This window comes from Ornithorhynchus anatinus, chromosome 1 (genome assembly GCF_004115215.2).
Source record: "Ornithorhynchus anatinus isolate Pmale09 chromosome 1, mOrnAna1.pri.v4, whole genome shotgun sequence".
Taxonomy (NCBI): Eukaryota; Metazoa; Chordata; class Mammalia; order Monotremata; family Ornithorhynchidae; genus Ornithorhynchus; species Ornithorhynchus anatinus.
The window spans coordinates 3,525,807-3,597,895 of NC_041728.1; the positions used below are offsets into that span (position 1 = coordinate 3,525,807).

Sequence of the window (72,089 nt, forward strand, 5' to 3'; positions counted from 1 at the left end):
GGTCACGTCCTCCCACGGTCCCGGAACGCCCTCCCTCCTCACCTCCGCCAAACTGATTCTCTTTCCCTCTTCAAAACCTTACTTAAAAATCACCTCCTCCAAGAGGCGTTCCCAGACTGAGCTCCTCTTCCCCCTCTACTCCCTCTGCCATCCCCCCTTTACCTCTCCGCAGCTAAAGCCTCATTTTCCCCTTTTCCCTCCGCTCCTCCACCTCTCCCTTCCCATCCCCACAGCGCTGTACTCGTCCGCTCAACTGTATATATTTTCGTTACCCTATTTACTTTGTTAATGAATTGTACATCGCCTTGATTCTATTTAGTTGCCATTGTTTTTACGAGATGTTCTTCCTCTTGACGCTGTTTAGTGCCATTGTTCTCGTCTGTCCGTCTCCCCCGATTAGACTGTAAGCCCGTCAAACGGCAGGGACTGTCTCTATCTGTTGCCGACTTGTTCATCCCAAGCGCTTAGTACAGTGCTCTGCACATAGTAAGTGCTCAATAAATACTATTGAATGAATGAATGGGTCTGGTCTTGGAAAGAGCACGGGCTTGGGACTCAGAGGTTGTGGGTCCTCATCCCAGCTCCACCGCTTGTCAGATGTGTGACTTTGGGCAAGTCACTTAACTTCTCTGTGCCTCAATTATCTGTAAAATGGGGATTAAGACTGTGAGCCCCACTTGGAACAATCTGATAACACTGTATCTCCCCCAGCGCTTACAACAGTGCTTGGCACACGGTAAGCGTTTAACAAATGCCATCATTATTATCGCTACCACCCGAAGTCCTTTCAGCACCTTAAATTTAATAGAGGCCAAGCAGGATTCCTCGCCTTTCCTCCTAAACCCTCACTGATCTAATTTTTTCATCCTTGTTGACAACACCACCATCCTACCGGATGTGTAAACTCACGATTCTGTTGTCTCCTTCAACTATTCCCTTTCATTTCCCTCCCACTCAGAGTCGCATCTCTAAACCTTGCCAGCTCTTCTTCGAAAATCCTTCGCAGATCTGCCTCTTTCTCTCCATCCCTGCAGTCATCACCTCCTGACTGAATCTGCGGATTTTCCTGGCTCCAGCCTCACTCCCCTTTCGGTCACATACCTTAATCCTTCCAAACTGCCAACCGGAGCACAGCTGAAACCTCCAAAGGCCCTCCGCACCTCACATACACAGAAACTGTTTTTGTGGTATTTATGAAGTGCTTACTATACGCCAGACACTGTACCAACCGTTGGGGTAGATACAACCTAATCAGGTTTCTTAAATAAGAACCAGATCCAAGACCGGTCCTTTAGGACTTCACTGAATATCTCAGATGTCATGCCACTTATCATTATTCTTTGAATACGATTCTTCAGTCTCGATTCAATCCAGGTGGCAGAGTCAATTTGAATTCACTTAAATCAGAACCTTAAGAACCTTCTTTGGGAAGAATGAATTCAAATTGACTCTGCCACCTGGATTGAATCGAGACTGAAGAATCGTATTCAAAGAATAATGATAAGTGGCATGACATCTTCCGCATGGGGCTCACTGTCTTAATCCCCATTTCACAGATGAGGTAACAGAGGTATAGAGGAGTGATGTGACTCTCCCAAGGTCACACAGCAGGCACGTGGCAGAGCTGGGATTAGAACCGAGGTCCTTCTGACTCTCAGGCCTGTGGTCCACCCTCTGGGCCACACCACATTTCTAGGCCACACTGCTTCTCAAATTCTTGGCCGTCAGCTTCAAGGCTTCCGACGTTTCTTTTAGCTATCAGATCTCTTCTCCTGCTCCCCCTCACCTTGTGCTCTGTTTCCTCCTAGCAATTCCAAAACAACCTCTAATTTTTATGTGGAAAGGTGTTGGGGATCTGAGAAAGCGCAGACTGTCTGAAAATATAATAATAATAGTAGTGTGTGCCAGGCACTGTACTGAGCACTGGGGTGGACTCAGGGAAATCAGTTTGGATTTGTTTGGATTTGTCTCTTTTCCATGTGGGGCTCCCAGTCTTCATTTCCATTTTCGAGATGAGGTAACCGAGGCACAGAGAAGTGAAGTGCCCGGCCCCAAGTCGCAGAGCAGACACGTGGCAGAGCTGGGATTAGAACCCAGGCCCTTGGGACTTCCAGGCCTGTTCTCTATCCACTAGGCCATGCCAGTAAGCTCCTAGTGGGCAGGAAACCTGTCTACAAACGTGGTTGTATTGTACACTCCCAAGTATATAGCAGAGTGCCCTGCACACATTCATCACCCAATACATTCTGTTGATTGAGAGGGAAAAACATTAGACTTTTGGGAGACAAATTTTTTTTTATGATTATCGTGATCACTTGCTCTGCTAAATTTTGTTTCGAATCTAAAGATCTTATGCAATTATTTTTTTAGAGAACTTCCTTTGTCAAGAGAGATGGATGGAATGAATCAGGACAAATTGGAAGGTGTGAGGAACAGTATAAACAGTTACATTTTCTCACAAAAAGCCAGAAAGGGAATGTTGTATACAGAAAGTGTCAACTTAGACAAATGATCAAAGGGGATGAAAAGACTTGGCTAAAAGGCTTACAATTATTTTTTTCCAGTCATTAAGAATTGGAGGGATTCCTAACATGGCGCAGTGGAAAGAGCATGGGCCCGGAAGTCAGAAGGTCATGGGTTCTAATCCCGGCTTTACCACTTTGCTGGGTGGCCTTGGGCAAGCCACTTCAACTTCCCTCTGCCTCAGTTCCCTCATCAGTAAAATGGAGATGAAAACTGTGAGCCCCATGTGGGGGACTTTGTCCAACCCAATTTGCTTGTATCCATCCCAGTGCTTAGTACAGTGCCTGGTACCTAGTAAGCGCTTAACGAATACTACAGCTATCATTATTATTATTGTTATAAAGACTTGAAACAAGCAAATGAGGCACTTATTGTTAAAGTGGGGAAAACCTTGGATTATAATACTTTGCAACTTGGGTGATAATTGAAATGAACATTTCTAGACTAGCCATTTTCTAGAAGGCATGGAAGTCCTTAAACCTAACGAATAGTAGTCTAAAAAATTAAATAATATCAGGCACTTAAAGGAGATTTTGGGTGAATAAGGGGAAAGCAATAGATCTTATGGCAAAGCATTTGATTGTGTCTCTCAACCTTCTTTGGGAAGAATGAATTCAAATTGGCTCTGCCACCTGGATTGAATCGAGACTGAAGAATCGTATTCAAAGAATAATGATAAGTGGTATGACATCTGAGATATTCAGTGAAGTCCTAAAGGACCGGTCTTGGATCTGGTCTCATTTATAGCTCTCGATAATCATCTGGAGGCGAAAATACGTAATACGTTAGTAACGAGTCCATGTGGAGAGGAATTGCCAAGACCAATAATAACAGCGATGAGATAAATCAATCTAAAGATTAAGGAGCAATGCAGAAAAGCAGTTACATTTATTATCTTTTCATATGCCAGAGGCTCTGGTTTATAAAACTGTACAAAGAGTTATAAGAACCAATCTCAACTTCTTAGAATTTGGAAAGAGGTGAGAGTCAACAAGACTAACTGATAAATATTCTCCACTAAACGGAATACACATATGAAACTAAGTTCGCAGTGTTGTTTTGGTTATTGAGGGACATGCCATTTTAGCTCCTCTTGTGTATTAGCGACAGATAAAGGGGCGAGGATTGAAGGGGTAAGTGGGAATCTTGAAAGCCGAAGACTCGAGCGGTGTGAGTCTGGAAAATCGACTATTTCTCCCTTACAGAAAGTTAGAGAAAGGGCGGGTTTCAGGAGCTCCTCAATCGACTTGGCACTTTCGGCGAGATATTCATGGAAAAAAGAGTGCATCTGGAAATAAATGTAATCTGGAATAGATATTCACAGTGGGGAAAACAGGAAGGTGGGTGGGCAGAGAGTTAGCTGTGTATCGACGGCAGGAATTAGGTTTGGTGTATAACGATTGCGTCTGTTTATTGTGCTGTACTCTCCCAAGCGCTTGGTACAGTGCTCTGCACACGGTAAGTGCTCAATAAATACGAATGAATTAATGATTGGTTTTTAAGCCCATTGCTGTTCCCCCACTGAGCTGAGAACTGCCCTAGACCTTGGGCCAGGGATGTTCCTGATCTCAACTTGCTTAGAATCTAATAGGGAAGATAGGATTAGCACAAATCTCTATATTTGGCATCTTTTTGGTTCTGTCCTAGCAGGCATTGGGTTTGTGAAGCTACCAAGAATGGAGAAGCAGCCTGGACTAGTGGATAGAGGATCGGCCTGGGAGTCAAAAGGACCGGGGTTCTAATCCCGGCTCTGCCATTTGTCTGCTAGATGACCTCGGTCGAGTCTCTTCACTTCTCTTTGCCTCAGTTAACTCATCTGTAAAACAGCGTTTCAATACCTGTTCTTCCTCCTACTTAGAATGTGAGCCCCATGTGGGACACGGACTGTGTCCAACTTGATTATCTCGTATCTACCCAAGCATTTAATATAGTGCCTGGCACATAGCACTTAACAAATGCCATTTAAAGAAAGAGAGAGAGAGAAGTAAAGTGCTTTATCCAAGGTCCCTCAGAGTGTTTATCAGAAAAGGTGGGTCAGGGAGAGAGAAGTGAAGGCTCTCTTCCCTCCCCCAAATGAAAGAGGCTTAATTTGGCTAGAAACTCCAGTTGGAGGCTCTCCCACTAGTTAAAAAGATGAGGGGCTACTGTTTGTTTTTGGGAAACCCAAGTTAAGGTAAGGATCAGGACCAGGCTAAAGCCAATCCACAAATCCAGAAATTTAGATTCAAAGTCTCTGTTGCCTAATTACCGTTATAGGGAAGCAGCGTGGCTCAATGGAAAGAGCCTGGGCTTCGGAGTCAGAGGTCATGAGTTCGACTCCCGGCTCTGCCACTTGTCAGCTGTGGGACTGTGGGCGAGTCACTTCACTTCTCTGTGCCTCAGTTACCTCATCTGTAAAATGGGGATTAACTGTGAGCCTCACGTGGGACGACCTGATTACCCTGTATCTCCCCCAGAGCTTAGAACGGTGCTCTGCACATAGTAAGCGCTTAACAAATACCAACATTATTATTAATTACCGTTGGTGTTTGTTTCCTCTTCTCTCAGCTAGGTGCTACATGGTGGTATTTTGGATGGGTCACTGGAAAGAATGTGGGCCTGGGAGTCAGAAGACCTAGGTTTTAATCCCAGCTCCACCATTTGTTTGCTGTGTGACCTTGGGCAGGTCTCTTTACTTGCCTCAGTTCTCCTGTTCTCCCACCTATTTAGACCATGAGTCTCTTGCGGAGTAGGGACTGTGTCCAGTCTGATTACCTTGTATCTTCCCCAGAGTTTAGAAAAGTGCCTGGCACATAGTAAGCACTTAACAAATACCATTAAAAAAAAATGAAACCCTCTGAGAATGGTTCCAGATAATGCTAACAGGTGTTAGCAGCTGGGCACAGGACAGATAATAACTGTGGTATTTGTTAAGTATTTGTGCTTACTATGTGCCAGGCACTGTACTAAGCGCTGGGGTTACTACAAGCTGTTTGGGCTGGGCACAGTCCCTGTCCCGCATAAGGCTCGCAGTCTTAATCCCCATTTTCCAGATTAGGTAATCGAGGCCCAGAGAAGTTCATACATTCAATCGAATTTATTGGGCACTTACTGTGTGCAGAGCTCTACTTGCCCAAGGTCACACAGGAGACAAGTGGCAGAGCCAGGATTAGAATGCAGGTCCTCCTGACTCCCAGACCCGGCCTCTATCCACTAACCCAGGGCAGTCTTGGGGGGATTTTGGGTTGAATCTCCCCAGCTGGTCCCTTTTGACCCTACTTGGCTTGTGGCAGGAACATCTCTACCCTGCACTACACACAGGACTGAGTGTAACCAGATTATTTATTCCTTCAATCATATCTTTTGAGTGCTTTCTTTGAGCAGAGCACAGTGCCAAACACCTGGGAGAGTCCAACAGAACAATAAACAGACCCATTCCCTGCCCACGATGAGTTTACGGTCAAGAGGGGAGGAGACAGACAGTAATGTGGCTGAGAAGCAGCGTGGCTTAGTGGAAAGAACCCGGTCTTGGGAGTCAGAGGTCGTAGGTTCTAACCCCGGCTCCGCCACTTATCAGCTGTTTGACTTTGGGCAAGTCACAAGTTCTCTGTGCCTCAGTTCCCTCATCTGTAAAATGGGGATTAAGACTGTGAGCCCCATGGGGGACAACCTGATCACCCTGTATCTACCCCAGTGCTTAGAAGAGCGCTGGGCACATAATAAGCACTTCACAAATACGATAATTATAAATATAAATAAATGGCTGACAGATATGGACCAAAGCGCTGTGGGTCTGGGAGAGGGGCGATGAATGAAGGGAGCAAATAGGGATGGTGATTTTGAATCTACCCCAGCACTGGGCCCTAATTAGCGCATAACGAATACCACATCGCTTATTACCATAATGCCACTGCTTTGGCATCAAAACGATAGCGGATTTTTCTCTCCACCTCAGAGCGGCCCAAGGTCTGAAGCAGGGCAGGGTGACAGCTCTGCTTGACCTCTGGGGATCTGTATTTTTGGGTAAGGGAGTAGGTAGAGTCACGAATGTTCACTAGATGTCAGCAGAGATGGCCCACCTACCGACGATGCAAGTCAAACAAAAACGATTTTTGAAATGACAGAATCGCGAACAATCAGTCAATTGTATTTACTGAGCTCATACTGTGTGCATTTATACTTTGAATTTAGGAAGATATTTGGGAAGGAAATGAAGGGATTTTGTTTTTCTTCCCCCTCCTCCGATTTCCGCTGGCGAAAACATTTGGATTTGGCACAGTATTTGGACAAATGGGAAGTTTTTGAAATTTATCTGGTGTGTCAAAGGCCAGCACCATTGAAGTGGAATGGTAATCTGTCAGACAATTAGTGAATGAAATGATTGCTTATTGGGTGCCAAGTACTGACCACACCCAGCCTACTTCGAGCCAATAAGTTGGGGCAAAAGTCAGCAAAGGTTTTAGGGGGCTGCTCTAGACTGCGTTGGTCAAGATGGACAGTGGATACATCGTCTCTTGAAGGTGAACCAAAAGTCAGGAGGACAAGGCTTACTGGATTCCCCCGAGCATAATGAAAAATGTGATGCAACATCACCTCTTGTTCAAAAACCCAGCTTTCCACTCGTCTGCCCTGTGACTTTGGGGAAGTCACTTCACTTCTTGGTGCCTCAGTTCCCTCATCTGTAAAATGGGGATTAAGATTATGAGCCCCTTGTGGGACAGAGACTGTGTCCAATCAGATTTGCTTGTATTCACCCTAGCTCTTAGTAGTGCCTGGCACATAGAAACTGCTTAACAAATGTCACACTTCTTACAGTAAGCACCTCAAGAAGTACCACTGATTGATTAAAAAAATATATATTTTATATGTATATGTATATATGCATTTATGTATACACGCACATTCATTCATTCATTCAATCATATTTATTGAGGGCTTACTGTGTGCACTGTACTAAGCACTTGGAAGGGTACAACATAAACAATAAACAGACACATTCCCTGCCCACAGCTAGCTTATGGTCTAAAAGGGGGAGACAGCCATTAATATAAATAAATAAATGACAGCAATGGACATAAGTGCTGGGTGGGGCTGGGTGGGAGGATGAAGGAAGGAAGCAAGTCAGGGTGACATGCAAGGGAGAGGGAGAAGAGGAAAGGAGGGCTCAGCCAGGGAAGGCCTCTTGGAGGAGACAGGCTTTCAATAAGGCTTTGAAGGCAATCTGATTTGCTTGTATTCACCCTAGCGCTTAGTGTACGGTGCCTGACGCATAGTAAGCACTTAATAAATATCACAATTATTATAGTAAGTGATGATAATTATGGCATTTGCTCAATAAGTACCATTCATTTACTGATTGAGATATATAGACACACACATATAACCAAATGTGTATATTTATTTATAAACACAAATACACACATACACAAATATCTCTCTCTCTATACACCTCTCTCTCTCTATATATATATATATACACACCTAAATATAAATATTAACACTTTATACATACATGCCACCATTTAGGGGCCCATTGAGGGATTTGGGAAGGTGATGAAGAGAATAGTGAAGGCCATTGGAGTGAATCCAGTGAATGTCCGGTTCCTGGAGGCATTAATCTTGGGTTTTGCAAGATGATATGAGAAGAAATGAGAGAGAGTGAGTTGGCGAGGGAAAAGCAAGTGGGTTAAAGTGTTGGAACGGGAAGGGAGGAGGAGTCCCCTCCAAATGAGTGAATAAATGAATAGCTCTTGAGGCCTCTGTCCCACCACCCAAAATGCCTCTGGCAGGGTTTTTTCATTGTATGGCATTTATTAAGCATTGGCTATGTGTCAGACACTGTCCAAAGTGCTGGGGTAGGTACAAGTTAGTTCTGACACAGCCACTGTCCCCCATGAGGCTCACAGTCTAAGTAGGAGGGAGAACAGGTTTGTAATCCCCATTTTACAGTTGAGGAAACTGAGGCACAGAGAAGCGAAGTGAAGGTCACAGAGCAGACAAGTGGTCGAGCCGGGATTAGAATCCAGGTCCTCTGCTTCCTGGGTCCTGGCTCTTTCTTCTAAGGTCACGCTGGGTGGATCAAAGGCCCAATTATTCCTGGAAACCAGGTAAACTTGTTGAGGGTAGGGAACAAGTCTAGCAGCTATGTGATACTCTCCCAAGTGCTTAGTACAGTGCAGTTCTGCATATCACTGATGGATTGACTAGAGGAGAGGCTACCTAACCTTCCCTTCCTCCTCATCTTCCTCCTTCTCTACCTCATCCTGTTCCCCATTTTCCTCCTCAGCAGCTGTGGCTGCCAATACTTCCACCACCTTCACTACCATCTCCTCCTTCTCCATCTCCCCCACCACTATCACAGAGATAAACTGCTTTTTTTTAACGGTATTCATTAAGCGCTTATTATATGCCAGGCACTGTTCTAAACGCTGGAGTAGATACAAACTTAATCAGGTTGGGCACAGTCCCTGACCCACGTGGGGCTCTCGGTCTTGATCCCCATTTCCAGATGAGGGAACTGAGGCCCGGAGAAGCGAAGTGACTTGCCCAAGGTCACCCAGCAGGCAAGTGGCGGGGCCGGGATTAGAACCCGGGTCCTTCCGACTCCCAGGCCCGGGCTGTAGCCACTAGGCCACACTGCTTACGGGCCCGTTTTCTGGAGGTTTCTGAGGGAGCCACTTTGAGAAGCTGGAAGGTTCAGCCCAAGGATAGACAAGTATGGGAGTAGATTCACCTATCTAGACTGTAAGCCCATTGTGGGCAGGGAATGTGTGTGTTTATTGTTATAGTGTACTCTCCCAAGTGTTTAGTATAGTGCTCTGCACACGGTAAGTGCTCAATAAATACGACTGACTGAATGAATCCGCCATACTTTAACTTTTAGTTTGAGTGACAGCGGCGGGGTGTGGCTCAGTGGAAAGAGCCCGGGCTTGGGAGTCAGAGGACGGGGATCTAATCCCGGCTCTGCCACTTCTCTGCTGTGTGACCTTGAGCAAGCCACTTAAGTTCTCTGTGCCTCAATTCCCTCAACTGTAAAAATGGGGATTAAGACGGTGAGCCCCACATGGGACAACCTGATTACCTTGTGTCTACTCCAGTGCTTAGAACAGTGCTTGGCACATAGTAAGCGCTTAACACATACCATCATTATTATATCAAGTCAGGCGAGGTCTAGGTGAGTGATGAGTGACATGCGTATGTCAGTGCGTGATGATGATGATGAAGTAAACAAGCGTTTACTATGTGTCAAGCACTGTTCTAAGCCCTGGGTTAGATGCAAGGTAATGAGGCTGGACACAGTCCCTGTCCCACGTGGGGCTCACACTTTTAATCCCCATTTTCCAGATGAGGTGACTGAGGCCCAGTGAAGTGACTTACCCATGGTCACGCAGCAGGCATGTGGCGGAGCTGGGATTAGAACCCAGGTCCTTCTGACTCCTAGGCCCGGGCTCTAGCCACTAAGTCGTGCTGCTTCTCTAGGGGCCACTGGTCGATGTGATATAGACTCATTGAGCTTGAATTCCCAGAATCTCCTCTGGGAATCTTTTTAAAGTTGGGAATTATATTGCCTAGCCATTGCTCTTCTTATAGAGGGGCTATTTGTAACGGTAGTTCCTTCAAAACTCGAGTTTCGGTGATAGGCTTTCGCCTATTTCATCAATCGTCTCCACTGTAAGTTCGACTCTAGATTCTAAGCTAGTTGTCGACAGGGAACGTGCCTACTAACTCCACTGTATTGTCCTTTCCCAGGCTCATAGAGAAGCAGCGTGGCTCAGTGGAAAGAGCCCGGGCTTTGGAGTCAGAGCTCATGAGTTCGAATCTCAGCTCTGCCACCTGTCAGCTGTGTGACTGTGGGCGAGTCACTTCACTTCTCTGGGCCTCCGTTCCCTCATCTGTAAAATGGGGATTAAGACTGTGAGCCCCACGTGGGACAACCTGATTCCCCTGTATCTACCCCAGCGCTTAGAACAGTGCTCGGCACATAGTAAGCGCTTAACAAATACCAACTTCATTCATTTCTCATAGTATTTTCCTCTGCACAGAGTAAGCTCAATGAATATCACCGATTGCTTTTTGTCTGAAACGTTTTGGGTGAGGTCCACAGACTGATCTACTTTAGAGGAGCAGCTTGGCTTAGTGGAAAGAGCAGAGGACATGGGTTCTAATCCCGGCTCCATCACTCGTCTGCTGTGTGACCTTAGGCAAGTCACTTGACTTCTCTGGGCCTCAGTTACCTCATCTGTAAAATGGGGATTAAAAGTGTGAGCCTCACGTCGGGCAACCTGAATACCCTGTATCTGCCCCAGCGCTTAGAACAATGCTTGCCACATAGCGTTTAACAAATATCATTATTATTATTATTATTCCTCTGATCTCCCAGCTACCAAAAGCAATTTGGGTGTGGCAATCCCCACCCCAAATCATTAAAAATGGCCAGAGTAAAGGAATAGTTGCATTACTTGGACCGTAAGCTTTGTATTATCGAGGTCGTTATTTAAACTACAGCCATCAGTGGTCCTAATGATTCCTCTGCCAGCTTCCTGTTGTTGTATAGTATTATTATTGTTATTATTATTGTATTGTACTCTCCCAAGGGGCTTAGTACAGTGCTCTGCACACAGTGCTCAATAAGTACGATTGACCGATTGATTGCCTTCTCATTTTCTACCTATACACGTGAAGAATCTTTCACTATTTTAGCAAAGTGTTTCACATAATCCTATTGCCCCCCCTGATTTGGCATTTGTAACTGATTTTTTTGGACTTTTCCGTTCTCTTCATTGGGTTAGTTTTCCATTTTTTAAAGGATGCTATTTTTCCTAGAGTGGCCTCTTTCACTGGGCCATGCAGGGTTTCTGTTGGGTTGCTTCTGGCTTTACTGTTTCACAGAATAATAATAATAATAATAATTGTAATATTTGTTAAGCGCTTACTATGTGCCAGGCACTGTAGAAAGTGCGGGGGTGGATACAAGCAAATGAGGTTGTACACAGTCCCTGTCCCACATAGGGCTCACAGTCCTAACTCCCATTTTACAGATGAGGGAACTGAGGTATAGAGAAGTGAAATGACTTGCCCAAGGTCACACAGCAGACGAGCACATCTGGACCTCCGGGTTTTTGAGCAACCTCTAGAATCGCTGAACATTGTTGGTTTTTTTGCCCACTTTCTTCAGCAAGAACATGAAATGCAATTGTATTGTGGCTGTCCTACTTATGTTTCAGAATTAAATGCAGTATATTATCATTCCTTGTGGATTCTAGGACTAGTTGTTCCAGAAAATAGAGATTTATCCTATCCCAAAATGTTGTTTTCACTCCTCTCTCTCTGGAGAGTCATCCAGCTAAACTACATGAGGATAATTGCATTTTTCATTCTACCTGTCCTCTTTCCTAACCTCCCCAATCTTGTTTAACATTTCTTGTTCACTTTCCTCCGCTTAGTTGATCTGATGTACTACATTTACGAGGTGTCAGGTTCATTAGTTATTAAACCCTTACTAGAAGCCAAGCACTGAGCTACACGCTGAGGTCCAGGTAAGATGATTAGATTGGACACACGGGACTCAGTCTAAGAGGGAGGGAGAACGGTAATTTAAATCCCCATTTTACAAGTGAGGAAACTGAGGCCCAGAGAAGCAGTATGATGTAGTGGATAGAGCACGGGCCTGGTAGTTAGAAGATCAAGGGTTCTAATCCTGTCTCCGCCACTTGTCTGCTGTGTGATCATGGGCAAGTCACTTCACTTCTTCGGGTCTCAGTTACATCGTCTGGAAAATGGGGATTGAGACTGCGAGCCCCACGTGGGACAGGGACTGCGTCTAACCCGATTTGCTTGTATCCACCCCAGTGCTAACTACAGTGCCTGGCACATAGTAAGTGCTTAATAAATACCAGAATTATTATTGTTGATTATCATTAAGTGACTTACCCAAAATAACAAAGCCGCCAAGCATTTGAGTTGCTATTAGAGCCCAGGACACCTGATTCCCAGGCGCGGCTTCTTTTTAAACATTTCTTTATGGTAGTTATTAAGCACTTATTATGTGCCAGGCACTGTACTAAGTGCCGGGGTAGATACGAGATAATCTGGTTGGACACAGTCCCTGTCCCACCTGTTATTAATCGTGCTTATTGAGCGCTTACTTACACCTAGGGCCCACGGTCTTAATCTCTCCACTAGGCCATTCCACTCCTTGCCTACGCAAAGGACAATGGAAAATGGCAGAGAAACGATCCGAAATCAGGTCAAACAGTTTTGTTTTCTTTGCTCTTTGGGGGTAATTTTGTATTTAGGAATCGGTCTCATCGATGGCGATGGAAAAGGGAAAATCAAAAGCAGATTAGCTGTCGGGCCCCGCTCTGAGGGCCAGAGGACAGAAGGACCAGAAGGCCAAGCCCCCACTCCTCTGCTGAGAGATTGTTTGTTGCTTCACCCCGGGAGGATTTCCTCAGTATATTTACAGAGGGAGATGGGACCGGAGTGGAAGAGAGAAGTCTGGAAGTGAGAAGCAGCACGGACCAGGGGAAAGAGCCCAAACCTGAGAGTCAGAAGGATCTGGATTCTGATCCCGGCTCCTCCACTTGTCTGCTGGGTTACCTTCTCTGTGCCTCAGTTGCCTCATTTGCAAAATGGGGATTAAATCCTACTTCCTCCTGCCTAGACCATGAGTTCCATGTTGGGATAGGGAATGTGTCCAACCTGATCATCTTGTTTCTACCCCAATGTTTAAAACAGTGCTTGGCACACAGAACTTCACAGATACCGTTAGAAAAATGGCAGGGGCTTGCATTATGCAGACCCTTTTCTCTCAAACCCAGATTCTCCTTTTTGGTTTTGTTTTTTTTGAAGTTATATTTGTTAAGCGCTTACTACGTGCCAGGCAATGTGCTAAATGCTGGGGAAGAGACAAGCTCATCAGGTTGGACACAGTCCATGTCCCGCTTGGGATTCACAGTCTTCATCCCCATTTTCCAGAGGAGGTAACTCAGGCCCAGAGAAGTGAAGTGACTTACCCAAGGTACTTAGCAGAAAAGCGGTGGAGTCGGGATTAGAACCCAGGTCCTCCTGACTCCCAGGACCCTGCTCTTTCCACTAGGCCACAACACCTCTTCTTTACTTCCAGGGTCAGTGATGATGATGATACTTATTAAGCGCGTACTGTGTGCCAAGCACTGTTCTAAGCTCAGGGGTAGATCCAAGCTAATCGGGTTGGACACGGTTCCAGTCCCACATGGGGCTCACAGTCTTAATCCCCATTTGACAGATAGAGTACCTGAGGCCCAGAGAAGTGAAGTGACTTGGCCGAGGTCACACGGCAGATGAGCGGCAGAGCAAGGATTAGAACTCAGGTCCTTCTAACGCCCAGGCTCAGGTTCTAGCCACTAGGCCACACTGCTCCTCAGTTCACATTTCTGTAAGCTTGTGGTGGGCAGGGAACATACCTATCCTTTCTGCAATACTGTACTCTTCCAAGCGCTTAGTACAGTGCTCTGCACACAATAAGGACTCAAAAAATACGATTGATTTTGATTACAGGTATGGAGAACACCACCTTAACCTGTCAGCTTTAAAAGAAGTCAACACTGAGGTAACGCCCTAAATCCTGGGTGGCGGAAGATGATCCATTATTTCAATCATTCATTCAGTCGTATTTAGTGAGCGCTCACTGTGTGCAGAGCACTGTACTAAGCACTTGGGAGTGTACACTACAACAATAAACAGATGTATTAATAATAATGATAATGTTGGTATTTGTTAAGCGCTTACTATGTGCAGAGCACTGTTCTAAGCGCTGGGGGAGATACAGGGGAATCAGGTCGTCCCACGTGAGGCTCACAGTTAATCCCCATTTTACAGATGAGGTCACTGAGGCACCGAGAAGCTAAGTCACTTGCCCACAGTCACACAGCTGCCAAGTGGCAGAGCCGGGATTCGAACCCATGCCCTCTGACTCCCTAGCCCGGGCTCTTTCCACTGAGCCACACTGCTTCCCAGCTCACAGCGAGCTTACACTCTAGAGCTGGGGCCTGGGGCGGTGATAACTATCCTGAAAGAAAGAATCTCAGGAGATGTGCCGGGGAACAAGTTTCAATCCTGGCTCCTCCACTTGCCCACTGTGCGTATGACCTTGGGCAAGTCGCTTATCTTCTTGTGTCCTAATTTTCTCATCTTTGAAATGGGAATTCAATTTATGCTCCCCGGCTACTTAGCAAGCTCCATGTGGGACAGGGACTGTGTCTAACTTGATCAGATTGTATTCCGTTCCGTACTTGGCACATAGTGATAATAATTGTGGTATATGTAATGTGTGTACTCTGTGCAAAACACTGTAAAAATAATAATGGTATTTGTTAAGCGCTTACTGTGTGCATAGCACTGTTCTAAGCGCTGGGGTAGATACAGGGTTATGAGGTTGTCCCAGATAGGGCTCACAGTCTTGATCCCCATTTTACAGATGAGGTCACTGAGGCCCAGAGAAGTGAAATGACTCGCCCAAAGTCACACAGCCGACAAGTAGCGGAGCCGGGATTAGAACCCACGACCTCTGACTCCCCAGCCCGGGCTCTTTCCACTAAGCCACGCTGCTTCTCTACTCAGCACCAGGGTAGATACAAGAGAATCAGATCCCCCTTTAGGCTCACAGTCTGAGAAGGAGAGAGAATAGATTTTGAATCCCCATTTGGCAGATGAGAGAACTGAGGTTCAGAGAAGTCTAGTGACTTGCCCGAGATCACACAACGGGTCGGTAGCGGAGCCAGGATTAGAACCCAGGTCCTCCGACTCCCAGGCCTGTGCTGTTTCCACTAGGCCACACCGCTAGCACTTAATAGATAACACAACTGTTATTAGTGTCTCATGAAAGGAATCGGGTCCAGCTCTATTGTCCAGACTCTATGAAAAGCTGTTCTTTCCCAGTCTATTTTAATTTTTTTTTGTTTTCATTCATTCATTCAATAGTATTTACTGAGCGCTTACTATGTGCAGAGCACTGTACTAAGCGCTTGGAATGAGCAAATCGGTAACAGATAGAGACCGTCCCTGCCCTTTGACGGGTTTACGTGTTTGTTAAGAAGCTCCGCGCAACATCCTCACTTGACCCTGATGTTCCCCAGCTCCACTGACTATCGTTCAGTCATTCATTCCATTGTATTTATTGAGCGCTTATATTGTGTTTTGCATTTCTTCAAGCAAGGGCCCCTTTGCCTTTAAGGTCCTTTCCTCCTCTAGACTGTAATCTCATTGTGGGCTTTTCATTATATGGATTATTTCTTCATAATAATATTAAATAATAATAATACATAATTCATAGTAACATCTTTCTCCCCCTCTAGTCTGTAAGCTGTAAATTGGCTGTGGGCCTTATATATTATGAATTTTTTACTCATAGTTATGTCTGTCTCCCTCTCTAGACTGTAAACTGGTTGTGGGCTTTTCATTATGTATTATACCTTTTTTAGTCACAGTAACGCCTTTCTTCCCCTCTAGACTATAAGATCGTTGTGGGTTTTACAGTCTAGATTATGAATTATTTATTCATAGTAACGTCTTTCTCCCCCTCTAGACCATAAACTGGTAGTGGGCTTTTCATTATATATGATAAATGATTTATTCATAGTAACCTCTTTCTTCCCCTCTAGACTGTAAGCTCGTTATGGGCAGGGAATGTGTCTGCTCATTCTGTTGTATTGTGCTCTCCCAAGTGCTTAGAACAATGCTCTGCACACAGTGAGTACCCAATAATTATCACTGAATGATTGATTGGGCAGGGAATGTGTTTACCAAATCTGTTATCTTGTACTCTCCCAAGCGCTTAGTACAAAGCAGCGTGGCTCAGTGGAAAGAGCCTGGGCTTGGGAGTCAGAGGTCGTGGGTTCTAATCCCGGCTCCGCCGCTGGCCAGCTGTGTGACTTTGGGCAAGTCGCTTGACTTCTCTGGGCCTCAGTTACCTCATCTGTAAAATGGGGATTAAAACCGTGAGCCCCACGTGGGACAACCCGATCACCTCGTATCCCCCAGCGCTTAGAACAGTGCTTTGCACATAGTAAGCACTTAACAAATGCCACCATTTATTTATTTATTTTACGAAGGTGCTCAAAAAATGCGACTGATTGACCCAAATGGGGCTATGACGGGTAGGCAGCATAGTCTAAAGGAAAGAGTTTGGGCGTGAAAGTCAGAGGATCTGGGTTCTACTCCTGCTCCTCCCCTTCCTGCCATGTGTGACCTTGGACAAGTCACTAAACTTCCCTGTGCCTTAGTTACCTCCTCTGAAAAATGAGGACAAAATACACGTTCTCCTTCCCTGTTAAACTGAAAGCCCCATGTGGGACAGGGACTGTGATTGGTCTGCTTATATGGTATCTACCCCAGTGCTCAGTACAGTGCTTGGCTCATAGTAAACGTTAACAAATACCATAGCTATTCATTTGTATTGTTCTCTGTAGAGAGTTTTAGATCTGAGACATTCCCGTTAACACCTTTTATGCCTTCTGAGCACACATTTCTTTATTTCTTTATTAAATATTAATGTATTTTCCCCCTCTAGACTGTAAGCTCGTTATGGGCAGGGAATGTGTCCTTTTATTGTTAGATTGTATACTCCCAAGTGCTTAGTACAGTGCTTTGCACACAGTAAGCACTCAATAAACCTGTCCCAGTCCCACAGCACTGAGGGGCATATCTGTAATTTTATTTATTTTGTACTGATGTCTGTCTCCCCGCCTCTAGACTGTAAGTTCATTGTGGGCAGGGAATGTCACTGTTTATTGTTGTGTTGTACTTTCCCGATAGTGCTCTGTCACTCAATTGTGAGTCTGCACAATAAATATGATTGAATGAATGAAATACAACTGAATGAATGAATGAAATACAATTGAATGAATGAATGAACTTCGAAGCAAAACCTTCCAGTTGCTTATCTCCACTTTTTGGTTAAGTGCTGACTATGTGCTGAGCACTGCAGATAGCAGTTAACAGGTTGGACACAGCCCATATCCCACATAGGGTTCACAGTTTTAATCCCCATTTTCCAGATGAGGAAACTAAGGCCCAGAGAGTGAAGCGACTTGCCTAAGCACACACAGCAGGCGAGTGGCCAAGCCAGGATTGGAACCCAGGTCCTCTGACTCCCCAGTCTGTGCTTTATCCATCAGGCCACGTAGCTTCCCATCTAACTGAGATGCAGTGATATCTCCATAATAATAATAATAATGAGGATATCTGTTAAGCGCTTACGAGGCGCCAAGCACTGTGCTAAGGGCCGGGGTGGATACAAGCGAATCAGGTTGGACACGGTCCCTGTCCCACATGGGGCTCACAGTCTCAATCCCCAATTTACACATGAGGGAAGCGAGGCCCTGAGAAGTGAAGTGACTTGCCCGAGGTCACACAGCTGACGGGGATTAGAACCCGTGACCTTCTGACTCCCAGGGCCCTGCTCTATCCACTACGCCGTGCTGCCGCTCCGTCTAACTGAGATGCTCTAAAGTTTATCGTGGGCAGGGAAGGTGTCTCCCAACTCTGTAGCGCCGTACTCTCCCCAGCACTTAGTACAGTGCTTTGCAGGCAGGGAGCACTCAATAAACGCCCCCGGTGATGATGCGGAATATAAAGCCATTCTCCAGCCCCGATCCCGTGCCCGCTCTGCAGATGGCCTGGGCAAAAACGCTCTGGCAAGAGAGGGACCCGACGCGTTTACCCGATCTTTTCCCTTCAGTGTCGAAGAGGAATAGCCAAACCTCCACTTCTTCCAAGTGACCTCATAGTTATTGATTGAGAGGAAATTCCAAGTTCTTATTTTTTTTTGGAAATGAGATGCTTCAGCCTGGATGATTCACTTTGATACCATTTTCATCCCGCTTTTCATCGCCTTCTCTCCCCGCCAGCCAACCCACCGCTCCAGACGCCGCTCCGAGCCTCGGGAAAATCGGACAGGACGGGAACGCGACCTCCCCTTCCTTTGCCTGCAGATGACCTTGAGCGTCCGAGACGGATGTGAGAGCCCCTCTCTCGTCCCGACGCGAAAACAACCGTCTAAACATAACAGATGACATCAGCTCGGGCTTTTCAATTCCTGGATGGCAGCGGAGCGCTGATGCGACCTCCATCCTGGATTTTATAAACCCCAACGAGAGGGAGAGGCTGGCAGGGCTGCCGGATTTCGGAAACGGATGACAGCGGGGCATGGGGGCACAGAGCTCGTAAACTCGTCGGCTGACTCAGCCCGCCACTCTGGATTCTCCGGCTCCTCTTTCCTTCGGGGGAGACCGCCGGGACTGAAAGTCGAGCCTCCCGCCTGGAAGCGAGCCGGGCCCGAGGAGACATGAACGGCGTCTTGCTGCTGACCACGTTCCTGGTACCCGTGCATCTGGGGGTAGGCCGGAGGGCCAACTATGCCGTGGACTGCCCCGAGAACTGCAGCCGCAAAGAGTGCACGGGCCCCCAGCGTTGTAAGAAGACGGTCCTCGACGACTGTGGGTGCTGTAGGATCTGTGCGGCCGGGCCGGGGGAGACCTGCTATCGCACCGTCTCGGGCCTGGACGGGGCCAAGTGTGGGCCGGGACTGAGGTGTCACTTCCACGAGGAGGAGGACGACTTCGGAGACGAGTTCGGCACCTGCAGAGGTAAAACCGAATCCCCCGGCCCGCTCCCCTGCTCGACGAGCTCAGCACCGGGGGGCTGGGGGTGCCGGCGGGGCCGGCCGGGGGGGAGAAACCATCACGAGAATCACGGTACTCGTTGAGCGCTTACTAGGGGCCAAGCTCTGGTCTAAGCGCCGGGGTAGATACAAGTTGGTCGGGTCGGTCGGAGTCCCCGTCCCGCTTGGGGCTCGCGCTCTTAATCCTGGGATTTTACAGACGAGGTAACTGAGGCACAGAGGAGTGAAGTGAGTTGCTCAAGGTCACACTGCAGACAACGGGTGGAGCTGGGATTAGAATCTGGGACTTTCTGACGCCCGGGCTTTATCCCCTACACCGGGCTGGTGGGATTATAAATAATAATGATAATGATAATAAAAATTCAAGTAAGGGGACAGGCCCCTAATGTGAAGAGCTCAGAAAACGAGAAAAATGCCAGGATGGTTTTGAGGGAGGTGGTATTTTCAGTCGCTTTTGGGGGAAAATTCGTTCCAGAGGGGAGCCTTCTCTACGGAAACTATTCTACTCCTACTTAGATTGTGAGCCCCATGCAACACCAGGTTATCTTACTCTAATGCTTACTACAGTCCTTGACACGTAGTAAGCGCTTAATAGATACCACGGTTATTATTCAGTCAATGCTTGGCACACAGTAAGCCCTTAAGAAATAGCGTAGTTATTCAATCGATCGATCAGTCGGTAGTATTTTATTGAGCACTTATTATAATTATAATAATAATAATGTTGGTATTTGTTAAGCGCTTACTATGTGCAGAGCACTGTTCTAAGCACTGGGGTAGGTCCAGGGTCATCAGATTGTCCCACATGAGGCTCACAGTCTTAATTCACATTTTACAGATGAAGTAACTGAGGCACAGAGAAGTGAAGTGACTTGCCCGCGGTCACACAGCTGCCAAGTGGCAGAGCCGGGATTCGAACCCACGACCTCTGACTCCCAAGCCCGGGCTCTTTCCACTGAGCCACGCTGCTTCTGTGACGAGCACTGTACTGAGCGCTTGGGAGAGTGCAATACAGCAGAACTGACAGACACAATCCCAGCCCAGAACGAGCTTATGGACTTTCGCTCAATCGTCAATCAATCCATGGTATTTATTGAGCACCTGCTGAGAACAGAGCTGGGGAGAGTAGAATTGGTAGACACAATCCTTGCCCTCAAGGAGTTTTCAATCCAGCGGCGGAGATGGATATTAAATATATTACAGACGGGGGAAGCGGCAGTGCGTAAGGGATGCAGAAGGGATGGTGAGGAGAGTGGGAAAACGAGAGGTAGGTGGGCTTTGGAGGGAGGAGAGCAGTCGATACATCAAATAATATGTGGCACTCGAGAGAGGCGACTTTAAAAGACAAAACCAAGGCACGTATAGTTGGGTCTGAATTACAGAGATTCTCCAAGTGAGAGCAGAAATGCAAAAAGGAAAAATAAGGAGTTGAACAGTGCACAGAGGTCTGTGTACCATCTCTGTCCCTGAAAATGACTTCTAAAAAAGTCAAGGTGGCTCTCAGCTGCTTACAATTGACTATAAACTTCAGTTCTTTGCACCCTTTATTCACCCCTCCCTCAGTCCCGCAGAACTTACGATCATTTCTGTCGTTTATTTATTTCGATTAATGTCCTTCTCTCCTCTAGACTGTGAGCTGTCGTGAACAGGGAACGTGTCTATCGACTCTGTTACGTTGTACTCTGCCAGGCACTTAATACAGCGCTCTGCACACAGTAATCGCTCAATGAATATGATTGATCGTTTGAAATGGGAAAATAAAGCTCGAGGACTCCAAACTTCTGGGAATCGAATTTAGGGCCAAAAACTGCCTTAGGGCCAGAGTGAGGATGAAAGTATTGCTCGCCGAAACCAAAAACGCCACCCTAACACTTCTGTATGAATTATTACTATTCCTATTACCCTCCCTGATTTGAACGACAGAGCCCTGCTTTGACAGTTTTATCGACGATCAGTGGCGTTTACTGAGCACTTACTTTATGCAGAGCACTGTGCTAAAAGCTCGATTTGAGAAGGTTTTATTTTTAATGACAGGTCGTAAAAATATCATCCACTGTATTCCTAAATCACGTCCAGACTTTTATATAGTCATGGAGCAGAATGGCACTTTTTTTTCCTCATCAGAGACACCTGTTCATCCCTAAGCCTTTTAACTAACATCCCCGCTCGGTTTAATCGGAATCTGGAAATTAACCATCTTCCGCCTCACTATGGACCAGTCGCTAAGAAGAGGAACATTTATACCGAGGGGGAAGAAGGGAGGGAAGCATTCCGTGCCCCATAGGATCGATGTAGCCGTGACTTTCTGAGAAGCGAAGATACGTGGGACACCGAGATGACATTTTCTCTGGGGAAAGCCAGATGCAATTACATTTCTATCATTTTAAATTCCTCTGGAGAATTCCCCGTTTTCAGTAAACATCTGAGGTCTTGGCAGTTCAACAGAGCCAAGACTTTTTCTGAGGAAATTAGGCAGGAAGCGGTTAACACGGTTGTACTTATCCTATAGTAAGTATAGGCTGGAAATTGCTTGTTTTTCCTCCTGGCGCGAGAGACTCCTTCAATTGTAGGTTCACGTGCTGGTGGAGAGGCACAAGTGAGATGCCAAATGGCTCAGAGAGCCAGCACCTCCCTCTGCAGCTGCAATAGCTTTTAGCGGGGCTGGTTCTTTACAGATTTTCCCAAGTTTTTCCAGCCTTCGGGCGCTTTCTTTCCTCCTGGTTTCCAGGACCAAGTGGTAGCTTTAACCTCCGTAAGCGCAGGGACACCGCAGATTGAAAGCCGATCCGCACCAACCTGGAACTTCGGTTTCCAGTAATAGGTAACCGAATCCCACGTTATGTGTGGGGCCTGTTTTCCCGGCTCTCATTCATTCATCCATTCAATCGCATTTATTAGACACTTACTGTGTGCAGAGAACTGCACTAAACATTTGGGAGAGTACAGTACAACAAGATATAGACACTTCCCTGCCCACAACGAGCTTCCAGTCTGCTTGGCTCTCCTTTCGCTCCCCTTTTTAGCTAAAGCTAATGATTCCTCAGGCCCGGAGATTGAAACAGCGTGGCTTAATGGATAGAGCATGGGCCTGGGAGTCAGAAGGACCTGGATTCTAATCCCGGCTCCACCACTTGTCTGCTGTGCGGCCTTGGGCTAGTCACTTCACTTCTCTGGGCCTCAGTTACCTCATCTGGAAACTGGGGATGAAGACCGCGAGCCCTTCATGGGACAGGGACCGTGTTCAACCCAGTTGCCTTGTGTCTACCCCAGTGCTTAGTACAGTGCCTGAAACATAGTAAGTTCTTAACAAATACCACAGTTATTGTTGTTATCGTTTACAGGGACTATATTTGTCGTACTCAAAAATCAGCTCAATTACGCTCCAGTGGATTGAAATTCTTATTCTTCCACCTATTTGTGAATGGTTAAAGGTGCCAGTTTTCATTGCTGTTAATTTTTTTTTTTACTAGCATTTGTTAAGCGCTTACTATGTGCCAGGCACTCTATTTAGCTCTAGGGCACATACAAGTTAGCAGGTTGGACACATTCCATACCCAACATGGGGCTCGCCATTTTGATCCCCATTTTATAGTTGAGTAACTGAGGCCCAGAGAAGTGAGTGACTTGCCCAAGGTCGCATAGCAGAAAAGTGACAAAATTGGGATTAGAACCCGGGTCCTCAGAATCCCAGGCCCAAACTCCTTCCGCTAGAGCGCACTGCTTCTCATTTGCCTTTGTTTCTCATTACTTTTGTATTTGAGGTTCAAAGATATTGAAAATCATTTTGGTTCATTGTTCTGTACAGAGAATAGAGAAAAAGATCCAATTTGCTCACGCCATCTTTCAGTTTAGAAATGTGGAGGAAGAGAGAATTCACCTAGAGTGACACACAAACTATTATTTTTAATAATAAAAATATTATTTTTAATTTACGCTAATCTTAAACTCGACCTCTAGACTATAAACTCACTGTGGGCAGGGAATATATCTGCCAATTCCGTTATATCGTACTCTCCCCAGCGCTTAGCACAACGCTCTACACACAGTAAGCGCTCGATAAATATGATCGCTCAAATTATTTGACAATTGTGTCTAGGATTGTGTGAGCTACAAATTGTAACTCATGGTAAATCCCAAATCAATTACAAAATGTTGCCAATTTAAAACTCGTCCTAGCATACTGGAATAAAGAGGTTTCCTTTGTCAGGCTGTCAACCACTAGGCCTTCATTCATTCAATAGTATTTCATTCAATAGTATTTATTGAGCGCTTACTATGCGCAGAGCACTGTACTAAGCGCTTGGAATGGACAAATCGGCAACAGATAGAGACAGTCCCTGCCCTTTGACGGGCTTACAGTCTGATCGGGGGAGACGGGCAGACAAGAACAATAATAACAATAATAACAATAGGCCTTCGTGGGATTACATTGTTGGGAACATTTTTTCAGGCATGTAAATGTCCCCCCAAAAGGAGAAAAGGATCAAGGTTTTGTTTTTGTGAAGCTGGGTTGTGTTTCTGTCTTTTCTGTTTAGTTGATGAAATAGGCCCAGCCTCAGGGTCCAGGTGTATGCTTGATATCTGGATAAATACATCAGGATTCAATTTTTCATCTTTTCTACTTAAGGGGATCTACATGTCACACTGGCCTTCTTTGGCTCATGAATAACAATACCGGGATAACGACAATTAGGGAATTTATTGCAAGCTTGCCGTGGTCTAAGTGCTGGGGTAGATTCGAGATAAACAGATTGGAAATAGATTAGGACCTCTGTGTAGGAGGGAGGATGGGTATTATATCCCCATTTGAGAGATGAGGCGATTGAGGCCCAGAGGAGGTAAGTGACTTGTCCAAGGTCATACAGAAGGCAAAAATGGCACTAGCAGTCAAGTCACTCTATCGTCTCTTACCTCGCCGATCTCCAACCCAGCCCCGAGGCTTCACTCCACAAATGTCAACCTACTTACTGTGCGTCGATCTCGTCTATCTTGGTGCTGACCCCTTGCCTTCCTCCTCTCCCTCTGGCGTGGAACTTTCTCTCGCTTCATATCAGACAGACCATCACCCTTTTTACCTACAGAAGCAGGGTGGCTTAGTGGAAAGAACCCGGGCTTGGGAGTCAGAGGTCATGGGTTCTAATCCCGGCTCCGTCACTTGTCAGATGTGTGACTTTGGACATGTCACTTTACTTCTCCGGGCCTCAGCTTCCTCATCTGTAAAATGGGGATTAAGACTGTGAGGCCCACGTGGGACAAACTGATCACCTTGTTTCTACCTCAGCTCTTAGAACAGTGCTTGGCACATAGTATGCACTTAACAAATACCTTCATTATTATTATCGTTATTATTAACTTCAAATCTCTTCCAAAATCCCATCTCCTCCGAAAACTCCTTCCCCGACTAAGCTCTCGTTTCCCAACTCGTTGTCCCTTGGATTCACACCCTTTAAGCTCTTGATATTCACCCTCACCCTCACACTTATAAATTTATCCTTATACCTTACCAATTTCCCTATCTGTATTCATTAAGCGCTTATTACCTTACTGAGTGCTGGGGTAGATACAAGATAACTGGGTTAGACACAGACCCCATCCCTCATAGGGCTCACAGTGTTAATCCCCATTTTCCAGATGAGGGAATGGAGGCCCAGAGAAGCGAAGTGACTTGCCCAAGGTCATACGGCAGATAAACAGCAGAGCCAGGGTCTGCTGACTCCCAGGCCCATGCTTTGTCCATTAGGCCAAGCTGTTCTAGACCATGATCCGGGATCATATATCTATCAACCCTTATTTCACTCCCTCAGAGCGCTTATTATGCCATAGGTGCTCAATAAATACCACTGAATGATCGACTGCCTCCCGATGAATGATTTTCGACGAAGCGGTGTGGCTTAGTTGAAAGAGCCCGGGCTTGGGAGTCAGAGGTCGTGGCTTCTAATCCCCGGCTCCGCCACCTATCAGCTCTGTGACTTTGGGCAAATCACTTCACTTCTCTGGGCTTCAGTTACTTCGTTTGTAAAATGGGGATTAAGACGGTGGGCCACAGGTGGGACAACCCGGTGACCCGATACAAATCTCTACCCCAGAGCTTAGAACAGTGCTTGGCACATAGTAAGCGCTTAGCAAATGCCATCGTTATTATTATTAGTCTGAAATTCATTCGATTGCGAGCAAAATGGCTACGAGTGGAAAATGATGAGGGGTGGCCCGGTGTAGACACAGTTCCTTCATTGGTTGACGTAGGGATTTGGGCAAAGAGCCTAGATGGCTCCTTGTCAGGTTTGGTAGCCGGGGCTTAAGCCTCCCCCCTTCAACCTTCTCCCCTCCGCCATCGCTTTTCTGCCCTGGCTGGGCACGCGAGGCTGCCTTAATATTGGGGATCCCCCACCCCAAAACGCACACCTCTCTCCCAAGGGCCTTCTGACACCTTCTCTCTCTTCCCACAGGCATTGATCAGTCATATGTATTGAATGCTTACTGCGTGCAGAGCACTGTACTCAGCATTTGGGACAGTAAGAGAAGCAGCGTGGCTCAGTGGAAAGAGCCCGGGCTTTGGAGTCAGAGGTCATGGGTTCGAATCCCGGCTGTGTGACTGTGGGCAAGTCACTTCACTTCTCTGTGCCTCGGTTCCCTCATCTGTAAAATGAGGATTAAGACTGTGAGCCCCACGTGGGACAACCTGATTCCCCCGTGTCTACCCCAGCGCTTAGAACAGTGCTCGGCACATAGTAAGCGCTTAACAATTACCAACATTATTATTATTATTATTACAATATAACCGTAAACGGACACATTCCCTGTTCACAAAGCACTTGGGGTCTAGAGGGAGAGGTAGACGTGAATAGAAATAAATAAATAGCAGATATGGACATAAGTGGTGTGGGGCTGGGACGGGGGATGAATGAAGGGAGCAAGTCAGGGCGACGGAGAAGGGAGTGGGAAAAGAGGAAAGGAGGGCTTAGTCAGGGAGGGCTTCTTGGAGGAGATGGGCCTTCAGTAAGGCTTTGAAGGGGTCGGGGGAGGAAATGTTTGTCGGATTTGAGGACGGAGGGCGTTCCGGGCCAGAGGCAGGATGTGGGCGAGGAGTCGGCGGCGACATATACAAGAAGGAGGCAAAGTGAGACGAATAGCGTTAGAGGAGCCCATTCTCGAACGCATTATTGGGAATCCCTAATATCAAGAGAAGGATTAATAATAATGGTGTTTGTCAAGCGCTTACTATGTGCGGAGCACTGTTCTAAGCGCTGGGGGAGATACAGGGTAATCAGGTTGCCCACGAGAGGCTCACAGTTAATCCCCATTTTACAGATGAGGGAACGGAGGCACAGAGAAGATAAGTGACTTGCCCATAGTCCCACAGCTGACGCGTGGCAGAGGCGGGATTCGAACCCATGACCTCTGACTCCCAAGCCCGGGCTCTTTCCACTGATCCACGCTGCTTCTCAAGAGAAGGATTAATGATAATAATGATGATGGTATTTGTTAGGCACTTACTAGGTACACAGCACTGATCTAAGTGCTGAGAGGGATACAAGGTGATTAGGTTGTCCCACGTGGGGCTCACTGTCTTAATCCCCATTTTACAGATGAGGTAACTGAGGCCCAGACTTGCCCAAAGTCACTCAGCTGACAAGTGGCGGAGCCGGGATTAAAACCCATGACCTCTGACTCCCAAACCGGTGCTCTTTCCACTGAGCCGCGCTGTTAATCCCTCTAGGCTGTAAGCTCCTTGTGGGCAGGGTACTTGTTGTAATAAAAATGTTGGTATTTGTTAAGCACTTACTATGTGCAGAGCACTGTTCTAAGCGCTGGGGTAGACACAGGGTCATCAGGTTGGCCCACGTGGGGCTCACAGTCTTAATCCCCATTTTCCAGATGAGGTAACTGAGGCACAGAGAAGTAGTGACTTGCCCACAGTCACACAGCTGACAAGTGGCAGAGCTGGGATTCGAACTCATGACCTCTGACTCCCAAGCCCGTGCTCTTTCTACTGAGCCACGCTGCGCCACGCTGCTTGCATGCCATCGTTTTCGTCTGTCCGTCTCCCCCGATCAGACCGTAAGCCCGTCGGACGGCAGGGACCGTCTCTATCTGTTGCCGACTTGTTCATTCCAAGCGCTTAGTACAGTGCTCTGCACATAGTGAGCGCTCAGTAAATACTATTGAATGAACGAATACCATCCCTGTTGTACTGTCCTCTCCCAAGCGCTTAGTACAGTGCTCTGCGTACATTCAGTGCTCAATAAATCCCATTGATTGATTGATTGATTGATTGACGGCGACTTCCTCCTTGTCTTGCAGAGTGTCCTTTCGGTAGCTACGGAATGGAATGCAGAGAAATCTGCAAGTGCAAGTCTGGTCTCTGTGACAAGGTGACGGGCAAGTGTTTCACATTCTTTGAGGAAACTTCCAAAAGGAGGAAACCCCCTTCTCAAACCGGTAAGACCCCGATTCAGGACCTCAGTTCTCTCTTAGCCGTTTTTAATGACTGTGGTATTTGTTAAGCGCTTACTAGGTGCCAGGCACTGTACTAAGCGTTGGGGTGGAGATGAGCCGATCGGATTGGACACAGTCCCCGTCCCACGTGGGGCTCAGAATTCATTCATTCATTCAATAGTATTTATTAAGCGCTTACTATGGGCAGAGCCCTGTACTAAGCGCTTGGAAAGTACAGTTTGGCAAAATCTCAATCCCCATTTTACAGATGAGGGAACTGAGGCACAGAGAATAATAATAATTATATTTGTTAAGCGCTTACTATGTTCCAGGCACCTCACTCAGTACTCGGGTGGAGACAGGCAAATCGGGGTGGACACAGTCCCTGTCCCACTTGGGGCTCACAGTCTCCACCCCCATTTTCCAGATGAGGGAACCGAGGCCCAGAGAAGTGAAGTGACTTGTCTAAAGTCACACAACAGACAAGTAGTGGTGCTGGGATTAGAACCCGTGGCCTTCTGACTGCCAGGTCCAGTCTCTATCCACCACGCCATGCTGTTTGTCCACGTGCCCTGGGAGATTAATGCTTTAACAGTGAGGCAGTGGTATCTGAGTGCTCACTGTGGGTGGAACACTGTACTGAGCGCTTGGGAGAGACCGATAGAACAAGTAGACACCATCCCTGCCCTTGAGGGGCTTAAAATCTAGCGGGATCCTCCTGGATGAGGGGGAAAAGTGTCAAGCGGGAAGAGCTTGAGGGATCAGAGGGATCTGGGCTCTAATCCCGGATGGGCAACTTGACTGCTGTGTCACCTGGGCCTCAGTTACCTCATCTGTAAAATGGGGGTTAACATCGTGAACCCCTTAAGGGCAATGGAATGTGTTCAACCCGATAATCTCATATCTACCCCAGTGTGTATTACAGTGCCTGGCATATAGGAAGTGCTCCACATATACCCTATTAAAAAATAAAAGCCTGACACCTTTCTGGGAAGAATGCCAGTGTGGATTAAAGTTGGTCAAGGGAAGGCGGTAGGAAGGGATTTCTTAGAGAAGCAGCGTGGCTCAGTGGAAGGAGTCCAGGCTTGGGAGTCAGAGGTCATGGGTTCTGATCCCGGCTCTGCCGCTTGCCAGCTGTGTGACTTTGGGCAAGTCACTTAACTTCTCTGTGCCTCAGTTCCCTCATCTGTAAAATGGGGATGAAGACCGTGAGCCTCACGTGGGACAACCTCATTCCCCTGTATCTCCCCCAGCGCTTAGAACAGTGCTCTGCACATAGTAAGCGCTTAACAAATACCACCATTGTTATTTGGGCACAGCACAAATCAATCGATCAATGGTATTTGTCGAGCACTAGATGATGACAATGGTGTTTATGTCAAGTGCTTACTATGCGCTAAGCACTTGGGTAGATATAAGCTAATTAGGTTGTCCCACATGGGGCTCAGAGTCTTAATCCCCGTTCTGCAGAGGAGGTGACTGAGGCCCAGAGAAGTGAAGTGACTTGCCCAAAGTCACACAGCTGATAAGTGGCGGAGCCGGGATTAGAACCCAGGTCCTCTGATTCCCAAGCTCGGCTCTTTCCACCAAGCCACTCTGCATCTCTAGACACACTAGATACTCGACGAATAGACTAAGCTCATTGTGGGCAGGGAAAGTGTCAATTTATTGATACATTGAATGCTCCCAAATGCTTAGTACAGTGCTCTGCCCATAGGAAACGCTCAATAAATACGACTGGCCGACAGACTGCTTGGGAGTCTTCAGTACAACAAAGCTGGTAGACGTGTTCTCTGCCCACAAGGAACTCACAGTTTAGAGGGACTGTAAGGTGCTAATCGATCGGTTGTATTTTTTGAGCACTTACTTTGCACAGAGCACTGTGCTGAACACTTGGAAGAGTACAGTGTAGCAATAAAACAGAGTTTGTGGATACATTCCTTGCCCACAACAAGCTTTCGGTCTAGCAACAAATAACCTTCTGGGTGTAGGTGATCTTGAGGCGGTACATATGAGAAGCAACGTGGTTCGAGCCCGGACTTGGGAGTCAGAGGTCAAGGGTTCGAATTCCGGCTCTGCCACTTGGCAGCCGTGTGACTGTGGGCAAGTCACCTAACTTCTCTGGGCCTCAGTGACTAATTTGTAAAATGGGGATTAAGACTGTGCGCCTCACGTGGGACAACCCGATTACCCTGCATCTACCCCAGGGCCTAGAACAGTGCTCTGCACATAGTAAGCGCTTAACAAATACCAACATTACATATGCCATCGGTGGGTAGAGTGGAGGGTGGGCAAGGTTTGCGGAGGGCAAGAAGCAGGGTAGAGGAAGGTCGTTTCCCTTTACAACTCTCTCGGGGGTTCATGGGTAGATTTGCAGGCACCCTAAGGAGGAGTCTTGAAGTCTCTTCCTGTCCAAGAAGGACAAATGGTGGATGAGCCATTTTGTAAAAAATGGTATTTGTTAACTGCTTACTGTGTGCCAGTCACTGTGCTAAGTGCTGGGGGGAGATACACCACTGGCAGATTGGATACAGTCCCTGTCCCGCATGGGGCTCACGGTCTTAATCCTCAGTTTACAGATGAGGAAACTGAGGCACGGAAAAGTTAAGCGGCTTGCCTAAGGTACCACCGCTGACAAGAAGTGGAGCTGGGATTGGAACCCTGGTCGTTCTGACTCCCAGGCCCATGCCCTCTCCACTAGGCCTGCTTGTTTCATTTGAACCTAGTGTGGCTGGCAGAGTGGAAAACATTTCTAGGCTTCCCTAGAAGTCAGTCAGGATATTTGCATCGGAAGAAGCCCAAGTCGCGCTTCGGACACGGGGCTGCCGTGGCTTAGTGGAAAGAGCCCGGGCTTGGGAGTCAGAGGTCATGGGTTCTAATCCCGGCTCCGCCACTTGTCGGCTGTGTGACTTTGGGCAAGTCGCTTGACTTCTCTGGGCCTCAGTTACCTCATCTGTAAAATGGGGCTGAAGACTGTGAGCTTCACGTAGGACAACCTGATTACCCTGTATCTACCCCAGCGCTTAGAACAGTGCTCTGCACATAGTAAGCGCTTAACAAATGCCAACGTTATTTTTATGATTACAAGTTAAATCAGCTGCCTCCCCCAGTTCGGTAGGACATCAATCTCACCCCGTTTGCCCCAAACCCAGCATAATGATGTCATGCATGACATTTTTAGCAAGGGATTTTTCTGCCACGATATGGTCCCCATCGTCCCCGGGGCCACCCGCCGACCAAGTGCCCTGGGCAGCCCAGCTTTACGAGCCCGACCCACCTCTTGGCCATAGATCACTTCTGTCCTGCCACCAACTTTCTGAACGGTAGCATCTGCGGCCGTCTCAGCAGCCTTGAGTTTGCCATCTTTTGGAGGTCCTGGGTGGCCGCCATCTTTAGGAGGTCTTGTGAGGCCGCCATCTTTAGGAGGCTCTGGCTAACCATTATCTTTAGGAGGTCTCCTAAGGCCGTCATCTTTGGGACGCCCTGTGTAGCCGCCATCCTTCATCCATTCATTCAATAGTATTTATTGAGCGCTTACTATGTGCAGAGCACTGTACTGAGCGCTTGGAATGTACAGATCGGTAACAGATAGAGACAGTCCCCGCCCTTTGAAGGGCTCACGGTCTAATCGGGGGAGACGGACAGACGAGAACAATGGCAATAAATAGAATCGAGGGGATGAACGTCTCATTAAAACAATAGCAGATAAATAGAATTAAGGCGATGTACATCTCATTAACAAAATAAATAGGGTGATGAAAAGATATACTGTCGAGCAGACGAGTACGGTGCCGAGGGGAGGGGAAGGGAGAGGGGGAGGAGCGGAGGGAAATGGGGGGAAAAGAGGGTTGAGCCGCGGAGAGGCGAAGGGGGGGCGGTAGAGGGAGTAGAGGGAGAAGGGGAGCTCGGTCTGGGAAGGCGTCTCGGAGGAGGTGAGTTTGAAGTAGGGTTTTGAAGAGGGGAAGAGAATCAGTTTGGCGGAGGTGAGGAGGGAGGGGGGAGGGCATGGCCCAGGGGTCCACTGTGGGATAGGCGAGAAGGAGGAACATCTTTGAGAGGAACATTCATTCAGTCAGTCAATTGTATTTATTGAGCATTTACTGTGGGCATAGTACTGTATTAAGCTCTTGGAAGAGTTCAATATAACAATAGACACATTCCCTGCCCACAATGGCCTTACAGTCTATCTTCATCACCCCCACCATAGGACACCCTGAGGGGTTGGCTTATCACTCTTACTGTCTGCGGTCACTTCTGTGGGTTTTACTGTGTTGGTGGGGATAGGAACCCAAATAGATGCCCCCCAGGCCCTAGTTGGAGAAATCACCTTGGGAGTTGAGCATCCTTAACCCTTTAGCGATGGACTTGAAACCCTTACCAGCCAAAGACCACCAACTCTCATCTCCCCTGGAGTGATTACTTTGCTAAGGGTACTGGAAGAGAACTCAACCCAATCTGTATGAGCCCTAGGCCACTTCTTACTGATAATTTCATTCTTTTAGTCTGTATTGGAGTTGAAAAAACCCCCCAAATACTTAAAATTTCAGGGGGATAAGGTCTTAAAAAAGGGATGTTCATTTCCACTTTCTTGGTTTAGGCTGCCCTTATTATTTTCAGAGATTAAATTGATCTAGTTTGCCATGGACCATTCAACTGTGGATGGTAAACTCATTCATTCGCGCAGTCGTATTTATCGAGCACTCATTTTGTGCAGAGCGCTGCAATAAACACTTGGGAGGGTACAATATAACAATAAACAGACCCATCCCCTGCCCGCGACGAGTTTATAGTTTCTAGACTCCTCCGATAGCGGATCAAGTTGATGTTCCATATTGTGCAGTCTCCCGTATCTGACGGTAACGGTGAAGCGATGTGTGATATTCACCTTTCTCTCTGGTCGACTCGTGTAGCAAATCTAAATTCCTCATGATGCTGGGAAAGGTATCAGCTTCATTCTCAGACGAGATGGACCACGATTGCTTTCCTTTGGCAACGTCCTGTTCCGTCTGCCTTCTTGGGTTGCGTCAGCTAACGTCCTCTTGGAGAAACACACTTTGGGAGAGGAGACCGGGCCGACGTGAAGGAGGATTTTCCTCAACTGTGGTCAGAACCCAGTAGTCATCTTTCCGGAGGTTTCGATCACATTTTATTGAACGCTTACCATTTACAGGGCCCTGTACTAAGCGCCTGGGAGAGGACCGTATAACACAGATGGTAGACACATTCTCTGCTCACAAGGAGCTTGCAGACATAATAATCATAATAATAATGTTGATATTTGTTAAGCGCTTACTATGTGCAGAGCACTGTTCTAAGCGCTGGGGTAGATACAGGGTAATCAGCTTGTCCCACATGAGGCTCACAGTCTTAATCCTCATTTTTCAGATGAGGGAACTGAGGCACAGAGAAGTTAAGTGACTTGCCCACAGTCAGACAGCTGACAGGTGGCAGAGCCGGGATTCGAACCCATGAACTCTGACTCCCAAGCCCGGGCTCTTCCATCAGCATCATCATGATTGATATTTATTGAGCTCTTACTATGTGCAATGCACTGTACTAAGCACCCGGGAGAGTACAGTATAACAGAGATAGTAGACACATTCTCTGCTCACAAGGAGCTTACAGCTTACAGATCATCATCCTAATTATGGTATTTGTTAAGCGTCTACTATGGGCCAGGTACTATATTAAGTGGTGGGGTGGATAGAAGCAAATCAGGTTGGGTACAATCGTGGCTTAGTGGAAAGAGCCCGGGCTTGGGAGGCCATGGGTTCTAATCCCAACTCGGCCACTTGTCTGCCGTGTGACCTCGGGGAAGTCATTTAACTTCTCTGTGCCTCAGTTAACTCATCTGTAAAATGGGGATTAGAAGTGTGAGCCCCCCGTGGGACGACCTGATTACCTGTATCTACCCCAGCATTTAGAACAGTGCTTGTCACATAGTAAGTGCTTAACAAATACTGTAATTGCTACAATAGAGTTGGGAGACCAGTCCCCCGCCCATAACAAGCTTGCAGCGTCAAGATGTGTCCTTCTTTAGATTTTCTCAAGGTAGGGACGATGTCATCTATTCTTTTTAATAATGATGGTATTTGTTAAGCGCTTACTATGTGCCGAGCACTTTTCTAAGCGCTGGGGTAGACACAGGTGAAGCAGGATGTCCCACGTGGGGTTCACAGTCTTAATCCCCATTTTACAGATGAGATAACTGAGGCACAGAGAAGTGAAGTGACTTGCCCACAGTCACAGAGCTGACAAGTGGCAGAGCTGGGATTCGAACCCATGACCTCTGACTCCCAAGCCGGGCTCTTTCCAGTGAGCCAGACTGCTTCTCATCTTTGCACTTCGATCTGTACTCTTTTAAGCCGCACTTGCCGTTCACCCAACTCTCAGTCCCACAGCATTTAGGTACATAGCCATAATTGAATTTCTTCTTCTTCTTATTTATAATAGCGATAATAATAATAATAATAATCATGGTATCTGTTAAGTGCTTACTATGTGCCAGGCATTGTTTTAAGTGCTGGGGTGGATACTGATGCACGTTGACCTGTATTGCTGTCTGTCTCCCCTTCTCTAGACTGCAAGCCAGTTGTGGGCAGGGATTGTCTCTAGCTGTTGCCGAATTGTACATTCCAAGCGCTTAGTACAGTGTTCTGCACACAGTAAGCGCTCAATAAATATGATTGAATGAATGAATGAATGATCTCTCTTAATTGCTGTATTCTACTTTCCAAACTGCTTTTTTCACAGAAAAGGGTTAAACCAGTGGTGCTCGTTGAGGGCAGAGAATGACACTGTTTATTGTTGTATTGTACTTTCCCAAGTGCTTCATACAGTGCTCTGCACAAAGTAAGTGCTCAATAAATACTAATGAATGAGTGAATACCAGTAAAATAGGATGGACACAGTCCCTATCCCACGCGGGGCTCAAAATCTTGATTCCCATTTTACAAATGAGGGAACCGAGGTACACAGTAGTTAAGTGACTCGCCCAGAGTCACACAGCAGACACCTGATGGAGCCGGGATTAGAGCCCAGATCCTTCCGACTATGTCTGTCCCCCCCCTTAGACCGTAAGCTCCTTGTGGGCAGGAAAGTATCGAATTTTCCCAAGCACTTAGTACGGCGCTTTGCAACACAGTAAACGCTCGAAGAATGCCACGGATTGCAAGCCTATCAAACTAAGTCTACAATCATATTATCAGAGGGCATGTCCTAAGCTCTCCTCTCAGGATCGCAGCTGGAGAGTTTCCAGTCCCCTACCAGTCACGACTATGGGAGGGAGAGTCAAGCAGAGGCCTGTTCATTCCACTCCCAACTTGGCCAGTGGCTAGCGAGTGGCAGGCCATGGGCTACAAGTCAAAACTCACCCGCGCTGGGCAGCGGTGGCCCGGGAGAGAGTCGAGGACGGAGATTCGGAAGGAGGCGATGGTCAACCACTTCCGGATTTGACCAAGAAAACTGCATCCACTACCTGAACGATCGCAGATGAAGGTGGGGCATTCTTGGAGAGATTCATTCGTTCATTCAGTAGTATTTATTGAGCGCTTACTATGTGCAGAGCACTGTACTAAACGTTTGGAATGTACAAATCGGTAACAGATAGAGACAGTCCCCGCCCTTTGACGGGCTTACGGTCTAATCGGGGGAGAGAGAAAGAGAGATGCGTCCATGGCGTCGCTATGGGTCTGAGATGACTCGATAACATAAAATAAGACAAGATGCCCTAATCTTGCTGAAATCCAACACCCCCAGATAACATCCTGATTAAGAGAAGGTGCATGGCCTAGGAGAGGATCCAGTTCGAATTCTGGCTCCACCACATGCCTGCTGTGTGATATTGGACAAATCACTGAGCTTCTCTGGGCCTCTGTTTCCTCATTTGTAAAAAATAGAGATTAAGTAATTGTTCTTCCACTTTCTTAGATTGGGAGCCCCATGTTGGATGGGGATTGAATCTGAACTGATTGGACTTTACCCTGGTGCTTGGCTAATAAGCTCTTAATAAATGCTTATTCATTCAGTAGTATTTATTGAGCACTTAGTACGTGCAGAGCACTGTACTAAGTGCTTGGAATGTACAGTTCGGCAACAGATAGAGACAATCCCTGCCCAATTATTATTATTGTTATTGTAGACTGGTATAGAGATGTTTTGGGAGAATAATCTGAGAATCATTTCCACCCCATTCAGATAGAAAAACTGCACTAGCAGAATCTTTCACAGAAATGGAAATAAAAGGGAAGCCATGTGGCCTGTTGGGTAGACCACAGGTCTGGGAGTCAGAAGGACCAGGGGTTTTAATCCCGGCTCAGACACGTGTCTGCTGTGTGACGTTGGGCAAGTCACTACTCTGTGCCTCAGTTCCTTCATCTGTAAATTGGGGATTAAGAATGTGAGCCCCAGGTGGGACAGGGACCGTGTCCAACCTGACAACCTTGTATCTACTCCAGTGCTTAGTAGAGTCCCCGACAAATAGTAAGCACTTAAACATCATTGAAAAAAATAGAAATGCATGTACGTAGGCCTAGACAATAATGCCCGATTTATGTTTTTAAACTTTCAGAGCACGACATGGCGTCCGGCGACGGGAATCCCGTCAAAGAGAAGCACGCGCGCGAGAAAGTCGCTCGTCCTCCCGGCCTGAAATGGCTAAATCCACGCTGACATCGGCTTGCTTCTGGGATTTCTGAAAGTGCTTGACGCAGGTGCTCACCGAGAGATCCAAGTAGATGTTTAGCATAGGAAATGTAATATCTGGAGATCAATTGGGATTCCGTGCAGCTTCAGAAAAAAAAAGGTCATCCAACTTTCAGAAATACCCCGTAAATCTCCCGGACGGAACACTTTTAGATGATTTGTTCTGGTGATGATTTGAACGCAAATTCTATTTGATAGTTATTTGAACACCGAGGCTTTTCTAGTTGCTTTAAAGTTATGGAAAAAACTAAGGAGGACAAAGGAAAATCCAGAAACGTTCAAGGGCTGACTTGCCAGGCATAGGGAGGGTCTCCCCTGAAAAAGCTGTCACCCCTAGTCGGCCCTTGCGGCTGCCGCAGAGGAGACAGAAGTCCTCCAAGTCCCTGGGCCGAGGGGTTGCTATTTGCACCATCCTGCCTCGTGACCTCGGTGCCCTAGTTCTTCCTTGGGGTCAATGCAATAGGAGCCAGATGTGATCTTCCACATTGGGAAATGCAAAAAAACCAACAACCAACCACCAAAAAACACGAAACCAAGTAGAACCACTTGTGGTTTGATTGGGGGAGGTGATAAGGGGGTCAAGAGTATTGTTAATACAAAGTTATTGCTCAGAAACTATTAACAGCAGAGAGTGGGTCAAGAAAGGTCTCTGTTTCCACCTTACAGGCGGCGATAAAAACCCGTGCGGCCGACTTGAGGGGACGGAGGGAAATATTTATATATTTTTATAAACTACACATTCCTAGGATCCTCTCCGTCCACTCCTATTATCGTTTCTTTTCGAGTAGGCGCGTCCAGATCTGGGGCGAGCGCACGAAGCGTGGTTCTGGTGAGGCAGGGGTGGCTTTTTGGCTTGACTGTAATAATAATAGTAATAATAATAATATTCGCATTCTGACAATAATAAACAAAAGGGTTCAGCCGGGGGATGATTTGGGAAGGTCTAAAACGCGCGAGGGAAACTTGCATTTTTTTTTTCAGAGGACAAATAGACTTTGCAACTCTAAAATGGCCAACCGATTTGGTGAAGTTGTGAAATAAAGGGAAATCTTAAACCGGCAACTGATGTGCCTGCTACTAGACTCTGGAATTCCTACGGTTGTTTTATCAAAATTGGGCACGTCCCCCAAAATGCCAACACCAATAGGACCATTGTTATAGATGTTGTTGAGTGACCTATAAAGAAATACTTTATTTGAATTTAAGGACTTATTTAAGAATCATTTCTGTATTTACCTACATTTTATTCTCTAAATTTGCACCAGCAGGGTGGATGACAAGGTGGGATCTTTGAATGTAAGAATGTAAGATTTCATAAGCTGCTTTTTTTTTTTTTAAAGACAGTACACGTTTATGATGGTTCAATAAAAATCAAGTACAATTGCTTTGTTCGTTCTTGAGTTTGAGTTGCCAGGCAAGGTTACCCTCTCAGAACTAAAGGATATTTCTTCGGCTATTCCTTCTCACGCGGCTCTCCCATCGACGGGAGCGTCTACGAAAACAATATTGAGAAGTATCGTGGCCTGGTGGATAGAACACGGACCCGCGAGTCAGAAGGATCTGGATTCTGATTCCGGCTCCACCGCGTGTCTGCTGTGTGACCTTGGGCAAGTCACTTCACTTCTCCGGGCCTCAGTTCCCTCCTCTGGAAAATAGGGATTAAGACTGGAAGCCCTAGGTGGGATAGGGACTGTGTCCAACCTGAGGATACTCCAGCGCAAAGTACAGTGTTTGGCACAAAGTAAGTGCTTGACAAATACCACAGGTATTATTATTACTATGTTAAGAAACTTTGCCATCTGCTGTTACCACCTCTCTCAGCTGCCTTCACTCTGAGTATCAAAGCAACATTTATATTAATGCCCGTCTTCCCCTCTAGACTGTAAGCTCACTGTGGGCAGAGAGTGTGTCTTATTGTACCCTCTGGCTTATTGTACCCTCCCGGGGGTTTAATACAGTGCCCTGCACACATGGTAAGTGCTCATTAAACACAGTTGATTGATGGGATATCGAGATCCTGAGAAGACTAAGGTCTCCTGCGAAATCTGGCATGGAGAATGAACTGCACCTCTAACTCCAAGCAATTATTTCGCTGCTTAGGTCTCTAGGGAATGGAGATTAGAAAACATTGGCATCAAAGAGATTGGTGTGGAATTTCGCTTGGTTGCATTTTAAGGTTAAATGAGTTAAATGAAATAATGGGGCTTTCCCGCTCCCTTGGTTTTTACATCAAGGTGATAATGATAATGATGATGGTATATTTTAGCGCTTACTATGTGGAAGGCACTCTACTAAGCCCTGGGGTGGGTTAAAGGACACTCTCCCTGGAATACAGGAAAGCAGAATTCAGAAAAGGGAGAGCATCCAAGATAGGAGCAACGGTTTCCTGATTCGCTGTAGTCTTCATTTAGCACTAACAATAATAATAACTGTGGTATTTTTTAAGCGCTTTCTATGTGCTGTACTAGGGCCTGGGATGGATACAAGTGAATCGGGTTGGACGCAGTCCCTGACCCACGTGGGGCTCGCTGTCTCGATCCCCATTTTACAGATGAGGTAACTGAGGCCCAGACAAGTGAAGTGACTCTTCCAAGGTCACACACCAGACGAGTGGCGGAGCGGGGATTAAAACCCATGACCTTCTAATAATAATAATAATAATGTTGGTATTTGTTGAGCGCCTACTATGTGCCGAGCACTGTTCTAAGCGCTGGGGTAGATGGAGAGCAATGAGGTTGTCCCACGTGAGGCTCGCAGTGAATCCCCATTTTACAGATGAGGTAACGGAGGCACAGAGAAGTGAAGTGACTCGCCCACAGTCACACAGCTGACAAGTGGCAGAGCTGGGATTCGAACTCATGACCTCTGACTCCCAAGCCCGTGCTCTTTCCACTGAGCCACGCTGCTTCTCACTAACAACTAATAAAGGACGCTAGGCAGTTGCTACATGACGGAAAAATGCATTTTTAACAATCATCACCAAGGGTAACATGAAGAGCTATTCACCCCAGACTCACCAGTAATATCAGAAACCTAAATGATCTGAAAATCCACTTAATAGATGTACCAAGCAAAAGGTTCATCGGCACTGTCCCTGATTCCACAGCAATCCCTCAAAAAAATTCATTCAATAGTATTTATTGAGCGCTTACTATGTGCAGAGCACTGTACTAAGCGCTTGGAATGAACAAGTCGGCAACAGATAGAGACGGTCCCTGCCCTTTGACGGGCTTACGGTCTGATCGACGGGCTTACAGTCTAATCGATTGTAAGCCAACGATCACTCCTATGTATCGAGCGCTCAGTGTGGGCGGAGCACTGTGCTAAGCGCTTGGGAGAGTGCACCACAGGGTTGGTAAGACAAGGCCCCTTGTCCACAGTGAGTTTAGAGTCTAGAGGGGGAGACAGACATTACTATAACCAGCCTCACAGCACTTATGTCCGTATCTGTAATTCACTTATTTATATTAATTGTCGGTCTCCCCCTCTACACTGTAAGCTCACTGAGGGCAGGGAATGTGTCTTTTGATCGTTATAGTGTACTCTCCCAAGCGCTCAGTACAGTGCTCTGCACACAGTAAGCGCTTAATAAATATGATTAAATGAATGAATGAACGAAATAAATTATGGATATGGACATAAGCGCTGCGGGGCTGAGGGAAGGGTGGATAAAGGTTATAAATCCAAGTGATTTCTCCGCACTTGATCTTAAACTTCCCAGCAGCAAACCGAGTAAGCTCCCTTCTCTTGTTATTTTTCTTTTCTTTAACTTCCCCCTCCCTCCGCTGGCCTAACCCGGGACAGAAGAATAATTCTTGTGGCATTTGCTGCTTTCTCTGAGCCAAACACTGTACTAAGCACTGGGGTAGATCGAAGATCATCTATGCAGTTCCGGTCCAGAGGGGTCTCACTTTGGAACAGGTATTGAATTCCCATCTTACGGATGAGGAAACAGGCCCAGAGGAGTTAGGGGACTTGCCCAGGGTCACGCGGCAGGAAGGTGGCAGAGCCGGAATGACTGTAGACTATAAACTCCTCCTCTAGACCGTAAGCTTGTCGTGGGCAGGAATCACATCTACCAACGCCGTTACATTGTCCTCTCCCAAGTTCTTAGGTGCTAAATACAGTGCTCTGCACAACGTAAGCGCTCAATAAATATGATTGATCGACTGACGGATTGAATGAGAATCCAGGGCCTCTGACCTCCAGGTATGATTTTCCCTTGTGCCCATGTTTTCTGGTTAACGTGGAATATTTTAAATTGAGGAGATTGAGTATTTTTTCTTTACCCTCTTTCATTATTTACAATTGACCCCTCCATTACCGAAACCCTTTCCGTTGTAAAGGAATGGAAATTGCTCCTTTGACAATAGCGAGAAGCAGGGTGGCCTAGTAGAAAGAACCCGGGCTTGGGAGTCAGAGGACCTGGGTTCTAATCCCAGCTCCGTCGCTTATCTGCTGTATGACCTTGAGCAAGTCACTTCACTTCTCTGGACTTCCGTTCCCTCATCTGGAAAATTGGGATTCAATGCCTGTTCTCCCGGGACTGTCTCTCTTTGTTGCTGAACTGTGCTTTCCAAGTGCTCAGTACAGTGCTCTGCACACAGTAAGTGTTCAATAAATACGATCGAATGAATGAATATTTAGATGGTGAGCCCCATGTGAGACCTAATAATAATAATGGTATTTGTTAAGCACTTACTATGTGCCAGGGACTTTACTAAGCACTCGGATGGATACAGTCAAATAGGGATGGGCACAGTCCCTGTCCCACATGGCTCTTAATCCCCATTTTACAGATGAGGCAACTGAGGCCCAGAGAAGTGAAGCAACTTGCCCAAGGTCACAAGTGGCAGAGCTGATTAGCTTGTATCTACCCCAGTGCTTAGAACAGTGGTTGGCACAGAGTGAACACTTAACAAACACCACAATTATTATCAATATTTTTTTTAATGTTTAAACTCGACCCAGGAAATAAGAGATCCCTTGACTGGGTAAGCTAGCTTTCTTTCTTATATTTTCATCCACCGACCTGCCCCAGAAATGGGGTGAAATCTTGACAAAGGTGGCTACCCTGCTCCCTCACTAAATGCATTTTTTAAAAAGCATGTTAAACACTTATTTTGTGCCAGGCACTGTACTCAGCGCTGGGGTAGATACAAGATAGTTTTTTATGGTATTTGTAATAATAATAATAATGATTATGGTATTTGTTAAGCGCTTACTTTGTGCTGAGCTCTGTTCTAAGCACTGGGGTAGATACAGGGTAATCAGATTGTCCCATGTGGGGCTCACATTTTTTAATTCCCCATTTTTACATAACTGAGGCACAGAGAAGTTAAGTCACTTGTCCAAAGTCACACAGCAGACAAGTAGCGGAGCCGGGATCAGAACCCACGACCTCTGACTCCCAAGCCCGGGCTCTTTCCACTATGCCATGCTACTTCTAATGTAAGAATTTACCATGTACCAGTCATGTTGGACACAGTTCATGTCCCATGTGGAGCTCACATTTTCATTCCCATTTTCCAGACGGGAGAACAGAGGCACCCAAAAGTGAAGTGACTTAGCCAAGGCGACACAGCAGACACGTGGCAGAGCTGGGATTAGAACCCAGGTCCTTCTGACTCCCGGATCCCTGGACTATCCACTAGGTCACCCTGCTTCCCTATTACTTGAAATGTGATAAACTGTTTCAGCAGCCACACACACACACACATCATGTATCGTGTAAATCACAGATACGTGCATCCAAATCTAAGGTAATTTTAGAAGAAATGCTCTTCTTTTCAACAGCAGAAATCTCAAGAAGGTGTCAAAGGCTGCCAAATGTAGGAGCATCATATAATCATGATGATGTTTCTTAAGTGCTTACAAGGTGCCAAGCACTGTACTAAGCAATGAGGTAATAATAATAATAATAATAATGATAATGGTATTTGTTAAGCATTTACTGTGTGCCAAGCATATGTTCTAAACACTGGAGTAGATACAAAGTAATCAGGTTGTAAAATAAAATAATGTTGGTATTTGTTAAGCGCTCACTATGTGCCGAGCACTGTCCTAAGCGCTGGGGTAGACATAGGGGAATCAGGTTGTCCCACGTGGGGCTCACAGTCTTAATCCCCATTTTACAGATGAGGGAACTGAGGCACGGAGAAGTTGAGTGACTTGCCCACAGTCACACAGCCGACAAGTGGCAGAGCTGGGATTCGAACTCATGAGCCCCGACTCCAAAGCCCGTGCTCTTTCCACTGAGCCACGCTGTCTTAATCCCCATTTTACAGATGAGGTCACCGAGGCACAGAGACGTTCACTGACTTGCCCAAGGTCACACAGCAGACAAGTGGGGGGAGTCAGGATTAGAACCCACGATTTCTGACTCCCAAACCCGTGCTCTTTCCACTGAGCCACGCTGCTTCTCATAGGTAGGTACAAAACAGTCAGGTTGGGCCCATCTCTGGCCCACATGAGGCTCACCTTCTAAGGAAGTGGGAGAACAGTCATTAGATCCCCATTTTATAGATGACAAAACTGAGGCACAGAGAAGTTAAGTGATTTGCCCGAGGTCACACAGCAGACAAGTGGTGGAGTCGGGATTAGAACTCAGATCTTCTGACTCCCAGGCCAGACTCTTTCTACTAGGCCATGTGGCTTCTCATGTATGGGAACTTAATGTTCAGTAACTTTTAAGAAACTCTAATAATGATAGTAATAAATGGTGGGGTTTTTTAAGCGCTTACTGGGTACCAAGTACTGTTCTAAGTAGTGGTGTAGAGACAACTCTTCGAGGAGCGGTGTGGCTTAGTGGATAGAGCAAGGGCCTGGGAGTCAAAAGGATCTGGGTTCTAATCCCAGCTCTGCCACGTGTCTGCTGGGTGACCTTGGGCAGGTCACTTCTTTGGGCTTCAGTTACCTCAACTGTGAAAAGAAGATTAAGCCTGTGGGACAGGGACTGTGTCCCTCCTGATTAACTGATATCTACCCTAGTGCTTAGAAGAGTGGTTGGCACATAGTAAGTGCTTAACAAGTATTAAGTTGTCTTGTTTTCGTCCGTCTGTCTCCTCCGATTAGACTGTAAGCCCGTCAACGGGCAGGGATTGTCTCTATCTATTGCCGAATTGTACATTCCAAGTGCTTAGTACAGTGCTCTGCACAGAGTAAGCGCTCAATAAATACTATCGAATGAATGAATGAAAGTATTATTATTATCCCAAGGTAATAATAATAATAATGACGGTATCTGTTAAGCGCTTACTACGTGCAGAACACTGTTCTAAGCGCTGGGGGAGACACAGGGTAATCAGGTCATGCCACGTGAGGCTCACAGTTAATCCCCATTTTCCAGATGAGGTAACTGAGGCACAGAGAAGTGAAGTGACTCGCCCACAGTCACACAGCTGACAAGCGGCAGAGCCGGGAGTCGAACCCGTGACCTCTGACTCCGAAGCCCAGGCTCTTTCCACTGAGCCACGCTGTAATCGGGTTGGAACACAAGATAGATGATTAAAGCCGCAACAAAAGTCATCCCGCTCTTCTGAAACCACCACAGACGCTGGCATTTCTCTACAAACAAGCCGGTGGAGGTCCCTGAAAGTTTTGAGCCAAGATCTATGCCAAATTACCCATTTTAAATCAAGTCATACAGTAGTTTAACCACCTGTCCAGATCCCCCCTAGCTATTTCAGGGGGTGGCGTAAGACTCCAGTGCATTTTGAAAGTATTTCCTGACACCTGTGAAGTTGGTAAATATTTCCTGTTTTTGTTGTTCCTCTGGAAGACAGGCATGAACAAGTCGGAAGGGATTTTTCGACATATTTCACAAGGACTTCCTTTTGAAGATGTAAATGTCAGAAGAGAATATGTCTGTTATATTGTTCTATTGTACCCTCCCAAGCACTTAGTACAGTGCTCTGCGCATAGTAAGCGCTCAGTAAATGCAATCGATCGATTGATTAACAAGGCAATGATTTAACTGGTGATTGAGGGGTGAAAATGAAAGTATTTATTTAGGAAAATGACTCATTTCAGTACTGGACATTAAATATGGCTCAGATTCTGAGCCCTTATGGGGAAGGTTTTTATCAGTGAGCCCGTCATTGGTCAGGGATTGTCTCTATCTGTTGCCGAATTGTAAATTCCAAGCGCTTAGTACAGTGCTCTGCACAGAGTAAGTGCTCAATAAATACTATTGAACGAATGAAGCTGAATTATGTATCTCGCATTTACCCAGGGTCTGAATGCAGTGCTTGGTACAGAATAATTGATGAAAGAACACATTAATAATTATAATAATAAAGTATGTGATATCGATAGATCTTCAACCTGGCAAATTAAACTCAACCCCAAGATTTTAACAGCCCAAAGAAACCTCACCCTAAAACGCACATAATTGTAAATTCTGATTCTCAGATTTTCAGTGGAAGTGTTCATTCATTCATTCAATCATATTTATTGAGCGCTTACTGGCTGCAGATCTCTGTACCGAGTGCTCAGGAGAGTACAATATTGCAATAAACGGGCACGTTCCCTGCCCACAAAGAGCTTACAGTCTAGAGGGGGAGGGAAGGGTAGCATTTATATAAATTTAATGGATCTTTCTCCGCAAACCTCGGATCAACAACCCCTCTTCATCACGTGTACTCATTTTCCTTCTATTTAGAGGTACGTTCATTTTCCAAAATGCTCTTACGTCTACTCTTCTCCTTCTCCCTTCTGCGTTATCCTTGCAGTTGACTTTACACGCTTAACTCACCTCTCCTTCAGTCTCCCTTTAGACTGTAAGCTCATTACGGGCAGGGAATATCACTGTTTATTGTGGTACTGTACTCTCCCAAGCACTTAGTACCGTGCTCTGCACATACGCAGCGCTTAATAAATACCATTGATTGTTGGATGATGAACATATCTATTATTATTCTTATTAATTTCCATCTCCCCCTCTAGAACGTAAACTCCTTGCTGGCAGGAAACTTTTCCACCAATTTTGTTTTATTGTACTTTAGACTGTAAACTCCTTGCTGGCAGGAAACTTTTCCACCAATTTTGTTTTATTGTACTTTAGACTGTAAACTCCTTGCTGGCAGGAAACTTTTCCACCAATTCTGTTTTATTGTACTTTACTGAGCATTTCCTACAGTGCACTGCACACAGAAAGGAGCCAATAAATATGATTGATTTTATAAATTTTCATGCACCGCAAGTGCTCAATAAATATGATTGATTTTATAAATGTTCATGGGTTTTGAGTGGGGCGGTGACAATTGTCTGTTGAAATAGAAAGAGGGTAAAAATACGAATAAGCCCATAGATTCCGGGTATGGTTATGACAGTTTTCAATTCTTTGCAGGGTTGAGATTTTGCAGGTGAGTTTAAAGAGCAGAATAATAATAATAATAATGTTGGTATTTGTTAAGTGCTTACTATGTGCAGAGCACTGTTCTAAGCGCTGGGGTAGACACAGGGGAATCAGGTTGTCCCACGTGGGGCTCACAGTCTTAATCCCCATTTTACAGATGAGGGAACTGAGGCACAGAGAAGTGAAGTGACTTGCCCACAGTCACACAGCTGACAAGTGGCAGAGCTGCAGAAGAGAAGCAGCGGAGAAGCAACATGGCCTAGAGGCAAGAGAACGGGTTTGGGAGTCAGAAGGACCTGGGTTCTAATCCCAGCTCCGCCACTTATCTGCTGTGTGACCTTAGGCAATTGCCCTCACTTCTCTGGGCCTCAGTTCCCTCCTCTGTAAAATGGGGTTTAAGCCTGTGAGCCCCATGTGGGACAGGGACTGCATCCAACCTGATTGCCATGCGTCTACCCCAACGCTTGGTGCAGTGCCTGGCACGTAGTAAGCGCTAAACAAATAATAAAAAAATAATAATTCTGAATTGTTAGATGGAGATTGACTGCAGCATCCGCATATCCGAAGCTTCTTTCAGAAACAAAACGATTAATCATCACATCAAATGGAGATTCCTTGGAAATATCCCACGGTGCTGTAAGAGAGAATCTATTTTTGAAGAACAAACATCGAAGCGCTATTTAAATCCAAACAATCATTAGCATGTTCCTGAAGAATCGCGGCACAATGTGAAAGGAATGCAAGGAGTCCTGGGGTGAGTCACACTTCCCCGGAGGTATTTTTAGATTTCTGTTCCTGCTTTTTATTTTTGGCTTCGACTAGTTTCCTCTGTAGTTTCCCTCACTGGTCCGTATCTTTCTTTGGTGTAGCCGGTATTAGGGATGCTTTTTCCTCAAAGGAAACCCAAGGAATGCCGGCCACTTTCCGGAATTTGTGTTGGTCTTGGCACCGGGGAAGTTCTTGGTTCGATCGCAGTTGAGGAAATCCACGATCACGGGGCTCAACTTTGTTAGGATCTGGAGTCACTAAAAAAACCGGACACAAAAGGAATTCATTTTTGAAGCTGTGTCTCTGAGGGATTTCCCTCCAGTAGTAGAAACAGGAGGGATTTCGGGTTGGCTAATCTTTGGTGAAATCAATTGACTTCAACAAATGATTTTTTGGGGGGGTTTTAGTGGTATTTGTTAAGTGCTTACTACATGCCAAGCACTGTACTAAGCACTGGAGTAGATCCAAGCTAATCAGGTTGGCCACAGTCCGTGTCCCACACGGAGCTCACGGTCTTAATCCTTATTTTACAGGTGAGGTAAATGAGGCTCAGAGAGGTTACGGGACCTGTCTAAGGTCACACAGCGGACAAGCGGCAGAGCCGGAATTAGAACCCAGGTCTTTCTGACTCCCGGGCCCGTGACCTACCCACTAGGCCACGCTGCTTCGTACAGTTCACAGAGGCGGACCTCAGGAGGCCAAATGACAAAACCACCTCCATGGTGGAAGCGGGGTTAGACTGGGGGCAGTGTGGCCTAGTGGAAAGAGCTCGGATCTGGAAGCCAGAGGATATGGGTTCTAATCCTGCCTCCACCTCATGTCTGCTGCTTGATCTGGGGCAGGTCATTTCACTTTTTTCGTCCTTGGTTACCTCATCTGTAAAATGGGGGTTGAGACCGTGACCTCCATGTGGGACAGGGACGGTATCCGATCTGATTAGCACGTACCTACCCCAGCGCTTAGAACAGTGTTTGGCACATACTAAGCACTTAGAAAATGCCATAATTATCATTATTATTAATAATAATGTTGGTATTTGTTAAGCGCTTACTATGTGCAGAGCGCTGTTCTAAGCGCTGGGGTAGATACAGGGTAATCAGGTGGTCCCACGTGAGGCTCACAGTTAATCCCCATTTTACAGATGAGGTCACTGAGGCAACAGAGGAGTTAAGTGGCTTACCCACAGTCACACAGCTGACAAGTATTAGTGCAACTGATCCTTGGTTCTGCCAGTCAGCCTCTCTAAAACACCTACATAGTGCGGGACAGTATACTAGATGCTGGTTGGAGTTCTTTCATTCATATTTATTGAGCGCTCACTGTGTGCAGAGCACTGGGTAAATTTCAACCACGTGGTGAAGGCGGGACGTACAGGATTTAGCGATGGACCGAATATGTGGATTGAATGAGAGAGAGGAGTCAAGGGCACCGTCGAGATTCAGGGTTCGTGAGACGGGAAGGATGGCGGTGCCGTCTACCGTGATGGGAAAGTCGGGGGAGGACAGGGTTTGGGTGGGAAGATAAGGAGTTCTGTTTTGGACTTGGTAAGCCTGCAAGTGAATTAGAAGACAAGTGAAATACAGTCCCGAGGCTGACTATCGAATGGGGAAGGAGAGGGCAAATCCAAACAGAAAAAAAGGTAGAAAAAGTGTGACTTTAACTGGATGAATGGTGGGTGGGGGCAAGCAGTTTGAGGGGGTATGCTTTTTGGTGGGCGCTGCCAACAAAGGGGAGAAGAAAAGAGGAGAGAGAAGAAGGGGCATACCAGTGCTTCCACCTCAACTGTAAGTTCATCGTGGGCAGGGAATGTATCTGCTTATTGTAATAATGCTGGTATTTGTTAAGCGCTTACTATGTGCCGAGCACTGTTCTAAGCGCTGGGGAGACACAGGGGAATCAGGTTGTCCCACGTGGGGCTCACGGTCTTAATCCCCATTTTACAGGTGAGGTAACTGAGGCACCGAGAAGTGAAGTGACTTGCCCAAAGTCACGCAGCTGACAGGTGGCCGAGCCGGGATTCGAACCCATGACCTCTGACTCCAAAGCCCGTGCTCTTTCCACTGGGCCACGCCGCTTCTCTATTGTTGTATTGTACTCTCCCAAGCGCTTAGTACAGTGCTCTGCACACAGTAAGTGCCCAATAGATACAATTGAATGAATGACTGCATGAATGTCTAATGATTTCCACTGTCATCGCCAGCACACAGCAAGTGCTCTGAATGTAACAACGAGGCCTAGTTGACAGAGCACAGGGCTGGGAGTCAGAAGGACCTGGGTTCTACTCCTGGCTCCGCCACCTGGCTGCTGTGTGACCTTGGGCAAGTCGCTTCACCTCTCTCTGCCTCAGTTACCTTATCTGTAAAATGGGATTGAGTCTGGGTGCCCCATGTGGGACATGGCCCGATGAACTAGAATCTAATGTAGCATTCAGAACAGTGCCTGGAATATAATAAGGGCTTAACAAATATCATTGAAAAAATAGGGCTCAATAAATTCGATTGATGGATCGATTGAGTCACCACTTGTCTGTTGTGTGACCTTGGGCAAGGCACTCATTTTCTCTGTGCCTCAGTTACCTCATTTGAAAATGGGGATTAAGAGTGCGAGCCCCATGTGGGACAGTGACCTTGTCCAAACCGATCACCTTGAACCTACCCCAGTGCTTAGAACAGTGCTTGGCACATAAGCATTTAAACAAGTACTGTGATGGTGACGATGAGGCTTATTGTTATCTTTTAGTGTCAGAACATTCTACCTAGTGTGAAAAGTGAGATGGGAGAGAAGAAATGTTTCAAATTCTGTGAGATATCTCAAAGTATAGGGGATGCTTGAGGGAGGTCTGGAACATGGCACAGTGGCTAGAGCATGAGCCCGGGAGTCAGAAGGTCATGGGTTCTAATCCCGACCTGCCACTTCTCTGCTGTGTGACCCTGGGCAAGTCGCTTCACTTCTCTGAGCCTCAGTTACCTTATCTCTAAAATGGGGATTGAGACTGCAAGCCCCATGTGGGACAGGGACTGTGTTCAACCTGATTTGCTGGTGTCCTCTCCAGCGATTAATACAGTGCCTGGCACATAGTAAGTGCTTAAGAAATACCACAGTAATTATTATTATTATTAATGATTCTAAATGAGCCCATCAAGATATCCAACTCTCTGGGCAGGGAATGTTTCTACTAACTCTAGTGGACTGTAGTCTCATAAACGCTTAGTACAGTGCCCTGCACATGACGAATGTTCAATAAATACCATCGACTGATGGATACCTCACTCAGAGAAGCTGGGTTGCTCTGAACATTGCTTCGATATGGGTAAATTTCCTGGATTCCAGACCTGAATGTTGGCTGTACCGTCTTGACACTGAATTTTTTCGTAGACGACTGTAACGAAACTGATGTAGTAGCCGGAGGTATCTCCGTTCGGAGTTCCAGCTCTCCGAGGAAGACAGAACGTCGGACACCACCACAGCTGGTAGACGATAATAATAACTGTGGCATTTATTAAGTGCTTCCTATGTGCCAAGCACTGTACTAAACACTGGGGTGGATACAAGCTAATCAGGTCCCACATGGGGTACACAGTCTAAGTAGGAGGGAGAACAGGTATTGAATCCCCATTTTGCAGATGAGGGTACTGAGGCCCAGAGTAGCAGCGTGGCTCATGGAAAGAGCACGGGCTTTGGAGTCAGAGGTCATGGGTTCGACTTCCGGCTCTGCCGCTTGTCAGCTGTGTGACTGTGGGTAAGTCACTTAACTTCTCTGTGCCTCAGTTACCTCATCTGTAAAATGGGGATTAAGATTGTGAGCCCCACGTGGGACAACCTGATTCCCCTATGTCTATCCCAGTGCTTAGAACAGTGCTCTGCACATAGTAAGCGCTTAACAAATACCAACATTATTATTATTGCCCAAGGTCACACAGCAGGTATGTGGCAGAGCTAGCATTAGAACCCAGATCCTCTGACTCCCGGTCCTACGCATATCTATAATTCTATTTATTTATATTGATGCTATTAATGTCTGTCTACGTTTTTGTTTTGTTTGTTGTCTGTCTCCCCCGTTCTAGACCGTGAGCCCATTCTTGGGCAGGGATTGTCTCTATTTGTTGCTGAACTGTAATTTCCAACGCTTAGTACAGTGATCTGCACACAGTAAGCGCTCAGTAAATACGACCGAATGAATGATTGAATGTTCTGTCTTGGTTTGGAGTTTGAGGATGTTTATTTATCCGTCCATCCTTGTCAATCTTCCAAAAATTATGCTACCCTTCTTGATTCTGTTTCATCAGTCGGTGGTATTTATTGAGCACTTGCTCTCTGCCCATCACTGTACTAAGCACCTGGGAGAGTTCAATAGAGTTAGTAGGCAAGATCTCTGTCCTTAAGAAACTTACAGTCTGGTGAGGAGTCTGCAATCTTGTGGGAGCTTACGTCTATTTATTTCTTCAATCAATCAATCAAATGATCATATTTATTAAGCACTTACCCTACACAGAGAATGGTACTAAGCGTCTGAGAGAATATAAAATGGAGTTAGTGGATGGGATCCTAGCTCTCAAGGAGCTAACAATGTAATGGAGAAACAAGCACTAAAATAAATTATAGATTGGGGTGGAAACTGAGTTTAAGGATATGCAAATTCAATCATATTTATTGAGCACTTACTGTGCGCAAAGCACTGTACCAAACTCTTGGGAGAGCACAGTATAACAACAAGCAGACACATTCTTGCCCACAACAAGCTCACTCTCTAGAGGGGTGTATATAAGTGCATATAAGTGATAAGGGGTTTGGGGAGGGGACACAAATGTTTAGGTGATGGGGAAGTTTTGGAGTGGAGAAAGCGGGGGGAAATAGGGTGGGGCAGTGAGTAGGATAGGGAAGTTATTTGCAATAATAATTATTATTAATCTTGAACTGATAAAAAACAGGATCAGTCAGTTGGGTTTATTGAGCACTTACTATGTGCAGAGCACTGTACTAAGCACTTGGAAGAGTACACTAGAACAGAACTGTGCTCCCTGACCACAACGAGCTTGCATTCTAGAAGGGGAGACAGACATTAAAATCCCGGTACGTATCTAAGAGCTGTGGAGCTGAGGGTGGGGTGAATAAAGGGTGCAAATCCAAGTTCACAAATATTTCTTCTGTATTAAGAAACCCAACTTTTCGTCAGTAGACTGTCAAAATCCTTCTCTGTCATTTTCTCGTCTTATGCCGTCGAGTCGTCTCCGACCCATAGCGACGCCATGGACACATATCTCCTAGATCGCCCCATCTCCATCTGTAATCATTCTGATAGTGGATCCAGAAGGTTTTCTTGGTAAAAATCCCAAAGTGGTTTACCTCCTCCCACGCAGTAAGCTTGGGTCTCCGCCCTCGCCTCTCTCCTGTGCCGCTTCTGCCCAGCACAGGTGAGTTTGTAGCCGATGGCCTTCCGCTCGCTAGCCACTGGCCAAGCTAGGAATGGAATGGACAGGCCTCTACTTGACTCTCCCTCCCGTAGTTGAGACTGGTAGAGGACTGAAAACTCTCCATGTGCGACCCTGAGCGGGGTTTTTCATTTTCAGCTTTCCGTAATCATTATAATTTTCTGGACAGAGAGAAGAAGCAAGGGACACAACGGTACAGAGCTACGTTTTCCACCCTGAAGAATTTTTGTAGCGAATCCCACTAGAATTTAATGTATCTATTTTGGTTCGTATTGGAAGAATGTTTGTCTGGGGCAGGACCGCTTAGAGAATTCAAAATGGAACAATGCATGGCGGAAACTATTAGGCGGATGAAACATTCCTACACCAACAGTCATCCACTAGAGAGGGTATTAACAATAGACGTGTCAATTGAACAATCACATCCCATTCAATTCAGGAATTAGAGAGTAAGTAGAGTCTCTTCATTTCCTGTCTTGGGTATCCTGGGAGGAAATTAGGTGCTGGAAGGAGGTATTTATTTATTTCAGGCTATCAACCAACCGGACGTTCAATGAATGACTAGTGTTTATTAAGCATCTATAATAATAACCCTGGTATTTGTTAAGCGCTTACTATGTGCCAAGCACTGTACTAAGTGCTGGGGTGGGTACAAGCAAATCGAGTTGGACGCCGTCCCTGTCCCATGTGGGGCTCACAGTCTCAATCCCCATTTTACAGATGAGGGAGCCGAGGCCCACAGAAGTACTGTGACCTGCCCAAGGTCATACAGCAGATAAGTGGCGGGGCTGGGATTAGAACCCGCGACCTGCTCCTAGGCCCGTGCGCCATCCACTAGGCCATGCCATTTCTCCACCTACGGTGATAAAAAATGGTGGTAAGAATCATGGGTCTGCCCTCAAGAAGCTTACCTTCTAATGAGGGAGACAGGAAGACACAGATAATTTACAATTAAGAGAAAAAACAGAGATATAATGAGTGATAACAAGGGTAGGGAAAGATGAAATATGAATGAATAAGTGAATAATCAATTAATCTATTAATTGTATTTATGGAGCACTTACTGTGTGCAGAGCACTGTACTAAGCACTTGGGAGAGTACAATATAGCAGAGTTGGTAGACATACTGCTTGCCCACGACAAGCTTACAGTCTGGAAGCGGATACAGATATTAATGGAGATAATATATATATAATATGTTGGTATTTGTTAAGCGCTTACTATATGCAGAGCACTGTTCTAAGCGCTGGGGGAGAAACAGGGTAATCAGGTTGTCCCATGTGAGGCTCACAGTTAATCCCCATTTTATAGATGAGGTAACTGAGGCACAGAGAAATTAAGTGACTCACCCACAGTCCCACAGCTGACAAGTGGCAGAGCCGGGATACGAACCCATGACCTCTGACTCCCAGGCCCGGGCTCTTTCCACTGAGCCAAAATAAATGACAGTTTTGTACATGAAGAGCTGTGGCATTGAGGAAGGGGTGAGCAAAGGGAACAAGTCAGGGCGACACAGAAGGGAGTGGGAGAAGAGGAAAGGAGGGCTTAGTCAGGGAGGGCCTCTTGGGGGAGATGGGTCTTCAGTAAGGCTTTGAAGGGGTGGAGAGTCATTTTCTGTGGGGGAGACGAGGAAGAGGGCATTCCAGGAGAGAGGCAGGACGTAGGCAGAGGTTGGCGGCGAGATAGACGAGATGGGGTACAGCGAGTAGGTTGGCATTAGAGGAGCAAAGTGTGGGGGCTGGGTTGTAAGTAATAGTAATAGGGTATCTGAATCGCTACGTACAAAAATCCTGTGGGTCGTCGGAAATAAATCGGTGCAGAGATAGGTGTTTGAATGACATGAGGTGGGGAGAAAGGAAACTTATCAGCGAAGGCCTCCAGGAGGGAGTTGGATTCAGAAGGATTTCAATCAACCAGTGATATCTGTGGGAGTGCTTACGGTGTGCCAAGTCCTCTGGAGAGTCCAGTATAATAAAGTTGGAAGACAAGATAGGTGCCCACCGCAGGCTTGGGAGGTAATAGTTAGGAGGAAGGGGGGACATGAGGGGAAGATGAGGAGTTTGGTCTTGTCCCTGTAGAGCTGAAGAGGCAGGGGGATATTCGTGAGGCGATGTCCTTGAAACAAGAAAGTATGGGAGATGGCAGAGCGGGTGAAAGGGGAAACCAGGAGGGATTGAAGAGACCCCCAGCTCTGTGTAATTCCCAGATTATTCCCCAGTGTTCTGCTCTCTCTATTCAGGAATTTAGCCTTCTCAACTGCAGGAGAACCCTGGGAAAATGTCTTTTGTTTTAAAAGACTGGAGCATCTGTTGAAATGATACCAAACACCTGATGTGAAAAAAGATGAACTATCAGTCTGGTGAAGACTGATTACCTAGGAGAGAGGAGAGAGAGAGAGGAGAGAGAAAGGAAGGCTGCTTGCTCAACCATTCACTGGTATTTATTGAATGTTTTCTGTGGGCAGAGTACTGAACTAAACACTTGCAAGAGTGAAATAGAGTTGGTAGACAAGTTCCCTGCCCATGAGGATTTTACAATCTATGGTTGAAAGAACATAGCAGAGGAGTGTGTGGAAGTGAGGCAGGGTGACAGTGAAAAAGGGATTAATTTAGAATTTAGGAGACTTGGACTTTAGTTCTAGCTCTGCTTTGGCCCACTCTGTGACCTTTGGACAAATGATTTAATCTCTCCAGACCACAATTTCCTGATCTGTAAATTTGGGAGAATCCTTACCTCGCCATCTCTCATATGGGTATCGTGAGGAAAAAAATGAAATCAGTCATGGCGAAGCTCTTTGGAAATATTAAAGAATTGAACAGATTTAAAGTGCCATCGTCTATTCACTAAAGGAGTGATAATCGGTAGATGTGAAAGTGATGGGAGACAATTAAATTAGCAGATTTTTTTTCTTGTTGATTCTAATCCTTAGATGACCCTTCCAGCTGACACCTCTTCCTAGGATCTCTAGAAGCTTGAGCTCAATATGGGCAGGAATAGGTCTGTTGTTATATTGTACTCTCCCAAGTGCTTAGTACATGCTTTGCACACAGTAAGCGCTCAATAAATAGGATTGAATGACCGAATGAGTGAATCTCTACTTACACAAAGGCATAAAAAAGAGGGGGGCTGTAAGACGGAGCCAAAACCAGAACCAGATTGTGGGGGCCAAGGAGAGAATTCTCTACTCAACTCAATTGGCCTGCTCCCCTTTCCCTCCGCCGCTCTTGTTCCACTAATCCGCAGCCCTGGATCTCTGCCTCTGTCCGCCTCCTTCGCTCTTATGCTCGAGCTGCTGAGCGCTGCTGATGAAAGTCTAAACACCAAGCCAAACTTCTTCACTTCAACTTTATCCTTTCCTGCCTTAACTCTGCCCTCTCCTCTGCCAGGCAAAACTATTTTTCTTTCCTCATTGACTCATGCCCATCACCCCCGCCAATTGTGCCAGACTTTCAACTCTCTCCTCAGGCTCCCTGTTCCTTCCCCTCCCCCATTCCTTACCCCCAAGGATCTGGCCACCTACTTCATTACGAAAATTAACACCGTCAGGTCTGAGTTCCCCAAAGTCACCCTTACCCCTTGTCCATCCCCCCGGCTCCCAACCCTCTCCCCTACTTTCCCATCCTTCCCAGCAGTATCCTCAGAGATCTCCTCCCTCCTCACAAGTGCCACGCCCTCCACCTGTGCTTCGGACCCCATTCCCACTCACTTTATAAAAACTATCGCCCCTTCCCTCCTCCCCTTCTTAATTTCTATCTTTAATCACTCACTCTCCAATGGCTTCTTCCCCCTGCCTTCAAACATGTCCATGTCTCCCCCATCCTAAAAAAACCCCTCTCTCAACCCCACTTCCCCTTCCAGTTATCACCCTATCTCCCTCCTACCCTTCCTTTCCAAACTCCTAAAATGAGTCGCCTACACTCGCCGCCTTGAATTCCTCAACTCCAACTCTCTCCCGGACCCCCTCCGATGCGGCTTCCGTCCCCTCCACTCCACCGAAACTGCCCTCTCAAATGTCACCCGTGACCTCTTTCTTGCCAAATCCAATGGCTCTTACTCTCTCCTAATCCTCCTCGACCTCTCAGCTGCCTTTGACACTGTCGACCATCCCCTCCTCCTCCATACCTTATGTCACCTTGCTGCACGGACTCCGTCCTCTCCTGCTTCTCCTCTTATCTCTCTGGCCCTTCATTCTCAGTCTCCTTCCCGGGCTCCTCCTCCCCCTTCCATCCACTAACTGTAGGGGTTCCTCAAGGGTCAGTTCTTGGTCCTCTTCTGTTCTCCATCTATACTCACTCCCTTGGTGAACTCATTCTCACCCACGGCTATATCATCTCTATGCAAATGACACCCAAATCTACATCTCCTCCCCTATTCTCTCCCCCTCCCTCTAGGCTCGCATCTCCTCCTGCCTCCAGGACATCTCCACCTGGATGTCTGCCCACCACCTAAAACTCAACTTGTCTAAAACAGAGCTTCTTATCTTCCCTCCCAAACCCCGTCCTCTCCCTGACTTCTCTGTCATTGTGGACGGCACTACCATCCTTCCTGTCTCACAGGCCCGCAACCTGTCATTCTTGACTGTACTCTCTCATTCACCCCACACATCCAATCCATCACCAACACCTGCCAGTCTCACCTTCACAATATTGCCAAGATCTGCCCTTTCCTCTCCATCCAAACTGCTACCGTGCTGGTACAAGCTCTCATAATATCCCGACTGGATTATTGTGTCAGCCTCCTCTCTGATCTCCCGTCCTCCTGTCTCTCCCCACTCCAGTCTATTCTTCATTCCGCTGCCTGCATCATCTTTCTACAAAAACGCTCTGGGCATGTCACTCCTCTCCTCAAAAACTTCCAGTCGTTGCCTATCAACCATTACATGAAACGGAAACTCCTCACTCTTGGCTTCAAAGCTCTCCATCACTTTGCCCCCTCTCACCTCACCTCCCTTCTCTCTTTCTACTGCCCACCTCCTCTGCCATTCACCTCCTTACGGTCCCCCATTCGTGCCTGTCCGGCCGTTGACCCCGGCCCACATCCTACTGCTGTCCTGGAATGTCCTCCCTCCTCACAGCCAACAAACTAACTCTCTTCCCCTTTTCAAAGCCCTACTGAAAGCTCACCTCCTCCAGAAGGCCTTCCCAGACTGAGCCCCCCTTTCCCTTTGCTCCTCCTCCCCTCCCTTCCCCCCCGCCCTCTCCTCTTCCCCCTTCCCCTCCCCTGAGCCCTGTGCATATTTGTATATATTATTTATTACCCTATTTATTTTGTTAATGACGTGTATATCTCTATGATTCCAGTTATCTTGATGATGTTGTTTTGTTTTGTTCTGTTTCGCTTTGCTGTCTGTCTCCCCTGTTTAGAGCCTGTTTTTGGGCAGGGATTTTCTCTATCTGTTGCCGACTTGTACATTCCAAGCGCTTAATACAGTGCTCTGTACATAGTAAGCGCTCATTAAATACTACTGAATGAATGAACGAATGAATACCATTGATTGATTGATTGATTACATTGTTCTCTCCCATGTGCTTAGTACAGTGCCCTGCACCCAGGAAGTGATCAATAAATATGAATGATTGATTGAAGGAGCTTGCAGTTTAGAAGGATTTGAAATCAGACTCCAAAATGGGGAGTATGGGGGGACATTTGGGACAAAGGGGAACATGGAGAAGCAGCGAGGCCTAGTGGATAGAGCACGGCTCAGGGAATCAGATGGATCTGGGTTCTAATCCTGGCTCTGCCACTTGTCTGCTGTGTGACCTTGGTCAACCTCACTTCACTTCTCCATGCCTCAGTTCCCTAATCTCTAAAATGGAGATTCAGACTTTGAGCCCCATGAGGGACAGGGGCTGTGTCCAACCTGATTAACTCGTATCTACCCCAGTGCTTTTGAAATGTGGTGTTGGAGAAGGCTTTTGCAAAGACCATGGACTCCCCAAAAGACAAACAAATGGATTTTGGAGCAAATTAAACCAAAGTGGTCTTTGGATGGCCAAATGACTCGATTTAGATGAGCATATTTCGGACACATAATCAGGAGGACTAATTCTCTGGAGAAGACACTGAGGCTAGGAAGAGTCCAGGGAAAAGATGGACGAGGCAGACCAGCAGCTAGATGGTTAGAGACCTTAACAACGATAACGGAAGTACCATTAGAAAGGTTCATTTATTCATTCAATCGTATTTATTGAGCGCTTACTATGTGCAGAGCACTGTACTAAGTGTTTGGAATGTACATTTGGGCAACAGATAGAAAGGTTTGCAGATTACGGCATAGGACGGGACGTTCTGGCGAAAGTATATCCATGGAGTCGCTATGAATCGGAAACGACTCGACAGCACTTAATAATAATAATGAACCCCAGTGCTTAGAACAGTGCCTGGGACATAGTATGTGTTTAACAAATACCATAAAAATGTGGAAACCTAGAGGGCTGAGGATGGATTGAAGCCTCACAATATGTCCGCTACATGACTCGAGGCTGAACAGGGGATAAACGGAATAAACGCCTGAACCACCTTCCTCTACCCTTACCCCATTCCCCTAACTCCCGTCAGTGAACTTAAGTCTACACATTGAATTGGGGGTGAAAAAAAAAAGCAGATAGGGCATCTCCAACCAACCTTAAACACAGAGGCTCTGGGTTCCTACATTTTCTTCATCTGAAAAATGCTCAAGAGGAAATAACTGTGACTCCCAAGGCAATTTCAGAGTTGGCAAAGAGGTTGTGGAAGAATCCAGGGCTCTTTTTTTTTTTTGCCCCAGCCACAATCAGAACGGCATGTCTCTCTCTGTGGCATCTCCAGGGTGTTGTAATGGCTGACCGCCGTGCCCGAGGGGCTTGGGCGAACAATAAACAGGAACCAGGGAAGAGACACAGCAATTTTGCCTGGACCAAGTGAAACCTAATTTTAGGATAAGGACAAAATGTCAAAAATAAACCAAGTTGTAAAGCTGTTGAACCCCCCGAGTAATAAAACCCGACTACAAAGAAGTGACACCTTAATTCTCCCCCCCGAAAATAACAAAACCTTACTTCAAAGAAATGACATCTTAGATGGCAAGATCTGGGTATTTTTGCCTGAGATAAAAATATGTAGGCTTTGTGTCAGAATGTGAGATTGTCTTTTGCCTTAACAACTGTTTTTTCTTAGACTTTCTACCCTTTCTCTAGTCTAGAGAGAAAGAGATGAGTGTGTTGCTAATTATTTGTTCTTTGATTGTAGCCTTATGGTTGGTGGTAAACATTTATTCCTCTTCAGTACACAACCTGCTTTCTAGATATACCAGAGAGGCTAGTTCAACTATAAACTCCTGAGGACAAGATTATGTCTAGGCCTAGTGGAAAGAGCGCAAGTCTGGGAGTCAGAGGCTCACAGTCTCCATCCCCATTTTACAGATGAGGTAACTGAGCCACAGAGAAGTGAAGTGACTTGCCCAAGATCACACAGCAGATAAGCAGCAGAGTCGGGATTAGAACCCATGACTTTCTGACTCTCAGGCTGCTGCTCTATTCACTAAGCCATGCCCCCTTGGAATACCCCTGAAGAATATCATTTTTTTTGTGACATTTGTTAAGCACTTACTATGTGCCAGGAACTCTACTAAACGCTGGGGTAGATACAAGCTAATCAAGTGGGACACAGTCCCTGTTCCACATGGAGCTCACATTATTAATCCCCAGTTTACCGATGAGGGAACTGGCATAGAGAAGTAAAGTGACTTGCCCAAGGTCACACAGCAGACGTGGCAGAGACGGGATTAGAACTCAGATCCTTTGGAGACCCTTGTCTATCCACTAGGCCGCTGCTTCTCAGTGACCAAAGGCTCCTTATCGGTCACAAAATCAAGAATATTTATTGAGCATTAACTCTACACAGGAATTTGGAACAGCAAACAAGCAGAGCAGCTAATTCCATCAGCTGAAGATTTGACAATAAAGATGAGCCAAGGAGAAGCTTTTGAGCCCTTTATAAAAGAATACAGATGAACTCGGGGGATGTTTTTTCCAATGGTTTGAATCCAGAGATTTACATTTGCCCCCTTTTAAATGTGTTTCTCTTTTCATGAAGTAAAACCCCAGAGAGCACAAAGACAAATATCATCCTAAAATGGATGCGACACAGTAACATTTACCACAAGGGAGCACATAATGGACTGTAGGAGGTGAGCTGGGTAAACCCGAGATAGTATCTATTCATATTAATGTCTGTCTTCCACTTAAAACTGTAAGCTCGTGGTCAGGGAACATGTCTACTAACTCTGTTGAACTGTACCCTCCCAAGCGTTTAGTACAGTATGTGCTCAACAAATACCTGTGATTGATTGATTGATTGATTGTGAAGCAGTATGGCCTAATGAAAAGAGCCCTGAATTTAGCCTCATACAAAATGGAAACCATCGGGCACGATCTCCCTAAAACCTCCCCTGTGCGTCTCCAGGCCCTGGCCTCTTTTGACTCTCCCAGTATTCCCTGCAGGAACAGTAGCTTCAGATGAAATCTCTCGCCACCTCTCCAAATCCACCCCTCTACCTGGGCTTGTGACTCCATCCTTTCCTACCTTTTCAAAATACTCGACCCCTCCCTTCTTCCCTCCTCGACTGCCATCTTCAACTACTCACTTTCCAACGGCTTCTTCCCCACTGCTTTCAAGCATGTTTATGTCTCCCCTATTCTAAAAAAACCCAAAAAACCCTCTCGCTTAACCCCACGGCTCCATCCAGTTATCGCCCCATCTCCCTCTTACCGTTTCTCTCCAAACTTCGTGAGCGAGTTGTCTACACCCGCTGTCTCCATTTCCTCTCCTCCAATTCTCTCCTTGACCCCCTCCAATCAGGCTTCCACCTCCTTCACTGCACAGAAACTGCCCTCTAAGGTAACCAGTGACCAACTTCTCATCAGACGGCCTCTACTCCATCCTAATCCTCCTAGACTTCTCAGCTGCCTTTCACGCTGTAGACCACCCTCTTCTCCTTGAAACTTTATCCGACCTCATATTCGCTGACACTGCAAAGAAGTAGGCATTTTAAGCAGTGTGGCCTGATGGCTAGAGCCCGGCCTGGGAGTCGGAAGGACCTGAGTTCTAATCCCAGCTCCGCCACCTGTCTGCCATGTGACCTGGGGAAAGTCACCTCACTTCTCTGTGCCTCGGTTCCCTCATCTGTCAAATGGGGATTAAGACCGTGAGCCCCATGTGGTTCTGGGACTGTGTCCAGCCCGATTTGCTTGTCTCCACCCCAGAGTTTAGTACGGTAAGTGCTTAACTAATACCACAGTCGTCATCTTAACGCTATCGATCGACTAAGCAGCCTGTTGGAGGTGTGCTTCCGGTTTGAGGACTTTGGTTTTCACAAAGGAAGCATCCTCTTCCCCTGACTGTGAAGGAGCTAAGCATAGAGTTGCGGTTGGGCCTGACCCAATCAGGAAAAGATGCGATCAGAGCAGCCGATATTTCCTTTTCGTTCTCGGCTCCTGATCGTTTCCTCTTGGACCTTCTACAACGTCTAATTAACCGGGCAAGTGTAGACAGGGCTCAAAAGGAGTTTGGCTGACTTCTGACCCACAGGACCTCCGAACGCCGGCACCAACGGAGGTTGTGGGTCCCTTGGTCACAGAGGGCAAGACCCTCCGACTCCACCAGTTCCTGGAACACAGAATATGGAGAACATGAGAAGCCGCATTCATTCATATTTATTCATTCAGTCGTATTTATTGAGCGCTTACAGTGTGCAGAGCACTGTACTGAGCGCTTGGGAAAGTACAGTACAACAACAAACCATGATACAAGAGAAGCAGCGTGGCTCAGTGGAAAGAGCCCGGGCTTGGGAGTCAGAGTTCATGGGTTCGAATCCCGGCTCTGCCACTTGTTAGCTGTGTGACTGTGGGCGAGTCACTTCACTGCTCTGTGCCTCAGTGACCTCATCTGTAAAATGGGGATCAACTGTGAGTCTCATGTGGGACAACCTGATTACCCTGTATCTACCCCAGCTCTTAGAACAGTGCTCGGCACATAGTAAGCGCTTAACAAATACCAACATTATTATTATTACTCCCTGCCCACAATGAGCTTACAGTCTAGAGTGGGGGAGACAGACATCAATACAGATAAATGAAATTTCAGCTAGGTACATAAGTGCTGTGGGGCTGGGAGGGGGGAAGAGCAAAAGGAGCAAGTCAGGGCGACGCAGAAGGGAGTGGGATGTGAGGGAAAGTGGGGTTTAATCTGGGAAGGCATCTAGGAGGAGATGGGCCTTCAATAAGGCTTTGAAGCGGGGGAGAGTGGTTGTCTGTTGGATTAGAGGAGGGAGGGCGTTCCAGACCAGAGGCAGAATGTGGGCCAGGGGTGATAGAGTCGAGATGGAGGCCCAGTGAGGAGGTTAGCGGCACCAGAGGAGACAAGTGTGTGGTCTGGGTTGTAGAAGGAGAGAAGTGAGGTGAGGTAGGAGGGGGTAAGATATTAGACTGCTTTCAAACCAATAATGAGGAGTTTCTGTGTGATGTGGAGGTGGATGGGCAACCACTGTTGTTTTTTGAGGAGCCGCGCGACGTGTCCTGAACATTTTTCTAGGAAAACGATCCAGGCATCAGAGTGAAGTAAGGACTGGAGTGGGGAGAGACTGGAGGCTGGGAGGTCAGCAAGGAAGCTGATGCAGTAATCCAGGAGGGATAGAATTAACACGGTAGCTGTAGATATGGAGAGGAAAGGGAGGATTTTGGTGATATTAGGGCTCATTTTGGCCATGTTTAGCATGGCCTAGTGGGTACAGCCCGGGCCTGGGAGTCAGAAGGACCTGAGTTCTAATCCCATCTCCGCCACTTGTCTGTTGGGTGACCTGGGGCAAGTCACTTCACTTCTCTGTACCTCAGTTACCTCATCTGTGAAACGGGGATTTAGCCTGGGAGCCCCATGTGAGTCAGGGACTGTGTCCAACCTGATTAGCTTGTGTTTAGCCCAGTGCTCAGTACAGTGGCTGGCCCACTGTAAGTGTTTAACAAATGCCATAAAACAACACGAAAAAATCAAAACCAAAAAACCCCAGGGCCAGTTGGCCAGGAAATCTTAGTGAAGGCTAGGGCATGTCCGGACACATGCCTATCTTCTCCTCTGGGAGTCTGCGGTTGGCAAAACGGAATGGAAATGTATAATAGTCCGTGTTGACCTGGACACAGAAGCCGGTCAGGCTGGCGCTATTTAATCCATGATCAGCTGGGGACACTGAGTATTATTCTGGCATCGCTCCTGGAATACCGCAACTTCTGCAAGGTCACAGGACGTGTTGAGGGAGGGTGGAAAGCCAGAAGGCTCATGGGAAATGAAAACTTCCACCTGGCACCATTTTGTGTCCTAAATCCCAGCCTGGTGCCAGGAGATGAGACCTACTGGTTAGTTGTAAGACCTAGGGGACGCAGCAGGAACAAGTTATCTGGGAGCCTATAATTTCCCAGGCCCTGGCTGGAAGCTCTAGACCAGAAACTCACTGTGGTCTGGGACTGTGTCTAGTAATAATAGTAATTATAGTATTTGTTAAGTGCTTACTATGGGCCAGGCACTGTACTAAGCACTGGGGTGGATACAAGCAATGTGGGTTGGAAACAGTCCCTGTCCCATGAGGCGCTCACAGTCTCAATCCCCATTTTGCAGGTGAGGTGGCTGAGGAGCAGAGAAGTGAAGTGACTTGCCCAAGGTCAAACAGCAGACAAGTGGCGGGGCCGGAATTAGAACCCATGACCTCCTGACTCCCAGGCCCATGCTCTATCCACTATGCCATGCCCCTTCTCAACTCAGTTGTATCGTACTCTCCCAAGCGCTTAGTACAGTGATCTGCACACAGTAAGGGCTCAAAAAATACCATTGGCTGTTGTGGTCACTCAGTGAAGATTAGCTGAAGATCTTAATTGAAATGAGACTTTGGAAGCCAGATGATTAATTGAGGATACAAGTCCCAACACCTGGGAGATGCAGGGTGGTTTCCAGACTAGCCTCCTAGAATACATGAGTCCTAGAGTTTCCTTCTTCTGTTGATGGTATTTATTAAACGCTAACTGTGTGTCAGGCGCTATAAATAAAGCCTGTCCTACATGGGGCTCACGGTCTTAATCCCCATTTTACAGATGAAGTAACTGAGGCTGAGAGAAATGAAGTGACTTGCCCAAGGTGACGCACCCCGGGCAAAGTGATGGAGCTGGGATTAGAACCCAGGTCCTTCTGACTCCCAAGCCTATGTTCTATCCGTTAGGCTACACTGCTTCCTTGGCCATGCTGAACACTGTTCGGAGCACTGTACTAAGCGCTTGCAAGAAGACAACACATTCCTGCCCATAACACGTTTACAATCTAGAGGAGACAGGAATTAATATAAATAAATAATATATAACGTAAAGATATGTTACTGTTGGCCCATGCCTTTTCGGGGATGGATTTGGTATTACAGGGTATAAGAACTGGAAACCACCAACTTTCCATACCTGTGGAATCAGGATTGAGGGTAACAAGCCATTTTCCTCATTAACAAGCTTGGCTCCCCGGTTAGACCGTAAGCCCGTCAAAGGGCAGGGACTGTCTCTATCTTTTGCCGATCTGTACATGCCAAGCGCTTAGTACAGTGCTCTGCACATAGTAAGCGCTCAATCAATACTATTGAATGAATTCGCATTTAGCATATTTATGGAGCACTTACTAGGTGCAGAGAACTGTACTAAGCACTTAGAAGAGTACAACTCAACAGTTTAACAGATGCATTCTCTGCCCACAATGAGCTTGTATTGTCTGCCTTTTAAATATTTCTTTCCTTATGCACTTCTGCAGATATCCATTCATTCATTCAATTGTATATATCGAGCACTGACTGGGTCCGGGGCACTGTACTCAGCGATTGGGAGAGTGCAGCAGAACAATAACAGACATATTCCCTGCCCACAACGGTCTGATAGTCTAGAGGGGGAGACAGACATTAATATAAATTAAAAAATAAATGACAGATACGGACGTAAGTGCTGTGGGGGTGGGATGGGGGATGACTCAAGGGAGCAGGTCAGGTTGACGGAGAAGGGAGTGGGAGGAGAGGAAAGGAGGGATTAGTCAGGGGAGAGGTTTTGGAGGAGAAGGGCCTTGGAGGAGAAGCAGCGTGGCTTAGTGGAAAGAGCACGGGCTTGGGAGGCAGAGGATGTGGGTTCTAATCCCGGCTCCACCATATACCTGCTGTGACGTTGGGCAAGCCGCTTCACTTCTCTCTATACCTCAGCTACCGCATCTGGAAAATGGGGATTTAGAGAGTAGAGCCCCAGGTGGGACAACCTGATGACCTTATATCTACCCCAGTGTTTAGAACAGTGCTTGGCACATAGTAAGCACTTAGCAAATAGCATAATTATTATTATAATAAGGCTTTGAAGGTGGGGGGCATCCTTCAGATGTCTTTTCCTGACTGTTGCATTAGTAACATTCACAAGTGTTTTGTGGTCACCATAGCTGCAGTTACTTTGGACCCATTAAACCAAAATACAAAATCAGACCCCCAAGTTTGCCACTGCCAGAAAAATTCTTTATTTTGTAAGCTTGTGTGTTTGTTTTGTGAAAGAGGAACATAACTTTAAACCTAGAGAGCAAGAGCCAAAATTATTGTAAAACCACATTGCCACGAATATCCCAAAAATGCCACTAGGGAAAGCAAAAGCTTAAATGGATAAAGAAAAGGAGCGCATTAAGAGAGGAAGAGCAAAAGCAATAACTTTAACAGCTTAAGTAACTGTCCTCTATGTTTGTTCAGTGTCAAAGCTAAAGTTAAAACATACCCAGAGTGATCAAGTCTTTAGTAGCATGGCCTAGTGGCAAGATCACGGGCTTGGGAGGCAGAGGACATGGGTTCTAATCCCGCCCCCACCACTTATCTGTTTTGTGACCTTGGGCAAGTCACTTCGCTTCTCTGGGCCTCAGTGACCTCATCTGTAAAATGGGGATTAAGAGTGTGAGCCCCACGTGGACAGACACTTGGCCAACTAGATTACTTTGTGCTACTCTGGTGCTTGGAACAGTGCTTGGCACATAGTAAGCGCTTAACAGGTACCAAAACTATTATTATTATTTAATTTCCTGAGGCTGAAACACCGATGAATGAAGAAAGAACAGTTTCCATTCTCATTCCTTATCTGAATAGTTCAGTGACATCTGGACAATTTATATAATTGAACAATTATAATATATGTAGTTCATACAACATATCACATAAACTAGAAAACTAAAATATTTACATATTATTTACAATATTTATAATTTATATTGTTCATAATTTGTTTATAAAAATAAATGCAATAAAATTGGTGACAATTTATATAAATGTATAAAAATGTATTTGTATTAATGTCAGTCTGCCATTCTAAGCTTGCTGTGGGAAGGGGATGTGTCTGCTTATTGTTATTTTGTACTACCCCAAGTGCTTAGTACAGTGCTCGGCACACAGTAAGCGCTCAAAAAATATGATTGACTGATTGACTGATATCTGCTTCTACATCCATCAGTCAGTGGTATTTATTGAGCACTTACTGTGTGCAGGGCACTGTACTGAGCGATTGGGAGAATACTGTAGACAGATTTGGTAGACACATTTCCTGCCCACAACAAGTTGGGAACACAACTGTTGTTTCTTGTTGGGAAACTGCATTTAAAAAACTACAGCAAGGAGTAAATTTCACGTTAAACTTCTGCCTTCCAGAGGCACAGGATTTGGTTATTCTCCCTTCTTAACCGGCAAAACTTTTCTGGGCTGAAAACCCCCCTTTAAAGGTCATAACCCCCCAATTCCTTTCTGCTTTCAGGGATCAGATCATGGGTATAAGGCCAAGTCTCTCAGCTCTTTACCAATAAATCAAACAGTGGTGTTTATTGAGAGCTTAATATCTTCAAGAGCACTGTACTAAGCACATGGGTGAGTACTGAACTGTGCTAGATCCTGTGTCCATCCTGATTATCTTGTAACCACCCCAGCGCTTAGACCAGTGCTTGACACACAGTAAGTGCTTAACAGTTACCATTATTATTATTATAGTAAAACAAACTTGGTAGACACATTCCCTACCCACAGTGAGCTTATAGTCTAAAGAGGGAGATAGACATTAATAAAAATAATTTACTGATATGTACATAAATAAATCTAGAATTCTGTACTAAGGTCTTAGGAGGTACAAATACAATAGAGTCGGGCTTCTATTACTTTTTTTTTAATGGTATTTGTTAATTCTTTTGAAATGTGGTATTGGCGAAGGATACCATGGACTGCCCGAAAAGCAAACAGATGGATTTGGGAGCAAATTAAGCCAAGTGGTCTTCGGAAGGCCAAATGATTTGACTTTGATGAGCATATTTTGGACACATCATCAGGAGGACTGATTCTTAGGAGAAGACACTAATGCTAGGAAAAATCCAGAGAAAACGTGGAAGAGGCAGACTGGCAGCTAGATGGCTAGAGACCTTAACAACGATAATGGAATAACCGTTAGAAAGGTTATGGATTATGGCAGAAGATGGGGCTTTCTGGAGAAAATATATCCGCAGAGTCTCTGGGAATCGGAAACGACTTAACGGCACTTAATAATAAAGTTTATAAAAGTGCATGGCACATAGTAAGTGCTTAAAAATACTATCGTTATTATTATTATTATTATTAATATTCATTAAGCACTATGTGTCAGGCACTGTTCTCTAACTGGGATTCTATTTGGAGATGGAGGACGGCGTAAGAGCTTTAGGGAAGGTGGGATTTGGTGGGGAAAGGGGGCTTTAAGTGCCGACTTAGAGACGGGCGGTAGTCTTCCCTCTAAACTATAAATTTGTTGTGGGCAGGGAATGTGTCTACCAGCTCTGTTATTTTATTTTATTGTACTCTCTCAAGTCCTTTGACTCCATGGACCTTGTCTTATCCACTAGGCCATGCAGCTTCCCACTTGTCTGTTGGGTGACCTTGGGCATATCACTTCACTTCTCCGTGCCTCAGTTCCCTCACCTGTAAAATGGGGATTATGACTATGAGCCCCATGTGGGATGGAGACTATATCCAACCTGATTAGTTGGTATCTAACCCAGCGTTTAGTACAGTGCCTGCCACATAATAATAGTAATGGTAATAATAATGATGGTATTTCCTTCCCACAAATCCCAGAAACTTTGACTTTAAGGCAATCTCTCCCCTTCTTTTCCACCCCAGCTCACCTGCTCCACTCCCCTCAAACCAACTGACCCACTTTACCTCACTATTGTCTCTCGCCATCAACCCCTTGCTCGTGCCTTTCCTTTCTTCTTTTTTTCTTTTATTTTATGGCATTTGTTAAGCCCTAGTGGAAAGAGGAAGGACTTGGGAGTCAGAGGTTGTGGATTCTAATCTGAGCTCTGCCACTTGTCAGCTGTGTGACTTTGGGCAAGTCACCCACTTATCTGCTGTGTGACCTTGGGCAAGTCACTTCTCTTCTCTGTGCCTCAGTTACCTCGACTGTAAAATGAGGATTAAGATTGTGAGCCTGACGTGGAACAACCTGATTACCTTGTCTCTACCCCAGCACCTAGAACAGTGCTTGGCACATAGTAAGCACTTAACAAATACCATCATTATTATTATTATTATTGTCACCTTATTTCTCTGGGCCTCAGTTCCCTCGTCTGTAAAATGGGGTAATCCCAGACTGCGAGGCCCCCGTGGGACAACCTGATTACCTCATATCTACCCCAGGCCTTAGAAAAGTGCTTGGCCCATAGTAAACCCTTAACAAATACGGTTCATATTATTATTCATTTTAGACTGTGAGCTTATTATGGGCAGGGAATGTGATTATTGTTATAATGTCCTCTCCCAAGCTCTTAGTACAGTGCTTTGCACACAGTAAGCACCCAATAAATACGATTGAATGAATGTATGAATGAATATATGACGAGCATCTGGACCAGCATGGTGGATAGAATATCCCATGGCCAAACCCATCAGCCATCCTTGCCTGTCTGTTCTCTCCCATCCCACAGCCAGCAGACAGTTTACTCCCTCCTCTGTCCGAGCCGCCTCTCCGAGGAACTCCGTCACTGGGGTCGGTTTCTGAAAGCCGAGACAGACGAGAGGGCCGAAGTTAGCGGGGCGTGTTGTGTTTGGCCATGGAGGCCCCTTCTTCGGGAGGTTTCCGATAAATACTTTCGGAGAGGCGTGATTTGGTCTGCCTGATGTCAGGGCCGGTGGCTCTGGCCCTGCCTAGCTGGGTGGTCTTGGATGGGAGATTGAGCCGGGTTTCTATCGCTGTGAAATATAGAATGCTGATATAATGATGCTGGTCTATCAAACTATGGTATAACTCTTCCACGTTTTCTCTGGATTTTTCGGAGCATTAGTGTCTTCTCCTAAGAATCAGTCCTTCTGATGATGTGTCCAAATTATGATATAATGATGCTGGTCTATCGCACTATGGTGTTCCCATCAGGGTTGCCATGGGATCTAATCCTGGCTCCACCACCTGTTTTCTGGGTGGCCTTGGGCAAGTGACTTCACTTCTCTGGGCCTCACCTACCTCATCTGTAAAATAGGGACTCAGATTGTGAGCCTCATTTGGAACACAGACTGTGTCCAACCTGATTTGCTTGTGTCCACCCCAGTGCTTAGTACAGGGCCCGGCACATAGTAAGCACTGAAAAATACCACAATTATTATCAATTATTATTAGATGTTGAGCCTGATTAACCTGGGATGTTTGGAAAAGAAGAGGATTGAGCACCCCTATACTCCCCTTTCCCCCACCATCAATAATAATAATGATAAGCAGGGTACTCATTAAATGCATACTATGTGCCAAGCACTGTTCTAAGCACTGGGGTAGAATCAAGTTAATGAGCTTGAACACAGACCCTCTCCCACAAAGGGCTCCCAGTCTTCATCCCGATTTTACAGACGAGGGAACCGTGGCCTAGAGAAGTGATGTGACTTTCCCAAGGTCACGCAGCAGACGAGTGGCGGACCTGGGATTAGAACCCATGTCAATCAATCAACGGTATTTATTGAGCACTTACTGTGTGCAGAACACTGTACTGAGCACTTGGGAGAGTACAATACAACGGCACTGGAAGATGTGTTCCCTGCTTACAAGAAATTAACAGTCTAGAGGAGAAGACAGGGTTTAAAATAAATTACAGGTACATACGTAAGTACTATGGGTCTGAGGGTTGGGTGAATAACGAGTGAATAGGCGATGCAGAAGGGAAGGGGAGTAGAGGAAATGAGGGATTAATTGGGGAAGGCCTCTTGGAGAAACTGTGATTTTAGTAGGGCTTTGAGGTGGGGAGAGACATTGTTTGTGGGATATGGAAAGGGAGGTAGCTCCAGGCCAGAGGAGGAACTTGGGCATGGGATCATTCATTCTTTCATTCAGTTGTATTTATTGAGCGCTCACTGTGAGCAGAACACCATATTTAGCACTAGGGAAAGTACAAAAGAATAACAGACACATTCCCGGCCCACAACCAGTTTACAATCTAGAGGGAGGAGACAGAGAGATTGGTTGGCAACTGTGGAGTGAAGAGGGCCGAAGCCAAATTGGAGGGGTTCGAGGAGAGAATTGGCAGAGAGGAAATGGAGACAGCAGGTGTCGACAACTCGCTTGAGGAGGTTGGAGAAGAATGGGAGGAGGGAGATGGGGTGATAAGTGGAAGGAACTGTGGGATCAAGGGAGGGTTTTTAAGGACAGGGGAGGCATGAGCAGGTTTGAAAGCAGTGGGAAAAAAGCCACTGGAGAATAAACAGTTGAAAATGGCAGTTGGAGAAGGGAGGGGATGAAGGGAAGATTTCCCGTGATGGAGTGGGGCTTCCACGAGCTGCACTTGGCTGAGGCTGTGGGCCAGGGTTGGGGTCAGGGTCATGTTGTTGGTTTGTTGTTTTTGATATTTGTGACTCCCAGAGCCATGCTCTAATCCACTAGACCACCTTCTGAGTGTTTAGACCAATGCTCTGCATTCAATAAATACCACTGATTAATTCTCCCTGCCTCTCCAGATTAGAGCTCCCTTTCTTAAAATAAGAAAAGTAACTTTTCTGACGTCTGAAATGATTGAACACCTGTGCACTTCGGCCCACCTTGAGGTTAGTGGAATTCCTTCAAGTACGTTTGAATTTCTCTCGGTTTTAAATGACAAAATAAAACAAAACCCCAGGCATTCTGAAGCATGCTTAGAGAAGACTGATGATGAAAAACAATGTTTCCAAATAGTTAGCCTGGTAGAGAGCCACATTCCAAATTGAAACCTATTTGTGAGGTCCACAGATACTTCCAAATGAAGTATTTCAAATCGAAATGTATTTGTGAGGTTCACGAATGCTTTCAAATGAAGTATTCCAAATTGAAAAGTATTTGTGAGGTCCGCAGATACTTTCACATGAAGAATTTGAAACTGAAACGTATTTTCGAGGTCCACGGATACTTCCAAATGAGGAATTCCAAATAGAAACGTATCCGTGAGGTCCACAGATACTTCCAAATGAAGTCTTCCAAATTAAAACATATTTGTGAGGTACACGAATGCTTTCGAATGAAGTATTCCAAAGTGAAATGTATTCACGAGGTCCACTCAACGCAAGCCCAGATCTGGGATGAATGTCACGTGCCTGCTTGCTTTTCCCTTGAGAACCTGGAAGGGTGAAAAACAGATCACAACTAAACAAAAGCAGAGCAACAACAGGAAACTGTTGGTGAGAAATACCCCCCTGTTCCCGTGAAATCACGTCACCGCGGCCCCCTGGAGACAAAGATGCGTGAACGGCAGGGTAAATAATTATGATTTAATAGGAGCCTTTCCAGAGCTGTTTACAGTAAAACAACAAAAAGGAATTGTTTCTCGGGGGCGCAAATAAGCAAATAATAGAAACACGAATCAATATATCAGGAAGTGATGAGGTTATGTCTGGACCAGCTACTGAAGGCAGCGGGTCATCTAGCAAAGTGTCCGGGTGGAAGCTTCGACGAGGTGCAAGGAAAATCTCGGGGCGGGAAAATCCTCCTTTTCGAGGGGATGACACATTGAAGGAGGAAATGCCATGCTCATAGCAGAGCGGTCCTTGATAGCTAGGAACCGGGATCCCTGAAGGTTTCAAGAGAAAAATCTGGAAAATCAGTAGCCCCTGTTGACAGGTAGTATCTCTAGCCAAGTCTCCCAGCATATGACTTGTTTCTTGTACGTGTGAATGTATGCTCGTGGTCATGTGCCTACCTCTGTTTAC

The 72,089-nt window shown here is 46.2% G+C and overlaps 1 protein-coding gene across 1 annotated transcript; it reads left to right on the top strand.

Annotated features, from left to right (window-relative positions):
* The first annotated feature begins 18,325 nt into the window (after window positions 1-18,325).
* On the top strand, window positions 18,326-37,671 carry ESM1 (endothelial cell specific molecule 1). Its single transcript, XM_029067533.2, has 3 exons — window positions 18,326-19,127; window positions 27,464-27,601; window positions 36,168-37,671. The coding sequence occupies exons 1-3, from the start codon at window positions 18,827-18,829 to the stop codon at window positions 36,266-36,268; spliced, it is 540 nt and encodes a 179-aa protein (XP_028923366.1). The 5' UTR covers window positions 18,326-18,826; the 3' UTR covers window positions 36,269-37,671.
* Window positions 37,672-72,089: the final 34,418 nt, after the last annotated feature.

What these genes read in the sequence shown, in the direction of transcription:
- ESM1 (XM_029067533.2), top strand. Translation starts at nt 18,827, where the DNA reads ATGAACGGCGTCTTGCTGCTGACCACGTTCCTGGTACCCGTGCATCTG. An exon ending in CGAGTTCGGCACCTGCAGAG is followed by an intron (nt 19,128 to 27,463) that starts GTAAAACCGAAT and finishes CTTGTCTTGCAG; the next exon opens with AGTGTCCTTTCGGTAGCTAC. An exon ending in GAAACCCCCTTCTCAAACCG is followed by an intron (nt 27,602 to 36,167) that starts GTAAGACCCCGA and finishes TTAAACTTTCAG; the next exon opens with AGCACGACATGGCGTCCGGC.